The 70,516-nt window shown below is 46.1% G+C and overlaps 4 protein-coding genes across 5 annotated transcripts; 2 read left to right on the plus strand and 2 right to left on the minus strand.

Annotated features, from left to right (window-relative positions):
• The first annotated feature begins 28,522 nt into the window (after positions 1-28,522).
• On the plus strand, positions 28,523-32,224 carry LOC123181625 (linoleate 9S-lipoxygenase 6). The gene is made up of 9 exons (XM_044593937.1): positions 28,523-28,958; positions 29,022-29,305; positions 29,414-29,651; positions 29,740-30,084; positions 30,171-30,256; positions 30,360-30,449; positions 30,537-30,838; positions 30,924-31,187; positions 31,288-32,224. Exons 1-9 carry the CDS (start codon positions 28,796-28,798, stop codon positions 32,048-32,050), a joined length of 2,535 nt encoding a protein of 844 aa, XP_044449872.1. The 5' UTR covers positions 28,523-28,795; the 3' UTR covers positions 32,051-32,224.
• A 782-nt stretch (positions 32,225-33,006) lies between these two features.
• LOC123181626 (pyruvate kinase isozyme G, chloroplastic) lies at positions 33,007-38,071 on the minus strand. Its single transcript, XM_044593938.1, has 12 exons — positions 37,766-38,071; positions 36,830-37,093; positions 36,590-36,755; positions 35,985-36,119; positions 35,791-35,901; positions 35,619-35,707; positions 34,644-34,706; positions 34,315-34,490; positions 34,058-34,160; positions 33,743-33,918; positions 33,468-33,576; positions 33,007-33,327 (listed from the first exon to the last, which is right to left on the minus strand). Exons 1-12 carry the CDS (start codon positions 37,955-37,957, stop codon positions 33,214-33,216), a joined length of 1,698 nt encoding a protein of 565 aa, XP_044449873.1. The 5' UTR covers positions 37,958-38,071; the 3' UTR covers positions 33,007-33,213.
• A 1,710-nt stretch (positions 38,072-39,781) lies between these two features.
• Positions 39,782-43,433, minus strand: LOC123181627 (NADH dehydrogenase [ubiquinone] 1 alpha subcomplex assembly factor 3). Its single transcript, XM_044593940.1, has 6 exons — positions 43,165-43,433; positions 43,007-43,078; positions 40,966-41,082; positions 40,789-40,823; positions 40,387-40,487; positions 39,782-40,106 (listed from the first exon to the last, which is right to left on the minus strand). The coding sequence occupies exons 1-6, from the start codon at positions 43,407-43,409 to the stop codon at positions 40,020-40,022; spliced, it is 657 nt and encodes a 218-aa protein (XP_044449875.1). The 5' UTR covers positions 43,410-43,433; the 3' UTR covers positions 39,782-40,019.
• On the plus strand, positions 43,413-46,026 carry LOC123181628 (tobamovirus multiplication protein 2B). Of its 2 annotated transcripts, none has more exons than XM_044593941.1 (5): positions 43,413-43,603; positions 44,244-44,309; positions 44,389-44,453; positions 44,634-44,793; positions 45,658-46,026. In XM_044593941.1, the coding sequence occupies exons 1-4, from the start codon at positions 43,484-43,486 to the stop codon at positions 44,764-44,766; spliced, it is 384 nt and encodes a 127-aa protein (XP_044449876.1). In that variant the 5' UTR covers positions 43,413-43,483; the 3' UTR covers positions 44,767-44,793; positions 45,658-46,026. The 2 variants fall into 2 exon arrangements, with proteins under 2 accessions (XP_044449876.1, XP_044449877.1); XM_044593942.1 differs by having other exon boundaries at positions 45,661-46,026.
• Positions 46,027-70,516: the final 24,490 nt, after the last annotated feature.

A 70,516-nucleotide genomic window follows, 5' to 3' on the forward strand; every position in this document is an offset into this window, starting at 1 on the left:
TTCGAAGTGCGGCACTATTCCCGGATGGAGTACTTCTTTTTCTACTCCCTCCTTTCCGGTTTTATAGGGCTTATCTCAAAATTTTAGTTTTTCCATTTTATAAGGCTCAATTTGGTTGTTCCCCAACACATGTTCAGATTCCAAGGTGCATTAAATCATTGCATGCAAGTATTAAGAGAAGATTGACCAATGCATGTACTTTATGCATGCATGCATTGCAATTAATGCATTGATAAACATAATTTTTTGAGAAAAACAAGAGCATTAATTAGGTGCTTTGGCAAACTGCAAAAAATATTCCACCACTCACCATCTTGGTTGGTGAGATTTTTGAATTAAGCCCTATAAACCGGAAAGGAGGGAGTACTGTTCTGTACGTGCAATAACTGGCACCGTCGTATACATATCTTACGGTTAATGGGGCGTTCAACAGGAATAGCCGTGTGGCGAGCTCTCACACACGCGTCTGTTTTTTCTCGAAAAGGAGGATGATGACCCCCGGCCTCTGCATCTGGGAGTCACACACACATCTGTAGCTACGAATTGTACTGTTCTCAACCATCCGATTGGCTCTATCATGGATGTATCTATATACTAAAACATGTCTAGATACATCTATATTTTGACAAATGGAAGGCATGTATTGTGGAACGCAGGGAGTGCTTGTCATCAAAATGGATAAAAAGGGACATATCTAGAACTAAAATACGTCTAGATACATCTCCTTTTATCCATTTTGATGACAAGTAGTACTTCTTACCCAAAGGAACTTTATATCCAACAGACACAAAATATCCATTCGACTGTTGGAAATTACTGATCTGATGTCGAAGTAATTGCTGCATCGCGACCAAAACCCACCATTTCTTAAGCTAAAGTAGACCAAGGTAATCCCTATATTAGCATATTACTAAGATAAACAGAAGGCACTGTAGAAACATTTAGGACGTGAGCTTGTCAATCTGAATGTGGAGGGACACAAGCTTAGCCCCGGCCAGCAGCTTGGGCGGAACTGTCAAGAAGGTCAGCTCCTGCACGTCGACGTCGCCGAGATCCTTGCTGCTTGTCACCTCCATTTCCACCTTGACGGTGTCGGTCATGCCTTTGGGCTCCCCCGGCGGGCCGTTCGCCCACAGCTTGGCCACGTAGTGCGGCAGTGGGGACGCCCCCGCTCTGATGCAGACGACCGACACGGCGATAGGCGCGCCGATGTCGAGCATGCCGCCGACCAAAAAAACGCGAGGTTGTCCTCCTCCGCGAACAGCAAGAGTCGTGGCTCCGACAGTGGCACTTGCAGCTGGAGCACCTTGCCGTACTGGATCCTGTGCACGGGCATGGGATGCGCGGTGCTGATGTGGTGGTAGAGCGCTGGCGGTGGGCCTTCGTAGCCGCAGACGGGCACGGGGCATTTGCAGGGCGCGAGCGGACACACGCTCTGGTGATCGGCGAGCTTGTGGTAAGTGACGTAGAGCCCACAGCCTTTGTGCGGGCACTCCACCCTCACCGACGAAAGGACGGAGTCCACCGCCGTGTTCCGCACGTCGAAGCCACCGCCGCGCTCGCACTTCTGGCACTACCGCTGGTTCCTGGGGCGCTCGACGCGGCAGTCCGCGCAGGCCAGGTGCCCTCCCTTGCACTGCAGAAATCAATCGAACAACACATCAATCAAGAAACCTGCACCTTGCTCAATCAGCCGAACGGACGAGGTGTATTCGAACCTCATACACTGGAGGCGTCAAGGGGCGGAGGCACAAGGGGCAGTGGAGCACGGTGAGGTCCATCGAGACCTTAGAGAGCTCCATCGTCGGGTCCTGTTCAGTCTGCATGATCTCGCCCTCCTCGTGCACAACCATCTCTCGACTTGGGCCGGGGTATTAAAAAGCTTTACCGTCACATATTTTATACTACTTCAAGGTGCATTAAATCAACACATGCAAGTATCAAAAGGAGAGTCACGGCATGCATGCATGCGTTGTAATTAATGCATCGGTAAACGCAAATTATTGAAATATATCGAGTGCGGTGCTTTGATGTGTCGCGTCAACTCGTACATCAACGAGAAGTTTGATTATCCTCTCCATCGCGGACTTAACTGCACCTGCCTTTGGCTGTATGACAGGTTGGCCACACACCTGTCGGGCCCACCTGTCATACACGCAAAGGCAGGAGCGTCCCTCCCTCGCCCATGAGCATGGTGGCTGGCAAGACTAGGAGAAACTTTCGCTACACGCTCTCCCTCCCGCACGCGGTGGACATGCAGCAGTTCAATCGGTGTCAGATGGCCAGAAGCGTACTATAGTACTCCTCCAGTGCAGTAGTACTCCATCATTGTTCGACTTCCCGAAGTGGCGAAGAGCCAAGCGCAGCCCGGACGCTCGTGTGGCAGTTTCATGTGTAGAGTAGTCTAGGATAGCGTGTACCATGCCTGTAAGCTTAAAATCGTTGGGGTCGGCTCCATGCTATGTGGCCGTCTCGAAGTTTAAAAAAAAATTAAAATAGTCTTCTGGCCCTACCTGACACCTTGGTGATTGTAGTTTGCACGCTCATCTGGTCAAGATAGGAATATATATTTTAATTTGTTTTTTTGAAAAGGGGGGACTCCCCGGCCTCTGCATCAGAACGATGCATACGGCCACATATATTTTAATTTGTGGTAGGTAAATGTTCGAGGTTGCGGCAAATATATTGTACACTGCGGGTCTTTCAGCCAAGTTTAGAGGCAAGCATGTGGGGCCAGTGCTATGATGTGTCGCGTCAACTCGTACAACGAGGAGAAGCTTGATTTTACTAGACGCCTTCTCCCTCACCCATGCGCGCGGTTGCTCGCAAACGAGGACAGGCTTTTGCTTAGTAGTACTTCTACAACAAGCTATCCGTCCCACTCGCGGTGGACGGACATGCAGCAGTGGATTCGACACTGTACAAGCAGTAGTAGTAACATCATTGTTCGTCTTCTCGAAGAGCTGAAGAGCCAAGCGCAAACCGAACGTTGCAGTTGCGAACATTGGCGCACGCATATAGCCAGGCTCTTGCATGAGACAAAATTGCTATGTGAGCCCACTATTGTACTAGTACGTACAACTACTTGCTAGTATAGCCCTGTAAACCAGAAAGGAGTATTTGCCCTTCTAGAGATTTCAACAAGTGACTAGACTACACCGATACAGAGTACATATGGAGCAAAATGAGTGAATCTACACCATAAATAAATACATACTAGTTCTATCGTTTTCCTCTCCGAGGTGCACAATATTGAGTATACTGACTAGTCTCTTTTTGACACGCATTTACGTTTTTTTTACACAGTACAGACGCAAGCGCTCATATACACGCGCATACACTCACCCCTATGAACGCACACACGCACGGCACTATCATCTTGAAATTTATGAAGTCACCATAGGCACCTCGTCGTCGACGGGTCCATAGGTGCTTGAATGCCAAGGAGGGAGAGGGTAGCGGTTCCCGAGACGTTGAACGGTCAATGATGCATCCTCAATTACATGCAGAGGGAATTAATTGGAGAAGCAGAATAGAGCCAGCACAATGTGAATGCAACACAGTTTGGACTCTCATATAATAAAGGCGCCCCACCACTCCAATCCATCTACTCCCAAGTCTCTGCGCAACACTGCTCACTCCAATCCAAGACCAAGTGACCAGAAGCCACAAGCACCTATGGAGGCGATGGACGCGAGCGGCAGTCGGCTGTGCCAAATCATCCAAGGTGCCGGCCTGCGGCCCCGCACCGCGCAGCGTTTCCAGACGGTGCTGGCGACCGCAGGCATCGTAGCCCTCACCGACGCCGGCTTCGCCTCTCGCATGGATGACATGATGGTCAACTCCATCCGAAGTTCACCGCCGTCAAGAAGCGCGCGGACGACCTTGCCGTACTGCTCCAGCCCGCGCGCCCAGGCTCCTCATTGCCTGCCACCCTCATCGGCCTCCATGGTGACGAACTCTTTCAGGCCCTGGTGGCCCTGCATGTGCCGGAGGTCGCGACGAAGAATGTGCACCTCGAGGCCGCGCTCGCCGCGCAGCGCCTTTCCATGCAAGAAACCGTCGACCTGCACATCCACGTCTACGAGGAAATCGTCTACATAGGCCACTACAAGGCCAGCGAGGACAGAAAGACGTTGGCCTTCTTCCAGCGGCTAGAATCTTTGGGCGCCATTGTTCAGAAGCATGTCGACCTGGCCACGAAAGCCGCTGCTACTTAGGCGCCGTTCGGTGGGCCGGCGCCCTGAGTCGAGGAGGTGGACGTCGTCGATGGATGCATCTCTTCTTGCCTCCTGTAACCAGCACTGCATCGCCTCATGGCCTTAATGTTTTATTAGTATAGTACTCCCTCTGTTCCCAAATATAAGTCTTTCTAAAGATTCCAGCAACTGACTACTACATACGGAGCAAAATGAGTGAATCTACACTCTAAACTATGTCTACATACATCTGTATGATGTATTCCATTTGAAATAGTATCTAAAAAGGCTTATATTTATGAACGGAGGTTGTATATGGCATTTTTATTCCAGTCGTAACGTTTTCACTGTGAGGTGGGGCCGCAGTTGAGCAAACCCACCCCGCCCACCGGGCGTCGGCCGAGTTTAGAATTAGAAGAGAGAAACGAGGGAGGAGAGCTAGCTGTAGCACGGACGCTGTTGTCAGATTGGACTCGTGTTTATAGAATAGGAGTACTGAGCACTCGTGCCTTTTTTTTAGGGAAAAATGAGTCGTATGTCAGTTGGGTGCGTGCGACCTATAGCTGTCATCACTTTAGGTCTCCTTTTCGAACCGCGGCTACGCTTCACAGTACATATTATTTCACGCATTTATCCTCCTATATGTACTCCTAGGCTATTTCCACGTGCTCCCATTCACCGACATGTGGGACATAGAGCATCTGGGTCGTAGTGCATGCACGACTCGGAGCATATGCCGGGGTACTTTACATTTCAGACCTCACAAATTACATGCAAACCCCCCGCAAAAGAATAAATAAATGAATGAATTACTACATGAAACCGGATTATTTTTGTGGAAACCGGAGCACGCTCATTAAATTTTGGACATAACACGTTTATAAAAAATGACCGGACCGAAACCAGTCTAAGGGCCTCTTTGATTTTTCCCGCAAAAAATGGGCCTCTTTGATTCGCAGGATACTGAAAACACAGGAATGGGGAAAGTATGATGGCGATGAACCGAGACGAGGAGAACTCTAACTCAGTTAGAGGTTAGAGTTAGATTCTAACCCTGAACTAACTCTAAACCAAAGAGGTGTATGGATGGCAGGGTTAGATTGACAATAAATGCTCTATCTCAATCATTTGACTACTTTGGACCCTATTTCCTGCCGGATTTGGAGGGTGCTTGGATACGTTTTAGTTCCATGACAAAAAGTAGTGGGACTAAAACTTGCCAGCCTCACCCATGCTTGGATCCAAATACTAAAGAGACTAAAATCAAGTTAATGAGCATTTATTATCCTCCAAACCCTCCAATCCAGAACTCGCATGTGTTAAAGGAGAGGAGTTAAATGAGGAGAGAGAGGACTAATCCACATTTTAGTAGGGGTACCCCTGACTAATTTTTTTTAGTGTCAAGACTAGTTTTAGCCCCTCTTTAGTCAGGGGTGCTTGGAACTTTAGCCTCTTAAAGAGACTATTTTTAGTCAGACTAAAATAAGTCCCTTGGATCCAGGCACCCTCTTGGTGTAGCCGGCACTTCTATGGCCTCCTCCCGCTCACAATTGACATAAACAAACCATCTATACAAATCAAGCATGCAAAACATGATAATTTTTACTTTGTCCATACAAATGAGATATCCCACTTAAACATGCAAGTCGTCAATCAAGCTTCACAAAATAAAAAAACACTTCATGAAACAAAGAATGAGCTAACTCATCACGGAAGTCATTCGCGATAGGGAGGGAGCCCGGAGCCCCTCACGCACCGAGGGAGGAGCTCGCCATCGTCGCTCTGGAGGAAGGCTCTGTAGAGCCCAAGCCCCGGGAACCCCTCCGACGCCGGCCCTTGTGAGTTGAGGCCGACACCGGCATGGGTAGCAGGGCCGCTTGCCGCCGACTGGGAACTTAATCTTTGGGCCTCTAGAAATAATGCAAGCCTGTAACTAAAATACCTAGAAAGGTGAACTGAATCTTTGGGCCTCTAGAAATAATGCAAGCCTGAAACTGAAATACCTAGAAAGGTGAACTGAATCTTTGGGCCTCTAGAAATAATGCAAGCCTGAAAGTGAAATACCTAGAAAGGTGAACTGAATCTTTGGGCCTCTAAAAATAATGCAAGCCTGAAACTGAAATACCTAGAAAGGTGAACTGAATCTTTGGGCCTCTAGAAATAATGCAAGCCTGAAATTGAAATACCTAGAAAGGTGAACTGAATCTTTGGGCCTCTAGAAATAATGCAAGCCTGAAATTGAAATACCTAGAAAGGTGAACTGAATCTTTGGGTCTCTAGAAATAATGCAAGCCTGAAATTGAAATACCTAGAAACGTGACCTGAATCTTTGGGCCTCTAGAAAGATTTATTACCTCCTCAAGCAGCATCAAACAATTTCATGCGTGCACCACAAATCTATACCAAGTTTGATCAGGATCTACTTTTCCAAATTAGAATTAGCGCTAGAGCAAGCAAGATCAATGATATGGCCGTGAGACAGAGAAGAAACGAACAAACTCACCCCTCTCGCGACCTCCCTGGTAGATGCGCCGCCACCGCGCACGACAGAGGGAGAAAAATTACTGGTGAAGGGGGAGCGGGGCGACCTTCGAAGGCCGGAGGGAGAGGGCGGCTGGAGTAGGGCGGCGGAGGCCGGAAGGGGAGGGCGGTCGGAGGAGAGAGAGGGCAAGCGGCCCTATGGGGAACAGAGAGGAGTCGTGCGAGAGGGGGGAGCGATCTGGTGTGGGCAGGGGAAATTTTTTTAGTTCTCTTTTAGTGGGCCCGAGGATAACTAACCCAATTAGAACCTCTCCACCGGGCTAGTTTTTTTAGCTGGGTTAGAGCAAACTAGCTCAAACTAACCCCTCTTGTTTCGATAATTTGAGGCTATTTCAACCAAAACTAGCTCTAACTCAGGGATCCAAACAAAGAGGAGTGTTACTGTACATGCTACCGTGTGGACCGTAGCACATTGTTTTTATGGCCATATCACCACATTGTTTTCTACTGCTGGTTCACTGGGCTACCGTGGTTCGCATTGCTGGTTCACTGGGCTGCTGTGGTTCGCACTCCTCCGACCTGAGTAGTACTCTAGTATAGTACTAGTATATACCGCATCATTCTTTGCTCCTTCTTACTACTCCGACATGTGGGAGAGCCAGCATCCGGGTCGACGTGTCATGCACCAGATTAGAGCGCGGAACAGAAGGGGGGCATCACCCCGGTCGGAGCGCCAGTAATTCATGACTATAGTGAGTGGTCATATCACAAGTCTTTCCAGTAGTAACGTGCCGTCAAATCGCACAGCCCCACTCGCTCACCCTCCTCGCCTCTCTGTCAAACCGCCTACTCGAAAACTGCCGCGCGTACTGCCCGGGAAAAGCCCCGCCCTCAACTTTTAACTACGCGAAAATAGTTCGAGCTTGTTCGTTCTATATAAATACAGTACTTACTGTATGTTTATTCACCCGTGGGATTGTTCAATGAATGGAGGGGCGGGGAGCACAAGTGAACAATACTGTAGTACTACTAGTAGTAAGTAGGAGTCGTACAGTAGTCACCTTAAATAGAGAGTTTCTTTTCTTTAATCCACGTACACAAATTGAATCGCTTGTTGTGGAGAGAAAAAAGATAATCACTCCACTATATATGGATGCAGGGGCCTGAGCGCTTGCTTTACGAGGGTTGCTCTCTTCATTCTCTCATCCTCTCCAGATATAAACAAGACAGCGATAGCGACATTTTCTCTCTGCTCACCGCTGGTCACAGATCCGGCCGGATCCCTTCGGCCGGTGTGTGTAGAGGACTAAAAGGTGCATCGTTCACGTAGTCATCGTCGCCGAGGGAGAAAACCCACAGCTGCCGGAGGGGCCCGATCCTCTGCCCGTTCCGTTCTCTCCGACACAGCGCCGGCTCGGGAGGTCCTCTGACCCTTCTTCCTCCCTTCCGTATTGTCCGCAGATCCGACCTGCCGCCGCCGACATCCCGGCGACCCTCAGGTATAAGTTCTTCGAAAGCGGCCTTGCTCTACTACCCCAGATCCCCACGTGTCTGCATGTGCATCTTTTTCTACTCCCATCAGCTCTTCCAAAGCCACCTAAATTTTTAGTATTATTAGAGGTAAAGCTACTTCATGCATTCGAATCTAGGGCTTTGTTCAAACAACGAAGAAAGGGGGGAAAGTTGTAACATGAATCTAGGACTTGATTCAAAGAGGAAATAATATGGTGAAAGTAGTAGAGACCGGATACCCAACCGGTCTCTTGGTTGAAAAGGGAAATAATGGGAAAACGCAGTACAAACTGGATAAGGAACAGATCTATTATTGGTTGAAAAAAGGATAGAAAGTGGCGGCTGGTGGACAAGTCAACAGAGTATGTCCAGGATTAGATTTGATGCCATCACATAGTAAAAGGTCTCCAGGATTAGATTTGCTGCCCTCACATAGTAAAAGGTCTCAGGATTAGATTTGCTGCCCTCACATAGTAAAAGGTCTCAGGATTAGATTTGCTGCCCTCACGTAGTAAAAGGTCTCCAGGATTAGATTTGCTGCCCTCACATAGTAAAAGGTCTCCAGGATTAGATTTGCTGCCCTCACATAGTACAAGGTCTCCAGGATTAGGTTTGCTGCCCTCACATAGCATGAACAAACTCGGCATCACCACTTTATGCCTCCTTGTAGGTGCATTGTGCTAATGCGTCCACTGTCGCATGTCCTTATACCAACCTTTTGCTGTTGTTAATGTAAGGGCGCATGTAAAATGAAGCGATCACACTATTACCTTAGGGACATGTCTAACCAGTGTTATTGTTAATCTAATGCCTCCAGTGATAAGATGCAATTAAACTGTGTTACAAATGGCACTCTTGCTGTTTTCCCCAGTATGATAAGTAAGTTTCTCCTTTACGCTGTTGAGTGTCCTGGTGTCCCCACGGTCCCATGCCCTTAAACCAACTCTTTAGCTGCTGTTCATTTACTGTGTCTGGTAAACAAGCAATGCCACCATTAAAGTAATCCCATATTTGAGGAATCTCATTGTTGATCGTAATGCTTCTGGTAACATGAAGCATTGCTGACGTTTTAAAATTTCTACTGTCCTTGCGTGATTGCCATGAACATAATTAAGATGCTTCTTTTCATTTTGTATATGTTTCGTATATTCTTATTGACCAACAACGGTTTACTTTCTATCTTTTTGTGCAGATAGGGATATCCATTTCACCTTCTTGCTATTGTGACCTTTTGGTGAACTGCACAAAACACTTTTTTGGAATGAGTGTCTTGTGCAGTTCAACTAAAATGTTACATGGGCAACATCTCTCAATTTTGGTGGAACTGCACAAAATGTTGATTGGAGTTTCCAAAATCTCCTTCAAATTCTGCTGGTAATCTCGTGCAACATTTTATTAGCCTTTGCAAGATGAGCCGTAGCTGAATGATGCAACCTTTGCTTCATTTCAGGCGAACTGCAGAAAAAGTGGCATGAATTGAATCATTGGGTGGAGCTGCAGGTTGACTTCCACTAGTGCCACTATTATAGTAATCATGCTCTTTATTATCTGCGCTGTGCAAACAGGAATACTGAACTACAGATGTTGTGACGGTCAAGAGCATTCGCCAAGTTCTTCGATTGTATGACATGGCTAGCCAAGATGGATTTAATCCCGATATTCACTTTATCAAAAGGCTCTAATGGGTTGGTTCTGAATCTTGCAAGCTGGGAATCAGTGAGATGTGTAGGCATCTTTGTTGTACTTATTATTTGAATCTTATTTGTTGGTTCTGAATCTTGCAAGCTGGGAATCAATGAGATGTGTACGCATCTTTGTTGTACTTATTATTTGGATCTTATTTGTTGGTTCTGAATCTTGCAAGCTGGGAATCAATGAGATGTGTAGGCATCTTTGTTGTACTTATTATTTGGATCTTATTTGTTGGTTCTGAATCTTGCAAGCTGGGAAACACGACATGATGATGTAGAGGACAACAACCATAACAAACAGTTCAAACTTGGTAGTATTATCTTTGTGAAAGTGTGACAAATGTGCTGATCGTGAGCGTCCTGAGAATAATAATTCTAATTGTTGTGCATGTTGATCCTGTGGCACTGATAGAACGAGCGAATGCATTGCTTGTTTTAAGTATAAATTTCTATTAAAGCTAATTAAATTTAAGTAAAGTGACCACTGACTCCTGTTATTACAGTACCAATACAGACCCGCTCGTGAACCGACGTGTGGCCGAGGGTGCATCTTCTGTCGGGCGTGCAGCGGACGAGGGAGGGGTAGTAACTGTTGTCGCATGTACACACTCAGCTTACTGTTGAATCCAGTTCCCCAAGAGCTGAAAAACAAACTGTTGCCGCCGCCTACACACTCGTTCACTCGAAGAGACTCCAATGGCGATCCGAGGGGTGAGCCTGCTGGATATGGACTTCGGCAAGGAGTTCCCTTTTGAGTTCGCCGTTCAGTCCTATGGCTGCACCAAGTTGAATGTGCTGTACACCAACGATACAGACTCGGTGAAGCTCTGCCTCGCCTCAGTCCTATGGCTGCACCAGGTTCTGGAGCATTCGCCCGTTTCATCGGCAGCACCGACTGCACCTTCGCTACGGTGGAGAGAAGGAAGAACGCGACGATTCGGCCATCTGGTGCAACAAGCTTGTCGACATCCAGAAGCAATACAAGATCATCAGCAACGGGCAGGAGAAGGACTCCGTGGTTGACCTCGCTGAGACCATCATCGACCCCTGATACGCCAACATGAAAGAAGACGACCTGAACACGTGGGAGGTACCTCTGAATCTAGCCTACATAACCTACGCGGCCAAGGACGCATACGCATGCTACGACATGTACAGGCAGATCTTGGACATGAGGGCGTGTCTACTTTCCGTAACCGACGAGTACACGGACAGCCGCAGCGTCATGATCAAGCGTGCCAGGAAGGTCTAGATGTTGTACTTTATCTGTTTATAAGCACCTTTATCATCTGAGTGTTTCATGCATTAGCCTATGTGTCAGAATTATCTGTTTTGTCCGAAATATTTCTTTTAAGAACCCATTAACCTGATTGCTTTTTTTAGTGGCTATTTGCTTATGTATGTAAACTAGTTCACTTGTCTGTAAAAAACTAGTTCACTCGGCTGCCGTGCTTTGAATCTCCTTCCTCCCAACATATTCCCCTCCTCAGGTGGACCCAGCAGGTCTCTGAAATTTCTCCCACTTTGTTTTTCGATGTAAACTGAGTTTTCTCCCAGTATTTTCTCCCACATGGGCAAAGATGCCCCATCTTCCCCATCTCCGGGTCGTTCCAGTCTGGGTGTGCTCGACACGGTGTGGTCAACGTGGTCAACAACCGAGAGTCATCGGAAGATGACTGTACGTGAGAGGCTGACAGTGGGGACGCACCACGCCCATGGACGCATGCATGCAACAGAACGCGGCGAGGTCAACGTGGTCAAGGAACGACTTCCATCGGAAGTATACTATACGTGGAGAGTCTCAGCTGGGTCCACGGCCGCAGCAAGTAAGTGCCTCCTTATTACGCGGAAAATAATGATTCCTCCAACTGACCGCAGGGACCCACTGGATATTTTGTGAAAAAAACATTTGCCCCCTGACTGCTGGGACCCACCTGATGGGCCGCCGTATTTCGCGAAAAAAACGTTCCCCCCGCTGTCAGCTCGGACCCACCGGAAGTGCCTCCTTATTACGCACAAAAAATGAATACTCCCCCGGCTAGCTGGGACCCATCTTGGTGGGAGGCTGACTTGTGGGCCTACTAAGTTGATGGGGACGAAGGGCTTTGTCAACTTAGTCAATATGAACGATTCTAGCTCCAGTGACCGTACGATGTCCATCCAACGGCCGTACTGCTTCTTCAACCTCTGGTCTTCTTGCTCCAGCTGCCCAAAGCAGCGCCGGTCGTGCCGCATGCTCCTGCCTCCCGTGGGCGGCCGTGCTGCCGCGGAGGCCTCACCGCCCCCTACTATTCCCACCGCGGGCCAGGCCGGCGACGGCAGCCTCACACCGCAGCCGAACCAGTGAACCCTCGTACTCCTCTCCGCGCGGGCTTCCACTGCCGCGTCTTCCCCGGCTCCGCGTCGTCCCCTTCCTAGGCCTCGCCGTCGTCCACCGCCGTGGTGCTCTCCGCGCGGCGTGGTCAACGTGGTCAAGGAACGACTTCCATCGGAAGAGTACTGTACGTGGAGAGGCTGACAGCTGGGTCCACGGCCACATCCTAGTTTTTTTGTGATTTGCCAAGTAAGTCGCTTTGTCAGGCCTGTTGGGCTGCAAATCTTTCAAGACGAGGAGAGCTTTCATTCGGCTGGCCGAGAAAATGGCCCATCAGTAATGAGAAATGGGATGTACATTTTTAAAACACATCAAACCGGCAATTAGTTTCAAATATCTTCTTTTTCATTTCGAGATTTTAAATTACATTAATTTTTATGCGTGGAGAATTTGTTGGATTTTATATTGATATACATTTATTTTTAAAATCAGTTTGAATGTGAGTCGAAATTTCGGGATTAAAAACAGTTCGGACCACACCGAAATATGCAAAATTTTGTATAATTTTTTAACCGTGGCCACAATATGGGCTGTAATGCTAACAAAAAGAATATGGGCTACAAAAAAACCTTAATAATTAGCAAATGGGCTGTAAATTATTAGAAATAATGGCAGATGGGATGTATGCTGTTTTCCACAGATTTGAGGCTTTCCTAAAAAAGGGTTGACGCACAAGCAGTGACTGTTGGATGGCCATCCAACGGCCATCGTGCTTCTTCAATCTCTGCTCTTCCTGCTCCAGCCGCTCAAACAAGCGCCGGCGGGACTGCCTGCTCCCTCCTCCCCGTGGCCGGCTCTGCTGCCGCGCAAGCCTCACCGCCCACCGTACTCCCATCGCTGGCCTAGCCATACCTCTACTCACCCACACCTGCTGTTATTCTCCGGCGACGGCAGACGAACCAGTAAACCCTGGTACAGTCGTACTCCCCTCCGCATGGGAAACAACTGCCGAGTCTTCCCTGCCTCCGTGTCGTTCCCTTCCTAGGCCTTGCCGTCGTCCACCGCCCTGGTGCTCTCGGCGCGGCCTGGTCAACGTGGTCAACGACCGACATGCATCTGAAGTGGACTGTACGTGGAGAGGCCGACAGCTGGGTCCACGGCCGCACGCAAGGAAATGCCTCCTTATTATGCGCAAAATAATGATTCCTCCACCTGGCATCAGGGACCCACCGAAAGGGCCTCTGTATTTCGCGAAAAAAACGCTACCGCCGCTGACAGCTCGGACCCACCAGCTATATCTTCGCACGCAAGGAAGTGCCTCCTTATTACGCACAAAAAAATGAATACTCCCCCTGCTAGCTGGGACCCACCATGGTGGGAGGCTGACTTGTGGGCCTACTAAGTTGACTGGGACGGGGGCCTTTGTCAACATTAGTCAATATGAACGATTCTAGCTCCAGTGACCGTACGATGTCCATCCAACGGTCGTAGTGCTTCTTCAACCTCTGGTCTTCTTGCTCCAGCCGCCCAAAGCAGCGCCGGTCGTGCCGCATGCTCCTGCCTCCCATGGCCGGCTGTGCTGCCGCGGAGGCCTCACCGCCCCCTACTATTCCCACTGCTGGCCAGGCCCTGCGGCGACGTCAGCCTCACACCGCAGCCAAACCAGTGAACCCTCGTACTCCTCTCCGCGCGGGCTTCCACTGCCGCGTCTTCCCCGGCTCCGCGTCGTCCCCTTCCTAGGCCTCGCCGTCGTCCACCGCCGTGGTGCTCTCCGCGCGGCGTGGTCAACGTGGTCAAGGAACGACTTCCATCGGAAGAGTACTGTAAGTGGAGAGGCTGACAGCTGGGTCCACGGCCACAGCCCAGTTTTTTTGTGATTTGCCAAGTAAGTCGCTTTCTCAGGCCTGTTAGGCTGCAAATCTTTCAAGACGAGGAGAGCTTTCATTCGGCTAGCCGAGAAAATGGCCCATCAATAATGAGAAATGGGCTATACATTTTTAAAACACATCAAACCGGCAATTAGTTTCAAATATCTTTTTTTTCATTTCGAGATTTTAAATTACATTAATTTTTATGCGTGGAGAATTTGTTGGATTTTATATTGATATACATTTATTTTTAAAATCAGTTTGAATGTGAGTCGAAATTTGAGGATTAAAAACAGTTCGGACCGCACCGAAATATGCAAAATTTCGTATAATTTTTTAACCGTGGCCACAATATGGGCTGTAATGCTAACAAAGAATATGGGCTCCAAAAAAAACCTTAATAATTAGCAAATGGGATGTATATTATTAGAAATAATGGCAGATGGGTTGTATGCTGTTTTCCACAGATTTGAGGCTTTCCTAAAAAAAGGTTGACGCACAAGCAGTGAGTGTTGGATGGCCATCCAACGGCCGTCGTGCTTCTTCAATCTCTGCTCTTCCTGCTCCAGCCGCTCAAACAAGCGCTGGCGGGACTGCCTGCTCCCTCCTCCCCGCGACCGGCTCTGCTGCCGCGCAGGCCTCACCACCTCACCGTACTCCCATCGCTGGCCTAGCCATCCCTCTACTCACCCACACCTGTTGTTATTCTCCGGCGACGGCAGACGAACCAGTAAACCCTCGTACAGTCGTACTCCCCTCCGCGTGGGAAACAACTGCCGAGTCTTCCCTGCCTCCGTGTCGTTCCCTTCCTAGGCCTCGCCGTCGTCCACCGCCCTGGTGCTCTCGGCGCGGCCTGGTCAACGTGGTCAACGACCGACATGCATCTGAAGTGGACTGTACGTGGAGAGGCCGACAGCTAGGTCCACGGCCGCATGCAAGGAAATGCCTCCTTATTACGCGCAAAATAATGATTCCTCCACCTGACATCAGGGACCCACCGAAAGGGCCTCTGTATTTCGCAAAAAACGTTACCGCCGCTGACAGCTCGGACCCACCAGCTATATCTTCGCACGCAAGGAAGTGCCTCCTTACTACGCACAAAAAAATGAATACTCCCCCTGCTAGCTGGGACCCACCATGGTGGGAGGCTGACTTGTGGGCCTACTAAGTTGACTGGGACGGGGGCCTTTGTCAACTTTAGTCAATATGAACGATTCTAGCTCCAGTGACCGTACGATGTCCATCCAACGGCCGTAGTGCTTCTTCAACCTCTGGTCTTCTTGCTCCAGCCGCCCAAAGCAGCGCCGGTCATGCCGCATGCTCCTGCCTCCCGTGGCCGGCTGTGCTGCCGCGGAGGCCTCACTGCCCCTACTATTCCCACCTCTGGCTAGGCCCTGCGGCGACGGCAGCCTCACACCGCAGTCGAACCAGTGAACCCTCGTACTCCTCTCCGCGCGGGCTTCCACTGCCGCGTCTTCCCCGGCTCCCCGTCGTCCCCTTCCTAGGCCTCGCCGTCGTCCACCGCCCTGGTGCTCTCGGTGCGGCGTGGTTAACGTGGTCAAGGAACGACTTCCATCGGACGTGGACTGTACGTGGAGAGGCTGACAGCTGGATCCACGGCCGCACCAAGGAAGTGCCTCCTTATTACACGGAAAATAATGATTCCTCCACCTGACAGCTGGGACCCACCGGACGGGCCACTGTATTTCGTGAAAAAAACGTTTCCCCCTGACTGCTGGGACCCACCAGCTACATCTTCGCACGCAAGGAAGTGCATCCGGGCAAAAAAAACGATTCGCCCCCCCTGACTGTTGGGACCCACCAGCTACATCTTCGCAGGCAAGGAAGTGCCTGACAGTCGGGACCCACCTGGTCGAAGCATACGTAGCATTGTCATCCTGGTCGCGAACGTGTACGTACATACTGGTCGATGTAGAGGCGTGCACGTGTCGTAGTAGAGGCGCACACGTAGCATGTACATGTACGTACAACGGCCAGTGTGCAAGAAAGAAAATACGGCCACGTACGTACATACAGGCAGGGTCTCGAACGCCTACTCGCGCATACGTACGGCCAGGGCTCGTGTACATGGCTGGGTCAGAACGGAGAAACAGCGTCGTCGTCGTGTTCATGGGGAGGCAACGGAATGCGTCGTGTTCATCGGGAGGCAACGGAACGGGTGCGAGCCAACCGGCTGGGTCGGAACGGAATGCGTGGTCGTGTTCATCGGGAGGGCTTGGACGGAACAGGCGATGGAAACGAGGCCTGGCGTACCGCACAACGGAGGAAACGGACCTCCTACATTCGGAACGGGGTCCTGTTGATCGGGAGGGGTGTGGCATACCGCAAAACGGAGGAAACGGACCTCCTACGGTCGAAACGGGGGTCCTGTTGATCAGGAGGGGTGTGGCGTACCGCAAAACAGAGGAAACGGACTTGTGTTGGAGCGCTACGGTCGAAACGGGGGTCTTGTTCATCGGGAGGGGTGTGGCGTACCGCAAAACGGGACTCCACGGGACACTGTTCATCTCCACCGTCGACCCCCTCCCGCCTCCACGGGCTACTGTTCATCTACCGTCGACCTCCTCCAGCCTCCACCTGTGACTTATCATCCACGGGCTCCTGTTCATCCAGCCTCCACCACGTGCTACTCCACCGGCTACTGTTCAACCAGCCCTCTCCACGGGCTCCTGTTCAACCACCCCTCCACGGGCTACTGTTCATCCAGCCCTCCACCGTCTACTGTTCATTCTGCCCTCCACGGGGTGGTCCTGTTCATCCTGCCCTCCACGGGGTCCTGTTCATCCAGCCCCAACCGGCTCGATCGATCGGGGTCCTGTTCATCCAGAGGCAACACCACGGGGTCCTGTTTATCCACCCCCGCCGGGAACTGTTCATCCAAACCCCCCCTCCAGCAACACTCACTGTTCATCCAGAGGCAGCATCGATCGGCTTCAGTTAGCAGCAGTAGCGAAGGAATCGCTCGATCGGGTTCAGTTAACATCCATCGACCGATCGCTCGGGTTCGCTAACGCGAAGCCTGAAGTGCAATCACTCGGGTTCAGTTAGAGCCCAACGCCTCGCTCGGGTTCAGTTAGAGCCAACGCCTCGCACACACGCGCGTACGTGTATGAGAGAAACGCGCATCGCTCGGCCCCCGACCTCCCACCGTAACCGGGAAGTCCCCGAAATTTTCCTCGCCCTCGCTTCTACCACGGTTTTTTCCGTCATGGACGGCCCAAAGAATGTCATGCAGCTGCGTCTCCGGCCCGCCCAGGACGAAAAGCCCATTTTCTGTCATGATTTTTTGTCATAGAAGTAGGAGCCCACCACATCTATAATGATACCGGTTTTTGTCACAATTATCGTCATAGAAGTGTCATATGTATGACAGAAAAAAATTCGTTCGGCCCAAAATGTCACGGATGTGTCTTTTTTTTGTAGTGAAAGTTCTTCGTGCCGAGACACCACGTGATGATCGGGTGTGATAGGCTCTACGTTCAAATACAACGGGTGCAAACAGTTGCACACGCGGAATACTCAGGTTAAACTTGACGAGCCTAGCATATGCAGATATGGCCTCGGAACACTGAGACTGAAAGGTCGAGCGTGAATCATATAGTAGATATGATCAACATAGTGATGTTCACCATTGAAACTACTCCATCTTACGTGATGATCGGACATGGTTTAGTTGATTTGGATCTCGTGATCAGTTAGAGGATTAGAGGGATGTCTATCTAAGTGGGAGTTCTTAAGTAATATGATTAATTGAACTTAAATTTATCATGAACTTAGTACCTGATAGTATCTTGCTTGTCTATGTTGATTGTAGACAGATGGCCCGTGATGTTGTTCCGTTGAATTTTAATGCGTTCCTTGAGAAAGCAAAGTTGAAAGATGATGGTAGCAATTACACGGACTGGGTCCATAACTTGAGGATTATCCTCATTGCTGCATAGAAGAATTACGTCCTGGAAGCACCGCTAGGTGCCAGACCTGCTGCAGGAGCAACACCAGATGTTATGAACGTCTGGCAGAGCAAAGCTGATGACTACTCGATAGTTCAGTGTGCCATGCTTTACGGCTTAGAACCGGGACTTCAACGATGTTTTGAATGCCATGGAGCATATGAGATGTTTCAGGAGTTCAAGTTAATATTTCAAGCAAATGCCCGGATTGAGAGATATGAAGTCTCCAATAAGTTCTACAGCTGTAAGATGGAGGAGAATAGTTCTGTCAGTGAGCATATACTCAGAATGTCTGGATATAACAATCACTTGATTCAACTGGGAGTTAATCTTTCGGATGATAGCATCATTGACAGAATTCTTCAATCACTGCCACCAAGCTACAAAAGCTTCGTGATGAACTATAACATGCAAGGGATCGATAAGACAATTCCCGAGCTCTTCGCAATGCTAAAAGCTGCGGAGGTAGAAATCAAGAAGGATCATCAAGTGTTGATGGTCAACACGACCACCAGTTTCAAGAAAAAGGGCAAAGGGAAGAAGAAGGGGAACTTCAAGAAGAACAGCAAATAAGTTGCTGCTCAGGAGAAGAAACCCAAGTCTGGACCTAAGCCTGAGACTGAGTGCTTCTACTGCAAACAGACTGGTCACTGTAAGCGGAACTGCCCCAAGTATTTGGCGGATAAGAAGGATGGCAAGGTGAACAAAGGTATATGTGATATACATGTTATTGATGTGTACCTTACTAATGCTCGCAGTAGCACCTGGGTATTTGATACTGGTTCTGTTGCTAATATTTGCAACTCGAAACGGGACTGCGGATTAAGCGAAGATTGACTAAGGACGAGGTGACGATGCGTGTGGGAAATGGTTCCAAAGTCGATGTGATCGCGGTCGGCACGCTACCTCTACATCTACCTTCGGGATTAGTTTTAGACCTAAATAATTGTTATTTGGTGCCAGCGTTGAGCATGAACATTATATCTGGATCTTGTTTGAGACGGTTATTCATTTAAATCAGAGAATAATGGTTGTTCTATTTATATGAGTAATATCTTTTATGGTCATGCACCCTTGAAGAGTGGTCTATTTTTGTTGAATCTCGATAGTAGTGATACTCATATTCATAATATTGAAGCCAAAAGATGCAGAGTTGATAATGATAGCGCAACTTATTTGTGGCACTGCCGTTTAGGTCATATTGGTGTAAAGCACATGAAGAAACTCCATATTGATGGACTTTTGGAACCACTTGATTATGAATCACTTGGTACTTGCGAACCATGCCTCATGGGCAAGATGACTAAAACGCCGTTCTCCGGAACTATGGAGCGAGCAACAGATTTGTTGGAAATCATACATACAGATGTATGTGGTCCGATGAATGTTGAGGCTCGCGGCGGGTATCGTTATTTTCTCACCTTCACAGATGATTTAAGCAGATATGGGTATATCTACTTAATGAAACATAAGTCTGAAACATTTGAAAAGTTCAAAGAACTTCAGAGTGAAGTTGAAAATCATCGTAACAAGAAAATAAAGTTTCTACGATCTGATCGTGGAGGAGAATATTTGAGTTACGAGTTTGGTCTTCATTTGAAACAATGTGGAATAGTTTCGCAACTCACGCCACCCGGAACACCACAACGTAATGGTGTGTCCGAACGTCGTAATCGCACTTTACTAGATATGGTGCGATCTATGATGTCTCTTACTGATTTACCGCTATCTTTTTGGGGTTATGCTTTAGAGACGGTTGCATTCACGTTAAATAGGGCACCATCAAAATCCGTTGAGACGACAACTTATGAACTGTGGTTTGGCAAGAAACCAAAGTTGTCGTTTCTTAAAGTTTGGGGCTGCGATGCTTATGTGAAAAAGCTTCAACCTGATAAGCTCGAACCCAAATCAGAGAAATGTGTCTTCATAGGATACCCAAAGGAAACTGTTGGGTACACCTTCTATCACAGATCTGAAGGCAAGACTTTTGTTGCTAAATTTGGATCCTTTCTAGAGAAGGAATTTCTCTCGAAAGAAGTGAGTGGGAGGAAAGTAGAACTTGATGAGGTAACTGTACCTGCTCCCTTATTGGAAAGTAGTTCATCACAGAAACCGGTTCCTATGACCCCTACACCAATTAGTGAGGAAGTTAATGATGATGATCATGAAACTTCAGATCAAGTTGTTACTGAACCTCGTAGGTCAACCAGAGTAAGATCCGCACCAGAGTGGTACGGTAATCCTGTTCTGGAGGTTATGTTACTAGACCATGACGAACCTACGAACTATGAAGAAGCGATGGTGAGCCCAGATTCCGCAAAATGGCTTGAGGCCATGAAATCTGAGATGGGATCCATGTATGAGAACAAAGTGTGGACTTTGGTTGACTTGCCCGATGATCGGCAAGCCATTGAGAATAAATGGATCTTCAAGAAGACTGACACTGACGGTAATGTTACCGTCTATAAAGCTCGACTTGTTGCAAAAAGGTTTTCGACAAGTTCAAGGGATTGACCACGATGACACTTTCTCACCCGTAGCGATGCTTAAGTCTGTCTGAATCATGTTAGCAATTGCCGCATTTTATGATTATGAAATTTGGCAAATGGATGTCAAAACTGCATTTCTGAATGGATTTCTAGAAGAAGAGTTGTATATGATGCAACCAGAAGGTTTTGTCGATCCAAAGGGAGCTAACAAAGTGTGCAAGCTCCAGCGATCCATTTATGGACTGGTGCAAGCCTCTCAGAGTTGGAATAAACGCTTTGATAGTGTGATCAAAGCATATGGTTTTATACGGACTTTTGGAGAAGCCTGTATTTACAAGAAAGTGAGTGGGAGCTCTGTAGCATTTCTGATATTATATGTGGATGACATATTGCTGATTGGAAATGATATAGAATTTCTGGATAGCATAAAGGGATACTTGAATAAGAGTTTTTCAATGAAGGACCTCGGTGAAGCTGCGTATATATTGGGCATCAAGATCTATAGAGATAGATCAAGACGCTTAATTGGACTTTCACAAAGCACATACGTTGACAAAGTTTTGAAGAAGTTCAAAATGGATCAAGCAAAGAAAGGATTTTTGCCTGTGTTACAAGGTGTGAAGTTGAGTAAGACTCAATGCCTGACCACAGCAGAAGATAGAGAGAAGATGAAAGATGTTCCCTATGCTTCAGCCATAGGCTCTATCATGTATGCAATACTGTGTACCAGACCTGATGTGTGCCTTGCTATAAGTTTAGCAGGGAGGTACCAAAGTAATCCAGGAGTGAATCACTGGACAACGGTCAAGAACATCCTGAAATACCTGAAAAGGACTAAGGATATGTTTCTCGTTTATGGAGGTGACAAAAAAATAGTTGTAAATGGTTACGTCGATGCAAGCTTTGACACTGATCCGGACGATTCTAAATCGCAAACCGGATATGTATTTACATTGAACGGTGGAGCTGTAAGTTGGTGCAGTTCTAAACAAAGCATTGTGGCGGGATCTACGTGTGAAGCGGAGTACATAGCTGCTTCGGAAGCAGCAAATGAAGGAGTCTGGATGAAGGAATTCATATCCGATCTAGGTGTCATACCTAGTGCATCGGGTCCAATGAAAATCTTTTGTGACAATACTGGTGCAATTGCCTTGGCAAAGGAATCCAGATTTCACAAGAGAACCAAGCACATCAAGAGACGCTTCAACTCCATCCGGGATCAAGTCCAGGTGGGAGACATAGAAATTTGCAAGATACATACGGATCTGAATGTTGCAGACCCGTTGACTAAGCCTCTTCCACGAGCAAAACATGATCAGCACCAAGGCTCCATGGGTGTTAGAATCATTACTGTGTAATCTAGATTATTGACTCTAGTGCAAGTGGGAGACTGAAGGAAATATGCCCTAGAGGCAATAAAAAAGTTATTATTTATTTCCTTATATCATGATAAATGTTTATTATTCATGCTAGAATTGCATTAACCGGAAACATAATACTTGTGTGAATACATAGACAAACAGAGTGTCACTAGTATGCCTCTACTTGACTAGCTCGTTGATCAAAGATGGTTATGTTTCCTAGCCATTTACATGAGTTGTCATTTGATTAACGGAATCACATCATTAGGAGAATGATGTGATTGACTTGACCCATTCCGTTAGCTTAGCACTCGATCGTTTAGTATTCTGCTATTGCTTTCTTCATGACTTATACATGTTCCCATACTATGAGATTATGCAACTCCCGTTTACCAGAGGAACACTTTGTGTGCTACCAAACGTCACAACGTAACTGGGTGATTATAAAGGTGCTCTACAGGTGTCTCCCAAGGTACTTGTTGGGTTGGCGTATTTCGATATTAGGATTTGTCACTCCGATTGTCGAAGAGGTATCTCTGGGCCCACTCGGTAATGCACATCACTATAAGCCTTGCAAGCATTGCAACTAATGAGTTAGTTGCGGGATGATGTATTACGGAATGAGTAAAGAGACTTGCCGGTAACGAGACTGAACTAGGTATTAAGATACCGACGATCGAATCTCGGGCAAGTAACATACCGATGACAAAGGGAACAACGTATGTTCTTATGCGGTTTGACCGATAAAGATCTTCGTAGAATATGTAGGAGCCAATATGAGCATCCAGGTTCCGCTACTGGTTATTGACCGGAGACATGTCTCGGTCATGTCTACATAGTTCTCGAACCCGTAGGGTCCGCACGCTTAAAATTCGATGACAGTTATATTATGAGTTTATGTGTTTTGATGCACCGAAGATAGTTCGGAGTCCCGGATGTGATCACGGACATGACGAGGAGTCTTGAAATGGTCGAGACATAAAGATTGATATATTGGAAGCCTATATTTGGATATCGGAAGTGTTCCGGGTGAAATCAGGATTTTACGGGAGTACCGGGGGTTACCGGAACCCCCTCGGGGGTTTAATGGGCCAAGATGGGCCTTAGTGGAGAAGAGGAGGGGCGGCCAGGGCAGGCCGCGCGCACCCTCCCGGGGCGGCGCCCCCCTTTCCTTCCTCTCTCCCTCCTCCTTCCCCCTTCTCCTACTCAAACTAGGAAAGGAGGGACTCCTCCCTGGCGCGCCTCCTCCTGGCCGGCCGCCTCTCCCCCCTTGCTCCTTTATATACGAGGGCAGGGGGGCACCTCTAGACACAACAATTGATCCCTTGGATCTCTTAGCCGTGTGCGGTGCCCCCCTCCACCATAGTCCACCTCGATAATATTGTAGCGGTGCTTAGGCGAAGCCCTGCGTCGGTAGAACATCATTATCGTGCTGACGGAACTCTCCCTCAAAGCTCGGCTGGATCGGAGTTCGAGGGACGTCATCGAGCTGAATGTGTGCTGAACTCGGAGGTGCCGTGCGTTCGGTACTTGATCGGTCAGATCGTGAAGACGTACGACTACATCAACCGCGTTGTGCTAACGCTTCCGCTTTCGGTCTACGAGGGTACGTGGACAACACTCTCCCCTCTCGTTGCTATGCATCACCATGATCCTGTGTGTGCGTAGGAGTTTTTTTTGAAATTACTACGTTCCCCAACAAGTTGATCACGGGATGATGTGTTACGGAATGAGTAAAGAGACTTGCCGGTAACGAGATTGAACAAGGTATAGGGATACCGATGATCGAATCTCGGGCAAGTATCATACCGGTAGACAAAGGGAATTGTATACGGGGTTGATTGAATCCTCGACATCGTGGTTCATCCGATAAGATCATCGTGGAACATGTGGGAGCCAACATGGGTATCCAGATCCCGCTGTTGGTTATTGACCGGAGAGATGTCTCGGTCATGTCTACATGCCTCCCGAACCCGTAGGGTCTACACACTTAAGGTTCGATGACGCTAGGGTTATAGAGAAAGTTTGTATGTGGTTACCGAATGTTGTTCGGAGTCCCGGATGAGACCCCGGACGTCACGAGGAGTTCCGGAATGGTCCGGAGGTAAAGAATAATATATAGGAAGTGAGGTTTTGGCCACCGGAAGTATTTCGGGCGTCACTGGTAATGTATCGGGACCACCGGAAGGGTTCCGGGGGTCCACCGGGAGGGGCCACCAGCCCCAGAGGCTTGCATGGGCCAAGAGTGGGAAGGGACCAGCCCCTGAGTGGGCTGGTGCGCCTCCCACCAAGGCCCAAGGCGCAGTTAGGAGGAGGGGGAAACCCTAGGCACAGATGGGCCTAAAGGCCCACCCTAGGGCACGCCCCCCTCTCTCCCCCTCTTGGCCGCCCCTCCAATCCCATCTAGGGCTGCCGCACCCCCTAGGGTGGGAAACCTAGAGGGGGCGCAGCCACCTCCCCTCCTCCTATATATAGTGGGGGTTTTGGGGCTGCCAAAGACACGAGTCTCTCTCTCTCTCGGCGCAGCCCTACCTCTCCACATCCTTGTCCTTCGTAGTTCTTGGCGAAGCCCTGCTGTAAACCACGCTGCTCCACCACCACCACGCCGTCGTGCTGCTGCTGGAGTTGTCTTCCCCAACCTCTCCCTCCTCCTTGCTGGATCAAGGCGCGGGAGACATCACCGGGCTGCACGTGTGTTGAACGCGGAGGCGCCGTTGTTCGGCGCTTAGATCCGGAATCGACCGCGATCTGAATCGCTGCGTGTATGACTCCTCCAACCGCGTTCTAGTAACGCTTCTGCATCGCGATCTTCAAGGGTATGAAGATACACTTCCCTTTCTCTCGTTGCTAGTCTCTCCATAGATTGATCTTGGTGATGCGTAGAAAATTTTAATTTCTGCAACGATCCCCAACATTCAATACCTGTCTCGCTACCCCTGCTTTGTCACTGGGTGAAATCACGCAAGATTGAACCCAAAGCTAAGCACCTCTCCCATTGCAAGAAAAACCAATATAGTTGGCCAAACCAAACCAATAATTCGAAGAGAAATACAAAGATATCAAATCATGCATAAAAGAATTCAGAGAAGATTCAAATAATATTCATAGATAAGTTGATCATAAATCCACAATTCATCAGATCTCGACAGACACACCGCAAAAAGAAGATTAAATTGGATAGATCTCCAAGAACATCAAGGAGAACGTTGTATTGAGGATCAAAGAGAGAGAATAAGCCATCTAGCTACTAGCTATGGACCCGTAGGTCTGAGGTAAACTACTCACGCTTCATCGGAAGGGCAATAGAGTTGATGTAGATGCCCTCCGTGATCGAATCCCCCTCTGGCAGGATGCCGAAAAAGGCCCCAAGACGGGATCTCACGGGAACAGAAGGTTGTGGCGGTGGAAAAGTGTTTTCGTGGATGCTTCTGGTGGTTTGGGAATATATGTGAATACATAGGAGGAAGATCTAGGTCAGGGGGTCACCGAGGGGCCCACAAGGTAGGGGGCGCGCCCTCCACCCTTGTCGCCGCCTCGTGGCTCTTTTGACTTCAACTCAAAGTCTCCTGGGTGTCTTCTGGTCCAAGAAAAATCATCGTGAAGTATTATTTCGTTTGGACTCCTTTTGGTATTCCTTTTCTGCGAATCTCAAAAACAAGGAAAAAACATAAAGTGACACTGGGCTCTAGGTTAATAGGTTAGTTCCAAAAATAATATAAAATAGCATATTAAAGCATATAAAACATCCAAAACAGATAATATAATAGCATGGAACAATCAAAAATTATAGATACGTTGGAGATGTATCAATGCTCTTGGGGTGCCTTTTCGGCACAAGGGCGAAGCGGGTTACGATGATGGCCAAGCGGCATATGTAGCAGTTGTCGCCCATGCTGCCCATCAGAAGACGGTGGCCATGGTGATTGTCGGGTGGTAGGTGCGACATATGCCAACGGGTGGCTTATCATTGTGGGAGCCAGTAAGACGTCGCCGGTGCCTGGAAACGGGATGAGGCAAAGACATGCACGCCAGCGAATCTTACCCAGGTTCGGGGCTCTCCGTGGAGATAACACCCCTAGTCCTGCTCTGCGGGGTCTCCGCATGATCACTAGATCAAGACAAGTAGCTACAAGTGCTCCTTGAGCTGTCGGGTTAGAGGGAGAAGAAGGGCAAGGCTAGCTCTCCTTTTCTCTCTATGTGGTGTGTGTAATTCTATGAGACCAACCCTTTGCATGGGTGTCCCGGGGGTTTATATAGGCCTACCCCCTAGGGGTACAATGGTAATCCGGCTGGGCGCGGGTCCTAGCCATCAATGTCTATGCTCGCCGGCTTCTCCACCGGTCATTGGGGCCCGCCGACTGGTGGGTCCCGCCGGCTGCCGGCTTCTTGGCCGGCACGCCGGCCCCATCGCATGGGGGCTTTGTCGGCGGCTGGTTACTGTTGCCTCGCCTCTGATGACGAGGGCTTTGTCGAGGTAAGCGTGGCTACAGTGTCGCCGCCTTGCGAGCTCTCACTGTAGCCTTACCTCGTCTTGTCTCCTTAATGGGGCGCATGCTTCGAGGGAGGGAGGTAGCCGGCTATTGGGAGCCGGCCACATCCCTGGCCGACTAGAGGAGGCCGGGCCGTCTTCAGATGTCTCTTTGGCAAAGGGGCCGCCGCCCGCGGGCCGTTCTGGCACCTGTCGTGGGTGACGTCGGGGCCAACATGGCTACAGTGCCGCGCCGGACGGGGGATGGCTGGCCCGTACGGCGCCCTGTGGCCATGCCTGTTCCGGGATTCGGGGGTAGTGGGCTGTACTGTGGCCACACCCCATCGTACCGCCGCTATGAGGGTTCAGTCTTGGTGGGTGTAATCTTGGCCGGCTTCCGGGAGCCGGCTTTCTTCGTGGCCGGCTTCTGGGAGTCGGTCTTCTTGGGGCCGGCTTCCCGGAGTCGGCCATCTCGTATCTTTCTTGGAGAAGGTTTTTGGGGCTGGGTCGCCTTCTGGGAGTCGGCCCTGGGGGTAGCCGGCCGGGGAAAGGTGGCCCTAGGCTTTGTATGCTTGAAGGCTCGAATGGCCTGATAATTTTCCGAAGAGCCAGGGAAGTCGGTTAGGCTACCCGTGGCCATTTAGTCCGACAGTGATCCTCTTCTCCGGCGGAAGGCTAATGGCGTAGTGGATTTGGCTAGTATGATGCTGGCTGGTATTGTCCCCAACCTCAGTGGTTGCAACAGTGGCCATATGGCGCTGCCTGAGGAGTTTCGAACTTCCGATCCGACAACAACGACGATTTCTTGCGTCAGATGGTTAGTGGTTTGCATTGAGGACAATGGAGGTAGTTTTGCGTGTCGCGCAACATGCTTCATGGCCTCAGATCTACCATGTTCCGTCTTGACATGTTCCCCTGCCAGTATATGCAAGAACAATGGAAGCAAGAGAGGCATCAGGTAAAGTAAATCTCAAGTGATGAACCGCCTGCTAATCTACCATGGTTAACTCGCGTAACCCACCAGTAAGTTGGCGGTTCATCACCAACATTTCATGGATCCACCAACAAGATACCAATTCCTCACTAGGCAGCGCGTGGTGTTGTGGTATGATGCAGACCAGCCATCAGCTACCACTTGTGGGGATGGTACGGGGCCTTTGGATCGTCCCGAACTCGAGATTTTGGCGGTGTCGGTCTCCTTCCTTCCTGTTAGAGACTTCACCATGTTGTGTCGAGCGGCTCTCGTCGTGGCTCGTTAGCCTGCCACCAAGACCATGCACGTATTTAGCTGCTCGGATCGAGGCAAGTGTACGAGCAACATAGGATGTCTTCGATTGGGTGGTACTTCTTGGGTAATTGGTCTCGAGCTTCGGGGATGAACCTAGTTCTGGTCATTTGGTTATACCTGGCAATGGCGACATTCCGTTACCCTGATGAAGCCATTGCTTGGAGTTTCCTTGGATCTGATCTTTAGGATGAAAACCCACGATCTGAACTTCGGCAGTTGGATCGGGTGACAATGACGCTTGCACGTCCTTCTCTTTATGAAGGCGTCGTTTTTGAAGAACCTTCCTCGTAGTCTTTAAGCTGTCAAGAGATAGTTTGGTGCCGATGGCCACTGTTTTATGTTGTCAATCATTATTTTTATTGCTTTCAGTTTTTTTTCCTTTTATTCTCGCCCAGGCATAGCTTAGGTCTTTATGACTTTGCTATTTGTTGATGTGATTCTTCACGTGCTACTAGTGTTGGATGTGTGCATCTTAAATATATAGAAGCCGGATGTGTACTCCGGCCGGATGTGTACTCGCTATAATTATATCCTCCTCGATGCTACATGTATAAATCAATAAAATACACTATTCGTCGAAAATCAGTCTAACCACCTCCAGCTATTCCAGGCCAGACACCCCAGGCCTTTCCAGGACAGCAACCAAACGGCTTCCAAGAAATTCCCAGCTCCGCTCAAGGCCGGGCAGAATAAGGCAGCGGCACACGAACCAAACAGTCCTCGCTCGTTGAGTTTTTTACCCCGAGAGGCATAGCGCTTGCGAATATCGACATGGCATTCGGCCGGGATCACGACCGGGGAGAGTTTTCTGGGCTCACAAAAGCTGTGGAAGTGACAGAACGCCCAGAAGTTACCACCACACCCCACAAGGCAGAGATCCTTTGCGGCTCAGAGGAAGCAGCATCAGGTGCAAGAGGCCAGGCCGAAGGCTGGCACACATTCCCCTCTCCCTTTCTGCTTTTCCCCTCCTCTCCTCTCCAGTGAAAAGGAAACCAGAGAACGATGCCCTCCTAGAACACACTCCAAGGATCCCCACCGAGATGTATATAGCCTCGTGGTACCAATCCATTGGTTGCGACAGGAATTCCGGCGGCGGATAATCAGTTAGCATCATCCTGTCCTGCTCTGCTGGTCTAGCTAGCTAGCCCGGTCCATGCAAATGCCGTTCTGCCCCAAGCTGTGGGATCGGAGCCCGGTCCCGCCGGCGAACGCCATCGCCGTCAATGGCACCGTCGTCGTCGCCAACACCTTCGGCCTCTCCGCGCCCGGCAAGTCCACCACCCTGCGCCTCTTCAGCGGCACCCAAATCGACCACGGTGAGTGCCCTGTCTGTCTAGTTGTTCGTGTGTTCGACTGTGACTGATGCCGAGTGCGTGCAGAGACGGGGAAGGGGAAGCTGAGCCCGGAGGCCCCGCTGAGGGGCGGCAAGAAGAGCAAGCACGGGAAGACGAGCACGACGACGTACCACGTCACGTTCGTGGTGGACGCCGACTTCGGCACGCCGGGGGCCGTGTCCGTCCGGAACGGGAACCGCGCCGACCGGTTCTTCCTCCGCCACGTGCGGCTGGAGCTCGCCGAGGACCGCAGCATCCACTTCGAGTGCAACTCCTGGGTGTACCCCTACAAGAAGACCGCCGCCGACCGCCTCTTCTTCGTCAACACGGTCAGAGCAGAGGCCATTCGTTTGTGTTTGTTTGATACCCTGCCCTGTCCTTGGTGAACTCGTGCATGAAGGTTTTCTTCATTCTTTCGTGGTGACCACCATTGCCAGAGCTACCTGCCTTCCAAGACGCCGGAGGCGCTGGTGCTGCTGCGGGACGAGGAGCTGCGGAGCCTGCGAGGGGACGGCAAGGGAGAGCGCAAGGACTGGGAGCGCATCTACGACTACGACCGCTACAACGACCTCGGCAACCCCGACAACCCGGAGCACGTCCGCCCGGTCGTCGGCGGCACCCGGACGCACCCCTACCCGCGCCGCTGCCGGACAGGCCGTGCCATCAGCAACACCGGTACTGCTAGACTTGCTGCCATTTCCAGCCGATTTCATTCATCCTGAATAACAAATCTTGCATCTCATGGCTGGTTGTTCTAATAAAGACGGCGTGACGGAGACGCGCAAGCACGTGATCAACCTGGACTTCTACATCCCGCCGGACGAGCGGTTCAGCCCGGGGAAGCTGGAGGAGGTGCTCAAGCTGGGGGTGCAGGCGGTGACGCACTTCGTGATCCCAGAGGCGAGGACGCTGGTCCACGGCAACGACTTCAAGTCCATGGAGCAGCTGAGGAAGGACCTGTACAGCAGGCCCGTGCAGCCGGCGGTGGACGGCGAGGTCATGGAGAGGCTCAAGTCCTCCGTGCCGTCCCACAAGACCTACAAGCAGGTGGCCAAGGCCGTCAAGGAGGAGCACCCCGCCAAGTTCCCCATCCCGCAAGTCATCCAGCGTGAGTTTTCCCTCTCTGTTCTGCCGCCCAATTCATCATGCGTCAAGTTTCATCTTGGGATGGTGATCGATCGATCCATGGTGCAGAGGATCCTGAGGCGTGGAGGAGCGACGAGGAGTTCGCGAGGGAAATGCTTGCAGGGCTCAACCCTGTTGCCATCAAGAGATTACAAGTAACTACTACTAGTAATTCATCTCATCGTCCTGAATTTTCTTGACTGAAAACTTGCAGCGCGTGCATTGAGATTGAGTGACTTCCAAATGTTCTACTCTTAGACGTTTCCGCCGGTGAGCAGTGGCGGGAAGAGGAGCTCGATAACCGCCGAGCACATCAAGAGCCAGCTTGGAGATGTAACCATTGAAATGGTTAGGAAAACTTCTCCCTGTTCTCCTTCGTGTATGATGTCTCTGCTTGGTATGCATGATGCACATACAATATCCCTGTAAATGCAGGCAATGCATCAGAAGAGGCTGTACATCCTGGACCACCATGACTACCTGATGCCGTACCTGAGGCGCATAAACACGCTGGGCGTGTGCATCTACGCGTCGCGCACGCTGCTGTTCCTCAAGGCCGACGGGACCCTCAAGCCGGTCGTGATCGAGCTGAGCCTGCCCAGCGACGGCGAGGGCGACACCGAGCTGAGCCGGGTCTTCCTCCCCGCGACCCACGGCACCGAGGGCCATCTGTGGCAGCTCGCCAAGGCCCACGTCTCCGTCAACGACTCGGGGTACCATCAGCTCATCAGCCACTGGTGAGGACGAAAAGTTCCATTCTACTAGTCATCATCTGCACACAAGTCGACAAACTGAGTCACTGACACGGGCGGCCAAATGAAGGCTGTTCACGCACGCGGCGGTGGAGCCGTTCATCATCGCGACCAGGAGGCAGCTGAGCGCCATGCACCCCATCCACAAGCTCCTGGAGCCGCACTTCAAGGACACCATGCAGATCAACACCCTGGCCAGGAGCATACTGCTCAACGCCGGCGGCATCCTGGAGCGGACCATGTACCCGGGGAAGTACGCCGTGGAGATGTCCTCCGCCATCTACGGCGACTGGAGGTTCACCGAGCAGTCCCTGCCAAATGATCTCCTCAAGCGGTACCCAGACCATTTCTCTTTGATTTTTCACTTGATTTTTTTAGGACAACAAATGACAATCTAACGAGCTGTAATGTAATTGTTATTCTTGTATCTGAAGGGGGATGGCCTCCAGCTCCAATGAGCCCGGCGGCCTGACCCTGCACATCGAGGACTACCCGTACGCCGTCGACGGCCTCGAGGTATGGCACGCCATCGACGGGTGGGTGCGCAGCTACTGCGCCCACTTCTACCACAGCGACAAGGAGGTGGACGGCGACGCGGAGCTGCAGGCGTGGTGGCACGACGTCCGGACCGTCGGCCACGGCGACCGGCAGGGCGACCAGGCGTGCTGGCTGGCGCTGGACACCGTCGACCACCTCGCCCAGACGCTGTCGACGCTCATCTGGATCGCCTCCGCGCTGCACGCGGCCGTCAACTTCGGGCAGTACGCCTACGCGGGGTTCCCGCCGAACCGGCCCACCCGGTGCCGCCGGTTCGTGCCGCTCCCGGGGTCGCCGGAGATGACGCAGCTGGAGGCCGACCCGGAGAAGTTCTTCCTGGAGATGGTGCCCGACAGGTTCACCGCCACGCTGGGGCTGGCGCTCATCGAGGTGCTGTCCAACCATACCTCCGACGAGGTCTACCTCGGGCAGCGCGCCACGTCCACGTGGACGGACGACGGCCAGCTGCTGCGCCTGCTGGACCGGTTCCGGGAGGACCTCCGGCGGGTGGAGAGGCGGGTGGAGGAGAGGAACAAGGACCCGCGGCTCAAGAACCGGAGGGGGCCGGCCAAGGTGCCGTACACGCTCTTGTTCCCGGATGTCGCCGGCCAGGAGAAGGGGCTCACGGGGAAAGGGATACCCAATAGCGTCTCCATATGATCGATCCACGTGTATATGACTATGTAAATTTATCTTCATTTGGGTTTTGGGTGTTCTTTTATGATTGGGGGTGATGCGGATTTCTTTGTTGGTTTGAGTTTTAGTATTTGTTTGTGTAAAATGGTGATCGGCTTGAGATTCAAAAAAATGAAAATGGTGCTTGCTGTTCGGAAACCGATCTCACAAAAGGGTCATCTCCCTTGTCAAAGACAAAACTGTTGGACTCCTATTACCCTAGCACGTCATGTTTTTTTTTCAATAAAGACACTTTTAACTTAAAATGTGACATCAAACGGATAAAAACAAATAGAACTGAATAACACTTCATGTCCGCATGTCGCGACCCGTGACTGGTGGTGCTAGCATGCGCGCCTCGTCGCCCTGCCTCGTACTATGTCCTTCATGTCCTCCATGCGCTCACCCTCTAGGACTTGACTGTTGCAAGGCAAACAAATGTGAACTGAAATTCTAGAGGACCGAACGTTCTCCCAACAATATTCTATCACAATGCGGTATGCTAAGTTTATACTACCTCGTATTTGTGTCAAGTTTTTATCATAGATTGTAAAAGTTATACCGATGCAAAAAATAAATAGAAGTTATATGTATTACTATATTAGATGCATAATCAAATTTTGACTCAAAATACAAATAGAGCTAATAAACCTGATTGGGGAGGTAATTACAGGTCATTTCCGAACACGCACACCCAGCACTTGGGATGGGAATGGGTTCTTCCCATGGAGATTCAAGACCCCCAGGTTCTGGCTAATTTAGAAGGACTGAACTTTTCTCTGAGATTCACAATACCCCTCTGAAAGACATAAGGTTCCCAGCCAGCCCCTCGGACATGGAGCCAACCAACTTGATGTCCAAACCTACCACTTTGTTGCCTTCTTTCCAACTGCTAACGCCAAAAATCACAAGACATGCTGCCCAATGTCAAACCAGGCCAATAAGAATGAATATTGCATTAAAAATTTCAGTGTTTACAAGTAAATTCAGCATGAGCTACAGCTCCGACATAGCAATGTTCTCCATAAAAGAATTACTCGGATGTAGTCATAACAAGACACAGTAGAATAGTAACACGCTTGGATGCGCCATCAAAACTTTTCTCTCGTGATAAGGGGGGAGACCGGCGTGCTTCAGCATGTTCTGCATCAGCACTGGACTTTCCTCACTTGTATATGGTGGGTAGATTCTTCTCTCCAGATCGACTGCGACCCGCTCTGAACCAGGGTGACATAGTCCCCTTCATTCATGTATTTCGCATCCTGTCGAAATGTCCAAGAAACCAATGATTGATCAGAACGAAACTTGGGGACTTTGGGGAGCGAAACTTCATGACAAACCAGCATGTTTATATTGTCGGAATGGTGATAAAAGATTGACTTTGTGAAGCACATGGACTTACCAGCAAGCTGGTAATTGCTCTTGAGAAAGTCTCTTCTGCGTCATCTGAGAACTCCATGAGAATAGGAACCACGCCCTGATAGAGTGCCAGCCGTTGCTTCACTCGTACTCTGCAATAACAGCGGAATGATATCATCAATACTCCAGAGCATCTATTTCCCATTCTGATCATTTATTTGAGTGGATGCTAGGTATCACAGATCAACGCAAAACCCACTCCCATAGTAGATTTCACAAGAGGAAAGCACCGTGGTTAAAAACCACAAAAGAACATACTCATTAGTGAATGCATATATGGTGGACGAGGGACGGTAGTGGCTCAGAAGGACAGCCATGGAGCCCACACGTGTAAACACAATGATCGGTGTACGAAGGGTGTTCGCCATCATTGTAGCATGAGATCCGAACATTTTACTTAATTGGCTTTTGCAGAAGTCATCGTTGAGCAGCGCCTACAAGAATAATCATGAGAAAACATGGGTTAAAACAAAAGGTATAAGATGGTTGGAGTCTAAGTAGTAAACATCAAATAGAGCAGAAGGCACCGCATAGTGGGTTGAAAGTGCAGCAGCTGGAAAAAAGCGATCATACCTTTGGACGTGCAACAAGACTGGGAGCTTTAGTTGGGTCGTATAGGCTGGATTCTGTTCTAAGTGCCACAGTGTGCATCACCTTCACTGCCTTCAATGGGTACCTAAGCACATGAAAAAGCACAGATGTAAGTCCAATGCAATGTTATAGACCAATGTAGATCTGTACCCTCTAGAAATGCCTCTGTGATTGCTTAATTGATATACACAATAACACAAATAAAAGGGATTTAAAAGCTATGACAGGTTAAAACTTACTTCCCGTGGGCAGTTTCACCAGATAGCATAATGGCATCAGCAGCTTCCCGAACAGCAATGGCTATATCAGAGACTTCAGCCCTTGTTGGAGTTGGATGATCTATCATGCTTTCCAACATATTTGTTGCAACAATTACTGGTTTCTGCATGCTTCGGCATGTTCTGATAATCTCCTCCTGTAAAGGTAAAATAGTTGCAGTTTAAATGCAACTGATGCTTGGTTGCATTTTAGGTATATTAAGAAAAAGTACAAAAGGATGAATCTTTTTTTTTACTCCAAAATTTATATAGACATGCTCTGATAAATGCAGTGGTTTTTTTAGTCTCACCTGTAGTAAAGGAACTTCCTCAATTGGAAGTTCAGCACCAAGATCTCCACGAGCCACCATTGCCTATGAACATTTCAAGAAGTTCAGTATTTAGCAGTAATAAATTACAGTGTTCAGGATATCGGTAACTGGTACCATATCAGTCGGGGCTGATAAGGGATTAATCGGCGAATCGGCCATTTAACTGAATATATCGGTAACCCATTTATCGGTAGGTTAACTAGGGCCATATCTATATATCCGAGGCTACATAGCAACATACATTGTACTGAATGTCTAAATGTGCAATCCTAGGCTACATAGCAACAAGGAAGAGTACCTTGATGTTCTGATGATACATAGATCAACATAGAAGAGCACAAACAACAACAACAACAACACAGCACCAGCAATTGTACATCACTATCTAACATCAAATGAGAGCAGCACAGTAACAGTACTATCTAGAAACATAAGAGAACAGCACAGCAGCAGCAGTACATCAGCATTTACAGAACAACACGAGTTGTGCTTCTGTTCTTGGCATAGGAGAGTAGTTTTGGGCCAAAATATCTCAGTTAATCGGCACAGCCGATAATTCAGCCTGACAACCGATAAATCGGCTTGTCAGACCGATTAACTGGGCCTCCCAGTTAATGGGCCGAATAGGCTTTTCTCGTATCGGAGGGGGGTCGAACAGCAGTTAACTGCAGTTAAATCGGCCGATATTTGTAACAATGATAAATTAGTCCACTAAGGTTGCAAAATATATATTTTTTTGTTATCACAAACATAAGACCTGCATGCAGCATGTGCAGGATAAATCTAGACTTAAATAGACCAATGGAATTCATACGCCATATAAGAATGATGTGTTTGAAGTTTCAATAAACATGATCCACTACTCACTCATGACAGCTATCTAAGGAAATGTACATGTGGGAAGGAGTTGCTATTTGTTTTGACATGAATGAACTAATACATTCAAGGCCTTACCCCATCTGAAGCAGCAATAATGGACTGGAGGTTTGGGATTGAATCAGCACTCTCAATTTTTGGAATAACATGTATATCCGCATTAGCACCTGGGTATGAAAGAGCAAAGAAAATATTGAGTAAGCTCCCAATATAGATATCCAGGACTTCCATAGATGATAGAGAACATTACTTTTCAGGTAAGCCTTGAGTTCATGAATAACTTTGGCATCCTTCACAAACGAAACAGCATAGAAATCAACACCGTTTTCAACGCCAAACTTGATATCTTCCCAATCCTTCTCTGTTGGGGCAGAAGCATGTCATGTCAGGATTTTGTGCACACCTATGAGACAATTGAACATGTTAAGGAAGAAACCAATTAACCTGTTATAGATGGCAGAGTTGCGCTCTTTCCGCGCACATTAAGGTGGCGCCTTGATTTCAACTCCCCACCATCGACTACTACACACTTGACTGTGTCAGCTGTTTTCGACTTCACAGCAAGCGACATCATTCCTCCTGTTAACACAAACAATGCAATGAAGGATTAGTAACTCCAACGTTCTGTATTGTTTACCTGCAAACAAGACAATTTGATTTTAAAGGACAGCCAAATAATCTGATAGAATGAAGAGTAAAACTCCCTCTCTGACAGTGTCTAAGAGAAAATATGAGTAGTCTAAGACACGGCCAAATAACAATATGAGTAGTCTAAGACACGGCCACACTCTACAAAGCAACACATTGACCATAATTTTCTAAAAGAATATGTTGCTCCCTATGCCGATAATTATTTCTATATTGATGCTCAATACCTAAAAAATGTTTGAGTGGCACAAAATTTAAAACTGCTAATATTATGGAATAGCAGGATTAGAGTTTTAACCAGGAAAGGTTGTAGAGAAAATATGAGGGCATGCACTTACTTTAAAGAGAATTTAATCATCAACATTAAATTATTAGCTAAATGGTGACAGGCCAGTCCTCACCATCCACCAACAGTATGTCACCAGCTTCAACATCGCTTATGAAGTCATCATAATTCACGCTGACAGTGTCTTCGGTGCTCACCCCTCTTTTAATCGTGAAATTGAACTCTTGACCTTCCGCAAGCATGATTGGCTCAGGAAGATCCCCACTTCGCACTTCCGGACCCTGCATCACTTAACCTTAATCATCTTGCCGCATTTGACTGCTGCATTTAATTTAATGAATTAAATCGTGCACACCTTTGTGTCCAGCATAATAGCAACAGTATTGCCATCAGTGTTCTGTGCGTTGTACTCCTTGACCAAATCAATCACTTTTTGGTGTGACTGGTGGTCTCCATGGGACATATTCATACGCGCAACATTCATTCCAGTCTCTGCAAGCTTCCATATCATCTCACGAGTGTTGGTCGAGGGGCCTATGGTGCAGACTATCTTTGTCTTCCTCCTGGGAGTCGCATCCACTGCTTGTGAGGTGGCGTCAGTACTGACATCAGTATTGCTCTGCATGCAAACAAGATAAATCTGTCACTGAATGAACCACATGTTTCGAACAGTTAATTCTCTCATCCCGTTTAGCATATCGCAAAGCAAAAGTGGCAGGGAAACAAATGGGTTGTTAGCTAAACATTCCAGAAATGGCTCAAGAGGTGCCATAGAGGTTGAATTGCCTAGGAATCAGAAACCAAACCTTTCGGCTCCAATAATCATCAGCCAGCCATTTTTCAAGTTCGGACTGCTTTTTTTGGTTTTTATTTATTTGTTGTAGTAAGATCAGAGCAATATTAAAGGGAGCTTGCAGTTCCCCGAATGTAATGTGGTAGAGATGAGTAGATCAAAAGCTCTATACGGGCGAGGCTACCGCAAGCTGGAGCAGATCACGTGGGAGTCTCAAGCAGTGCGCTCGGGATCAGACCATCGGTCACTAACGAAGTGCGCCGCAAGGACGACGCTATAAGTAAGCACAAACAAACAAATCCCAGCAAGACAGGAAACGGCGAACCCAACCGCGGTGCTCGGGATCAAAATCGCCGAACACTGCAAGAGCGCGGAGCGACCAGGCCAGCCGCTGCTGGAGCGGCCCGCATCGAACACCGAGAGCATGAGTCCAGTCTGTACTCAGCGCGCATGGAGCAGCACCAGGGAAGCAGGGAGAGAGAGCCGGCGGACGCTCACCAGGGCGGAGAGGGAGCCGTTGGTCCCGGCGACGGAGAGATCCGCCGCCACCTTCTCGGAGGCGGAGGTCCGCAGCACCCGCGCGGCGACCGCCCGCCTGGGCTGCGGGGGCGCCGCCACCGTCGCGGCCGGCCTGGCCGCGCGCGCCGTCGCGGCGAACCCGCGCACCATCTCCGCCGCCGCCGCCGCCATTGTTCGGAGGACGCCCCGCGGTTCGCGCTAGAGACGGGAATAGGGAGGAGCTGGTGGTCGTGGAGGGAGAGGCCGCGGGCGACGCGAGGGTTAATGTTGGGAGGAGCTGCGAGGAGGGGAGCACCGCCTGTTCCCTCCGTGGGCCGGGCCTTTATACGCCGACTGGTGGTGGTGGGGGGCCGGAGGCCCCGGAGCCAGGCGGCGCGGTCCATACGATGCGCCTCCGCTCCTCGTCGCCTCGGTTCCAACGCCCAAGAAAAGGTTCCAGCGCCCAAGAGACCCGGAGACCAGCGAGCCTGCCTCTGCCTGCCTGGCACGAGCCAGTTACGTGTGGGACCCGCTGGGGGCAGCGAAATGGTGGACTGGTTGTTGCCAAGCGTCTATTTTGTACACGTACACGCAACATTGCACACAAGTCAAGTCAAGTGCACCTCAGACGTGGTTATTTTTCCCTTGCTGATTTTATTGCACAGGGTTACAGTCAGCGGTGCGGCCACCAGCCTGACCAAGCAAAGCTAGCTCATGGGGCGAGGATAAATTCCTGTGTCTCACAAGCTGATCGTTGAATCTCAACCATTAATGCATGAAGTTGTGGCTCATGAGTCCAACACTCAACTATGCGATCATCCGATCGCAGTTGAGTTGCAAGCACAATAATACCGTCAACGCACGAGCATCACACACGAGTGTGCCGAATAAATCCGGTAACCTTTTCATGAAGATATACGTCAATTTTCCTCTCCACAAATAAAATGAGGGACAGTGATATCCCCAGTCCATCAGGGTTCAAGTCCTGGTGCTCGCATTATTTCTGGATTTCCGGCGATGCGCTTTCAGTGAGAGGAGACGTTCCCGTGACAACGAGGCGTCTACGGTGACTTCGTAAATTTCAAGATGAAATGCTGGCTCAGTCCCTCGAAAGTGCTTATAAGGATAGAGTGTGCATGTGTGCATTCGTAGGGATGAGTATATGCGCGTATGTATGAGCGCTTGGGTCTGTATTGATGTTCAAAGAAAAATGACATGTCGATTTCATGTCAAAAGAAAGAAGAAAAAGAAAGATGTGTGTGTCCTGCTCGTATCTGAACCCAACCCGTACCAGCGTTCTCCGATGCGTACCGATTGGGTCCACTGGCCGGTGCAATCAGAACGGCCGCGTGCGCGGAGAGGAATATGTCACGCGAGGCGGATCCTGTTGGGGGGATGGGCGGTTGGGGACTTCGCGGGCCGCGCGGAGACGGCAATGTGTCGGACAATGCAGACAAGAACAAACTGACTGGAGCGAGTTTTCACCAAAAGAAAACAAGGACAAGTTGGCCGGGGCTCGTCGCGCCTGCCCTGCGTGCGGAGCTAGGCTATGCGAGTAAACGTTCCAGTCGAGGCGATGTGGACGGAGAAAACGATGACAAAGATCCATCTCCCTTTCGTGCCTCCATCACCACCGTGTGTGGCGTAGCCAGCGAGCTATATCTCCCTACTTTGTTCAAACAAAAAAGGGAAGCAGGATATATCTCAGCCTCTCGAGTCCAGGCGTATGGTCCTCCGAGTTTCGGCGTGAGATCTCAACTGCCTGCCCCAAGTCGGCAGCGTCTCTCGCGCCAGGAGAACACGCACGGCGATTTTTCTCCTCCTAATTTACCGGCGCAAAATCATTCCGCGCCACCACAAATTTACTGTGTCGTGTGAACCTTCCATAGCTATGGGAGATACTACAGGACAAGTATAAACATCAGTGCGCACGCCGTTTGTTTGTCGGTTCATCGATTTGGCCTCATGGCAGATGAATCCCAGGGCCGACAAGACCGATAAATAAACCCTGGCTAATACGGAAAACACCGTTCGGCTCTGCTGATTATTCTGATGTACGCAAGGTAGACTGTTTTTGTTTTTGTTTTCGCGGTCACAAGAGAACACACTTCACAACCAGGGTGATGCTTCCTAAGGGATAACAGAAAAAGGAGTGGGGAACAACACTTGCCACCGATCGTTACAGGTTTCAACGCCGCGGTACAAGAGAGGTCTCATGTCAGCTCTATTGACTTCAAGGAGAACACAAACGTGATCAAGAGTCGACCCCAAACGGAAGAACTGCGGCCGCCACTGCCCTCCCCTCTTCGTTCAGAATATTATAGGTCGAAGCCGCATTCCTCTGCCAAACAAATATGGGTCATTATGCACATGCAGAGCTAACAGTTTGCATCACAGTATCGAAGTTTTGTGTCTGGAATTGAGATTTTCAACATACTCCCTCCGTTCCAAAATAGTGACCCAACTTTGTACTAAAGTTAGTACAAAGTTGGATCATTTATTTTAGAACGGAGGGAGTAGATATTATGTTGTACTCCCTCCATCCCAAAATAAGTGTCTCGGACTTTGTACATTTTGGGACGGAGGGAGTACATGAGGGGCAAAATGCCTTTGATCTTTACCGAATCGATGGCCTCCAGTTTCATCCCTGTTGACCGAATGAACTTGCGCAGCTCAGGACTGACTGGCTGGACGTATTTCCCGCAACCAAGAATTAGAATCTCTGGAGAAACACGGTATATTGCATGTTAATAACCCTAACGGTAATTTGGTTCAGAAATACGAACAACAGAACTGTCCACCCCTGGGTCCCTGAGGACATATTGTTAATTTTTAACAATGAACTTGGATAAACTACTAGAGCAACATGTTGAGCCACGACATGGAAGTAAAAAAATAGACCGCAATATCATGCACGCATAAACAATATTCATTTTGACTAAACATGGAATGCCCACCCATGGGAACCATGCTCATTAGCATAAGAAAATGCCATGTAGAACATAGGGCACTGGCTAAGATACCTGGGATTGGGTGCACAACTTTGAAGATTGATAAACTGCATTATTGAAGGAATATAAGTTGTCAGTAAATAACAATCAAACAGGAATAGATTCAACAGCACTACTGCAAACAAATGGTATCCCATGATCTAATAGTCATTGCTCAAGAAATATATACATTACTGTGCAAACATTTACCTTTCAGCAGTTATATCCGCAAATGTTTTGGGTGTCCAGGTCATTATCTTGTTTTCTACTATCAGCAAGCTCCCTTCATACTTTACATTGTTAATCTTGAATCCAGTGTCATCGTAACTGCAGAAGCAGAACGGATTTCAGTAATCTGATCAAATATACAAGTTCTACAGAACTAAATGAGATAACAATGAAATTTTCTTCAGAATAATACACACAATTCATTCTAATAAAATGGGGGTGGGGGCAAGCCCTTTTCTTAAAAGAAAGAATAACACACATAACTGAAAGCATAAAAGAGAAATCTAAGCCTCAAGTCATGGCAAAATTCAAGTGTGTCCCCATGACTCTTGCCAAATTGCATATAAGCTAGACTGACAGGATGATTCTCAGAAAAGGAAACAAAAGTTAGCGAACTACTGGAGAATGTAAAAGAACCACTATATTTTTTCTCATCAGCTCCCAGCTACCAATGGCATTTCTGTTTGTTTTCCTTATCATTCAACCCACCCTGACCATCCCCAGGATAAGAATTAAGAAACCACTTTTCCACCGCGAATTCCCTTTTCGCTTTCTCAGTAATAGGCTAGTGGTATTCCAACCACTGGCGGAGGGTCATGGTCGTGGAGGCCAAACTGGGCCACATACTACACGCTCTGGCTGCCTGATGCTTGTCCGTGAGCCATCCGCCACCAGCGTCATTGCCTCCAGGCCCCAGTCTAGTGTAGGTGGCGTGATGATGGACTAATTTGGTTGATTGCGAACTCCTCCTCAAATCCTCTTTTTACTCGGCTTCTCGTCGCCCCGACCAAATATGGTAGCCGCACGCCCACACCGCCGACGACGGGACACCGCGCGCCCGATGCCATGGAACCCTAGGCATCAATCCCCTTCTCCTCCGCTGCTCGTCATCCATCGATTAGAGTCGCGCCCGCATGCCCATGTCACTGAGGCAGCGATGCTAGCACACCCACGCGTCCTGGTGCGTTCGTTATGTTACTTGGTTACGGACTTAGTGTTTGGTTAGGTTAGGTATATAGCCAATGTTCCATTTTATTTCATTGAAAATTGATATGCTATGGTAATTTAGGTTTCTACTCACATACTCCGTCTACTAATTGATAAAAAAATTTGATGCATTATAAATTTCTGGTTTAGGTAGCACTGAAAACAACACATTATGCAGTCCTATGGAAGAAATGGTCATCTAATCATCCCTTATTGCGTGTTTTTTCACGCATATTTTTTGTTTTGACCTGGGGTTGGCCTCCTCTTGCAATTAGCTCACGCTCCGCCACAGCTTATAACACCAAAATAATTTGAGAGGCAAAGATGACTGTTTGCAGAAAAAAAAAGGAATCGCTCAAACATGTTACATTCCCCTTCATTCAGCCAAGAGAAGTGACCAATTCCGTAATGCTGAAGTTAGTGACCAGTTCTCAGAAATTATTCATAGCAGTACATGAGTACAGCATCAACTTCAGATTCCTAGCAGTAAAGGATAAAAAAGGAAAAATGGCAGCTCTATCCCTTCACTTGCAAGCAATAAAATGAGTTAACTATCCTATATCAAGATGATCACTTCGAATCAAAACCTCTCCAGTCTCACTGCATCTGCCAGAAAATGTCACTGAATTTCGTGATATGAATTATCAACATATGTATGTAGAATAAGAGTAGCAACACTCTCCTGTAGGTAGTATCTGGTTTTAAGAAAATAACATCAGTTTGTAACTGAACTTCCGGGCACTGATCAACCACAGGACCCTTCAGAAATTTTGCAATTAAACCTCCAGATACTGACCGATTTGAGTGATATTTTGTAACCTGTTATTTTGGGAAGAGAGTACATTGATTAATCTACCACTACCAGGATGATTCTTCGACCATACATCAAACATTGAGCTTAAAACGCAACCATGGTCAATCTCATTCCACAAATTTACACATTCACGGATATATTTTGAAGAAGGCAATCTTGCTATCGCACAGCAAAAGCTGAAAACAATTGAAATGGAACTGGGAGGATGTAAGGAGAGGTTACGTTTGGAAGCGGAGCTGGTCTTCGGGGACGTTGTCGATGAGGTTGATCTGGTCGTAGAGCGAGAAGGTCCTCCTGATCAAGCCAAATCCACGTCCCGGTCAAATCAAATCCAGCACGCATCCCCTACGAAGGAGAGAACGGGGGAAGCCGATGCGTACCTGAGAGACGGGAGGTGCCTGAGCCTGGGAGCGTTGGAGTTGGAGATGGAATCGCTCCGCAGCGACCTCACCAGCGTCGCCAGCGCCTTTTGCCCCCGCGCCGCCGCCATGTCCTCCTCCTCTTCCTCGCCGCCGGTCGGTGGGGGCGCGTCGTGTTCTAGGGGGTCGGGAGTTTTGCACCCACCACCTCTGAAAATGTTTCGAGTTACGAATGGCTCCTTACATGGACAGCCCACGTGGCCCATGTTGCAGTTGGCTGGGCTGGGCCTCGAATTATTCCGAGGCTGCGGTGTGCGACGACGACGACGACGACCAGGAGATGGCTGCGGCGGCGGGCGGCGGCGGAGGAGCGAAGGCGACGGTGGCGGAGCAGATAGGGCAGGCGGTACAGTCCACCTCCAACCTTCTCCAGCTCATGGAGCAGTCCTCCCCTGCCCAGGTCCACCTCCCCCTCTCTTCCTCTCGTCCTTGTCTGTTTCAACTGGCTGCGAGCTCAATTTGTCAAATCTGGGGAATTTTGACAGGAAGTAGGTGCTGATTCATGCAGAATGTTTATTCAGGTGCCCCCAAGGGTGTGAATCTTGTGATAGATGTGGTAGTTCCTCCTTGCAATTAGGTTTTGAATAGATTTTCACGCCATTATTATTGCTTGCTAGTTAATCTGTTGCATCTTATAAATTTATAATCTACTGTATAATATATTGGGTCAATACCGCATTGAACATTTTATCGACATTTATGATTTATATCAAGTATTGAGAGCTTTGATTGGCATTGAGAAAGTTGCAAAAGTACTGCTATGGAGTGTTCAGATGCAGCATGGTATTACAGTTCTAGATTATTTGTGTGCTTTCATTCTTGTCCAGACCTTGTGGAGCTTAACCAGTCAGAATGCTAGTGGAAGTCACCCTGATTGCGACAATTTTCTGTCCCCAAAAATATCGAAGTTACAAGCCTACAATTACAAAATATGCTAGTTCACTGAATTCAGGAGTTTCAATATAATTTTGACTATGGGGTCTGTGTCCAGAATAAATATTTTGTGCCATTGTGCTAACACAGGGTCCTTTTTGTCACAGGTCCACTTGGCTAAACTCCCTAAGAATCTCTTGGCAAAAGCATCTCTTACAAAGAACACAGAGCAAGTAAAATGTCATTTTGCATGGATGTGAAATTATATCCCTGTAATGTAGCTATTGACATTTGTATCCTATCATATTCTAGGTGCTACAACAACTACCTAATGTAATTTCTTCCTTGGATGCTTTTATGGACAGTAGTTTGCAAAGGTGACTTTCCCAACTTCATGTCATTTACACAGTCATCTTGCTAATAATATTCTAAAGCAGCTGTAGCTTTTCCAAAGAGCTTCTTTAACCATAATTTATTCTCTACATATTTCTACCACATGGTTGAAGGTACTTTTCCTCTTTGTCACCTGTGGTAACATCATTTTTTAAACTATGCAGCGCATCTCAAATTAAGACTGTCACACAACTGTTGTCAAACATGGAGAGCACCCAGCTCAAATCTATTTTGCCTGCCTCTCGATTACAGAAAGATCAAAAGAATACTGAGCCTGGAGAACTCAGGGTTGACTGATGTGTTCACTGTGGCTTATGCAAAAAGGTAGTTTAGTTTTTCTTCTTTGGGCCACCTCTTATTCCTGTTTGTTTGGTGCATAAATGCATTGATTTTTGTTAACAAATTATCTCCAATTGAACTAATCTTTGCTAGCGTTTATTTAAAAATTCAGCGTGATTGAAAGCAAACTAAAAACTAGCTTTGGGTTGTTCATGAAAGTTGCTTGGTCAATCATCACTTCGTCACTACATTTGATATGTTTCAGTGATGACTAAAACTCAGAATTTCTACCCCCTCCGATCCATATTAATTGTCGCTGATTTAGTCAATTTGATTAAATCAGCGACAATTAATATGGACCAGAGGAAGTAGTTCATTCAGTTGGCCTACCATGATCACTTTAAATTGCATATTGTTATATTGGATGTGGACCATCTATTTCTTTACTGTGCTAGGCAGTAGGCACAACGTCATGCCTGGAATTGTGTCTGAGAATCGTTTGGGGTTAATGCTAACTGCAAAATGTGGAACTAGTAAAGATCTTAGGATTACTTGTTTGCTCCCCATGTTTGCCCTACCAAAAATGTGGTTAGCCAATATTTTGGTTGAGGTTTTGCATGCCCGTGAGTTGCCCAAAATTGGCTAGAAAAATGAACTAGAGTTGCGAAAGAGCATTGGCATGCCAAAAAGTTGGCAGTCATCCAAACAAGGACCAATGTTTTGGCCATGACCGAAAATTCGGTAGGGTAGACATTGGTGGCAATTCGAACATACCCTTAAATCTGCACAAAAAATGAACTCATTTTTCTTTTGCAAACTTTTTCTTGTTGGACCTTTGTATCTCTGTTTCTTTCAAACGGAGGGATTGCTTCATCTAAACAAACTGATTCATTTTTTTGCATTCCATAGCAGATCTTGGCATCTCACCAAAGCCTAGGCTCAGCTGACTTCTGCTGGAGAACAAGGTAGTAACTGAAGAATTGTAGTTGGCAAGACTCAGGTGGCGGGTGGCGCTGGAATGTGCAAAGGGCCCTGCTGTAGAACTGTGAAACCATTATCTATGTGCACTGTGATTTGGAGGCTCGAGGCAACGGACCTGCTGTCACTGTCATAATGCTTACTGCAAATTCTGTTGATTCGCTCCAGTGCTAATTAAGAAACATTAGTGTTGCCCCCTTTTCATTTAAATGTAAAAGAAGATACGATGACATCTGATATTGCCAATGCAGGTACGTGTGTAACGCCAATGTCCAATGCCCAATGCAATTTAGTTCTTCAGTTAGGCCTCCTTCAGTTCATAGGATAGGAATATCATAGGAATAGGAAAACCATAGGAAATGAGATGGCATGTATCTCAGTTTATATAGGCAAATAGATGTCACTTGATTCATAGGATGGAAAATTTTCCATTGGTTTAGCCTCTCTTTTTTTTTTGAGAATATTGTATTTTTTTCCTTTGAAATGTGAAGCATTGGTTCCTATCCTAATTAGGAATAGGAATCCATTCACAGAAATCAAAGGGATCCAAAGAAAATTTTCCTACACAATTCCTATCATTTAGAATTCCTCAAAATTTCTCTAAACCAAAGGAGGCCTCAACAGTGGACAGTTTAGGTAATTCGACAAAATTTGATGGGGAAAAACCAGTTTGTGCAAATAAAGTTAAGTTAGGTTGATGACTAAATTCAGCCATTTTTATTTTTTAATCATGAACATGCTCTTGCGTGCTTACCATTTTTTAGTCCTTGAATGACATCAACGATGCATGTCGACAGGTGCGTGACTTGCCTATGAGATCTTACATTGTATGATGCGCTCTAAAAGGTCCCTGGTCGACAAGAGGATGCGACTGAACTCACATTCAACTAGACCGGTAGATGGCTAGTAGATGGCCATATCTCACTGGCCATGTAGCATTGGATGCTAGTCGAATAGTATGGGCTTGACGGGATCTGAGGTCGACATTGGGAGACCGTAATCGGGCACATATAGTATGTCACGTTGAACATACCCAACCATGAGACGGAGCGACAGGTCATCAGTTAATCTTTAATACAATGTTTTGTATCCTAGACCTGAGATTGCCGCATGGACTTGGGATGGTGACGGCCTGCTTAGGACCGATCAAAGGCTACTTTGTGACATGGGAGTTATAAAGGTTGCTTTTCGACTTGTCTTGATCCATGCTGTGAGACATGGTCAAACAAGAAGGGATTCGCCCCTTTGATATGAAGAGATATACTCTGCCTCCCTCCCCTTGTGTGATCCGATTTGAATAAGCATGGTCATGCGACAAGGATTATGAGATGATCCGTTTTTCTGAAGCTGGCAACGTGGAACAAGAAAGAGGTCGAGCTAGAGCAAGGATGGCCAATTCGCCTTGAGCCTCAAAACATATATCTTGAGACAAAAGGAACAAAAGTATGACACGTTGTACACGTTCGCCAAACTACCTTCATCATACACTTGGAGGTTGGCACGATTTGCTAGAAGCCGCTAACAACTAAATAAGCCGGATGTGGTCCGGCCTGCGACCAAGTGGACGTGAACATAAGAAGTCATCACACGCTTAAGGGAAGAGACCGACGAGGTCAGATGTGATCCAACCTGAACTTGGATCTGGGCCAAATGGAATTTGGCTTTATAGAGTCCTAGTGGGTCTCAAGTGTTGAACCCACGACAAACTACCGACTTTGGGTTTAGGTGACACGTGATCTTAGAAAGTTCCATCGACTAGGGTTTGCATGTGTTGCATATAGCCACCTTCACTTAGCTCGGTTGTGCGATCGGGCCTAGAAGTCTGCTTCAGCGACCTTTTAGAGGTGGTACATTTGTGCTGCTTTAGCGAACTTTTCTGAGGGATCAAACTCCTGAGTTAACTGAGGGAGATCGGTGACGAGGAGGAGAGGACTCCAAAGTCATGCTACTTTGACTATTCTTACGCTGCGAGGACTGCACGTCTAGTGGCAATCCCGTGATCTATCTCCTAAGCATGCTCATCGGTTAATCTATGTGGTAGGAAACTTTTAATACACTCCGTGTAGCCTGATATCTACTACATAAATTGTTCTTGTAGATTCGTGTTGGGCCTCCAAGCGCAGAGTTTTATAGGACAGTAACAAATTTCCCTCAAGTGGATGACCTAAGATTTATCAATCTGTGGGAGGCGTAGGATGAAGATGGTCTCTCTCAAACAACCCTGCAATCAAATAATAAAAAATCTCTTGTGTCCCCAACACACCAAATACAATAGTAAATTGTATACGTGCACTAGTTCGGCGAATAGATGGTGTACAAGTGTAATAATGATAGTAGATATTGATTTTTGTAATGGTAACAATAAAAAACAGCAACGTAGCAAGCAACAAAAGTGAGCACAAACGATATTGCAATGCTTGAAAACAAGGCCTAGGGTTCAAACTTTCACTAGTGCAATCTCTCAACAATGCTAATATAATTGGATCACATAACCAACCCTCAACGTGCAACGAAGAATCACTCAAAAGTTCTTATCTGACGAAGAACATAAGAAGAAATTGTTTGCAAGGTACGAAACCACTTCAAAGTTATTCTTTCTGATCGATCTATCCAAGAGTTCGTACTAAAATAACACCAAGTTATCCTTTCCGATCGATCTATCCAAGAGTTCGTACTAAAATAACACCATATGATACGCATCAACCAACTCTAATGTCACCTATACTCCAATGTCACCACAAGTATCCATGAGTTAATTATACAATACGCATCAAACAATCTTAGATTCATAATACTCAATCCAACACAAAGAATCTCAAAGAGTGCCCCAAGATTTCTACCAGAGAAAGTAGGACGAAAACGTGCATCAACCCCTATGTATAGATTACCCCAATGTCACCTCGGGAATCCGCGAGTTGAGTGCCAAAACATATATCAAGTGAATCGATATGATACCCCATTGTCACCACGGGTATTCATAGCAAGACATAGATCAAGTGCTCTCAAATCCATAAAAGTATTCAATCCGATAAAACGAAATCTCAAAGGGAAACTCAATTCATCACTGAAGGAAATATGCCCTAGAGGTAATAATAAAGTTGTTATTTTATGGCACCTTAGTACTATTTGGGTGTTAATCACATGGCGATGTGAACTAGATTACTGACTCTAGTAAACCCTTTGGGTGTTGGTCACATGGTGATGTGAACTATGGGTGTTAATCACATGGTGATGTGAACTATTCATGTTAATCACATGGCGATGTGAACTAGATTATTGACTCTAGTACAAGTGGGAGACTGAAGGAAACATGCCCTAGAGGCAATAATAAAGTTGTTATTTTATATTTCCTTATATCATGATAAATGTTTATTATTCATGCTAGAATTGTATTAACCGGAAACTTGATGCATGTGTGGATACATAGACAAAACACAGTGTCCCTAGTAAGCCTCTACTAGACTAGCTCGTTAATCAAAGATGGTTAAGTTTCCTAACCATAGACATGTGTTGTCATTTGATGAACGGGATCACATCATTAGGAGAATGATGTGATGGACAAGACCCATCTGTTAGCTTAGCATATTGATCGTTCAGTTTTATCGTTATTGCTTTCTTCATGTCAAATACATATTCCTTCGACTATGAGATTATGCAACTCCCGGATACCGGAGGAATGCCTTGTGTGCTATCAAACGTCACAACGTAACTGGGTGATTATAAAGATGCTCTACAGGTATCTCTGAAGGTGTTTGTTGGGTTGGCATAGATCGAGATTAGGATTTGTCACTCCGGGTATCGGAGAGGTATCTCTGGCCCTCTCGGTAATGCACATCATAATAAGCCTTGCAAGCAATGTGACTAATGAGTTAGTTACAGGATGATGTATTACGGAACAAGTAAAGAGACTTGTCGGTAACGAGATTGAACTAGGTATGAAGATACCGACGATCGAATCTTGGGCAAGTAACATACCGATGACGAAGGGAATAACGAATGTTGTCAGTACGGTACGACCGATGAAGATCTTCGTAGAATATGTAGGAACCAATATGGCATCCAGGTTCCGCTGTTGGTTATTGACCGGAGAGGTGTCTCGGTCATGTCTACATAGTTCTCAAACCCGTAGGGTCCGCACGCTTAACGTTCGATGACGATTTTGTATTATATGAGTTATGTGATTTGGTGACTGAATGTTATTCGGAGTCCCGGATGAGATCACGGACATGACGAGGATTCTCGAAATGGTAGAGAGGTAAAGATTGATATATAGGACGATGGTATTCGGACACCGGAAGTGTTTCGGGATGCACCGGGTACTTATCGGGTCACCGGAAGGGATTCCGGGCACCCCCGGCAAAAGATATGGGCCTTATGGGCCAAGAGGGGAAACACACCATCCACAAAGGGGCTGGTGCCCCCCCATATGGGCTGGCCAAATTGGAGAAGGAAAAGGGAAGGAGGAAAGGAAAAAGGGAATAGGATTCCCCCTTCCCCCTCTTCCCTTCATACTTCGAATAGGAATAGGAAAGGGGGGAGGCCGAATTGGGAGGCGCCCAAGTAGGATTCCTCCTACTTGGGGCACCCCCTTGGCTTCCTCTCCTCCCCTCCAGCCTATATATATGAGGGGGGCACCACTAGAACACACATCAACCATTGTTAGCCGTGTGCGGCGCCCCCTCCATAGTTTACGCCTCCGGTCATATTCACGTAGTGCTTAGGCGAAGCCCTGCGCAGATCACTTCACCATCACCGTCACCACGCCGTCGTGCTGACGGAACTCTCCCTCGACACTTTGCTGGATCAAGAGTTTGAGGGATGTCATCAAGATGAACGTGTGCAAAACTCAGAGGTGTCGTACGTTCGGTGTTTGATCTGTCGGTACGAGAAGAAGTTCGACTACATCAACCGCATTGTCAAATGCTTCCGCTTTCGGTCTACGAGGGTACGTGGACACACTCTCCCCCTCTCGTTGCTATGCATCTCCTAGATAGATCTTGCGTGAGCGTAGGAATTTTTTTGAAATTGCATGCTATGTTTCCCAACAGTGGCATCCGAGCCAGGTCTATGCGTAGATGATATGCACGAGTAGAACACAAAGAGTTGTGGGCGGTGATCGTCATACTGCTTACCACCAATGTCTTATTTTTATTCGGCGGTATTGTTGGATGAAGCGGCCCAGACCAACCTTACATGACCACGTTCATGAGACCGGTTCCACCGGCAGATATGCATCTAGTTTTGCATAAAGGTGGCTGGCGGGTGTCTGTATCTCCAACTTTAGTTGAATTGAGTTTGACTACGGCCGGTCCTTGTTGAAGGTTAAAACGGCAAACTTGACGAAACACCGTTGTAGTTTTGATGCGTAGGTAAGAACGGTTCTTGCTAGAAGCTCGTAGCAGCCACGTAAAACTTGCAACAACAAAGTAGAGGGCGTCTAACTTGTTTTTGCAGGGCATGTTGTGATGTGATATGGTCAAGACATGATGTGATACGTTGTTGTATGAGATGATCATGTTTTGTAAAATTTATCGGCAATGGCAGGAGCATATGGTTGTCGCTTTATTGTATGAAATGCAAACGCCATGTAATTGCTTTACTTCATCACTATGCGTTAGTGATAGTTGTAGAAGCAATAGTTAGCGAGACGACCACGATGCTACGATGGAGATCAAGGTGTCAAGCCGGTGACGATGGAGATCATGACGGTGCTTTGGAGATGGAGATCAAAAGCACAAGCTGATGATGGCCATATCATGTCACATATTTTGATTGCATGTGATGTTTATCTTTTATATGCATCTTATTTTGCTTTGTACGACGGTAGCATTATAAGATGATCCCTTAACTAAATTTCAAGGTATAAGTGTTCTCCCTGAGTATGCACCGTTGAGAAAGTTCTTCGTGCTGAGACACCACGTGATGATCGGGTGTGATAGGCTCTACGTTCACATATAACGGGTGCAAGACAGTTTTGCACATGCGGAATACTCGGGTTAAACTTGACGAGCCTAGCATGTACAGACATGGCCTCAGAACACTGGAGACCGAAAGGTCGAACGTGAATCATATAGTAGATATGATCAACATAGAGATGTTCACCATTGTTGACTACTCCATCTCACGTGATGATCGAACATGGTTTAGTTGATTTGGATCACGTATCATTTAGATGACTTTAGGGATGTCTATCTAAGTGGGAGTTCTTAAGTAATTTGATTAATTGAACTTAATTTATCATGAACTTAGTCATGATAGTATTTGCAAATTATGTTGTAGATCAATAGCTCGTGTTGTAGCTCCCCTATGTTTTTGATACGTTCCTAGAGAAAAATAAGTTGAAAGATGGTAGTAGAAATGATGCGGACTGGGTCCGTGATCTGAGGATTATCCTCATTGTTGCACAGAAAAATTATGTCCTTGATGCACCGCTAGGTGACAGACCGATTGCAGGAGCAGATGGAGACATTATGAACGTTTGACAAGCTCGATATGATGACTACTTGATAGTTTAGTGCGACATGCTTTACGGCTCAGAACCGGGTCTTCAAAAACATTTTGAACGCCATGGAGCAAATGAGATGTTCCAAGAGCTGAAATTGGTATTTTAGACTCATGCCCGTGTCGAGAGGTATGATACCTCTGACAAGTACTTTGCCTACAAGATGGAGGAGAATAGCTCAGCTAGTGAGCATGTGCTCAGAATGTCTGGGCACTACAATCGCTTGAATCAAGTGGGAGTTAATCTTCCACATAAGATAGTGATTGACAAAGTTCTCTAGTCACCATCACCAAGTTACTAGAACTTTGTGATGAACTATAATGTGCAAGGGATAACGGAAAATATTCCCGAGCTCTTCGCGATGCTGAAATCGGCGAAGGTAGAAATCAAGAAAGAGCATCAAGTGTTGATGGTTAACAAGACCACTAGTTTCAAGAAAAAGGGAAAGAAAGGGAACTTAAAGAAGAATGACAAACAAGTTGCCACTCCCGTGAAGAAACCCAAAGCCAGACCTAAGCCTAAAACTGGGTGCTTCTACTGCAAAGGAAATGGTCACTGGAAGCAGAACTACCCCAAATACTTGGCGGATAAGAAGGATGGCAAAGTGAACAAAGGTATACTTGATATACATGTTATTGATGTGTACTTTACTAGTGTTCACAGTAACCCCAGGGTATTTGATACCGGTTCAGTTGCTAAGATTAGTAACTCGAAACAGGAGTTGCAAAATGAACAGAGACTAGTTAAGGGCAAGGTGACGATGTGTGTTGGAAGTGATTCCAAGGTTGATAAGATCACCATCACACACTCCCTCTACCTTCGGGATTAGTGTTGGACCTAAATAAATGTTATTTGGTGTTTGCGTTGAGCATGAATATGATTGGATCATGTTTATTGCGATACGGCATTCATTTAAGTTAGAGAATAATTGTTGTTCTGCTTACATGAATAAAACCTTCTATGGTCATACACCCAATGTAAATGGTTTATTGAATCTCGATCGTAGTGATACACATATTCATAATATTGATGCCAAAAGATGCAAAGTTGATAATGATAGTGCAACATATTTGTGGCACTGCCGTTTAGGTCATATTGGTATAAAGCGCATGAAGAAACTCCATGCAGATGGACTTTTGGAATCACTTGATTATGAATCATTTGATACTTGCGAACCATGCCTCATGGGCAAGATGACTAAAACTCCGTTCTCCAGAACAATGGAGCGAGCTAATCACTTATTGGAAATAATACATACCGATGTATGCGGTCCAATGAGTGTTGAAGCTCACGGCGGGTATCGTTATTTTCTGACCTTCACAGATGATTTGAGCAGATATGGGTATATCTACTTGATGAAACACAAGTCTGAAACATTTGAAAAGTTCAAAGAATTTTAGAGTGAAGTGGAGAATCATTGTAAGAAGAAAATAAAGTTTCTACGATCTGATCGCGGAGGTGAATATTTGAGTTACGAGTTTGGCCTTCATTTAAAACAATGTGGAATAGTTTCACAACTCACGCCACCTGGAACACCACAGCGTAATGGTGTTAACCGTACTTTATTAGATATGGTGCGATCTATGATGTCTCTTACCGATTTACCACTATCATTTTGGGGTTATGCATTAGAGACAGCTGCATTCACGATATGTAGGGCACCATCTAAATCCGTTGAGACGCCGCCGTATGAACTGTGGTTTGACAAGAAACCTAAGCTGTCGTTTCTTAAAGTTTGGGGTTGCGATGCTTATGTGAAAAAGCTTCAGCCTGATAAGCTCGAACCCAAATCGGAGAAGTGCGCCTTCATAGGATACCCAAAAGAAACTGTTGGGTACACCTTCTACCACAGATCCGAAGGCAAGATCTTTGTTGCTAAGAATGGATCCTTTCTAGAGAAGGAGTTTCTCTCGAAAGAAGTGAGTGGCTGGAAATTAGAACTTGATGAGGTAATCGTACCTTGTCTCGAATTGGAAAGTAGCTCAACACAGAAAACAGTTCCCGTGATGCCTACACCAACTAGAGAGGAAGCTATTGATAATGATCATGAGACTTCAGATCAAGTTACTACTGGACCTTGTAGGTCAACCAGAGCACGTACCGCACCAGAGTGGTATGGTAATCCTGTTCTGGAAGTCATGTTACTAGACCATGACGAACCTTCAAACTATGAGGAAGCAATGATGAGCCCAGATTCCGACAGATGGCTTGAGGCCATGAAATCTGAGATAGGATCCATGTATGAGAACAAAGTGTGGACTTTGGTGGACTTGCCCGATGATCGGCAAGCCATTGAGAATAAATGGATCTTCAAGAGGAAGACGGATGCTGATGGTAGTGTTACTATCTACAAAGCTCGACTTGTCGCGAAAGGTTTTCGACAAGTTCAAGGTGTTGACTACGATGAGATTTTCTCACTCGTAGCGATGCTTAAGTCTGTCCGAATCATGTTAGCAATTGCCGCATTTTATGAAATCTGGCAAATGGATAACAAAACTGCATTCCTTCATGGATTTATTAAAGAAGAGTTGTATATGATGCAACCAGTAGGTTTTGTCAATCTGAAATGTGCTAACAAAATGTGCAAGCTCCAGCGATCCATCTATGGATTGGTGCAAGCATCTCGGAGTTGGAATATACGCTTTGATGAGTTGATCAAAGCATATAGTTTTATACCGACTTACGGTGAAGCCTGTATTTACAAGAAAGTGAGTGGGAGCACTACAGCCTTTCTGATAAGTATATGTGAATGACATATTGTTGATCGGAAATGATGTAGAATTTTCTAGAAAGCATAAAGGAGTGTTTGAAAGGAGTTTTTCAAAGAAAGACCTCGGTGAAGCTGCTTACATATTGGGCATCAAGATCTATAGAGATAGATCAAGACGCTTGATAAGACTTTCGATGAGTACATACCTTGATAAGATTTTGAAGAAGTTCAAAATGGATCAGTCAAAGACGGAGTTCTTGCTTGAGTTGTAAGGTATGAAGTTGAGTAAGACTCAAAACCCGACTACGGCAGAAGATAGAAAGAGAATGAAAGTCATTCCCTATGCCTCAGCCATAGGTTCTATAAAGTATGCCATGTTGTATACCAGACCTATTGTGTACCTTGCCATGAGTTTGGCAAGGGGATACAATAGTGATCCAGGAGTAGATCACTGAACAGCGGTCAAAATTATCCTTAAGTACCTAAAGAGGACTAAGGAAATGTTTCTCGGTTATGGAAGTGACAAAGAGTTCGTCTTAAAGGGTTACGTCGATGCAAGCTATGACACTGATCCATATGACTCTGAGTCTCAATCTGGATACATATTGAAAGTGGGAGCAATTAGCTAGAGTAGCTCCATGCAGAGCATTGTAGACATAGAAATTTACAAAATACATATGGATCTGAATGTGGCAGACCCGTTGACTAAACTTCTCTCACAAGCAAAACATGATCACACCTTAGTACTATTTGGGTGTTAATCACATGGCGATGTGAACTAGATTACTGACTCTAGTAAACCCTTTGGGTGTTGGTCACATGGTGATGTGAACTATGGGTGTTAATCACATGGTGATGTGAACTATTCGTGTTAATCACATGGCGATGTGAACTAGATTATTGACTCTAGTGCAAGTGGGAGACTGAAGGAAACATGCCCTGGAGGCAATAATAAAGTTGTTATTTTATATTTCCTTATATCATGATAAATGTTTATTATTCATGCTAGAATTGATTAACCGGAAACTTTATGCATGTGTGGATACATAGACAAAACAGTGTCCCTAGTAAGCCTCTACTAGACTAGCTCGTTAATCAAAGATGGTTAAGTTTCCTAACCATAGACATGTGTTGTCATTTGATGAACGGGATCACATCATTAGGAGAATGATGTGATGGACAAGACCCATCCGTTAGCTTAGCATATTGATCGTTCAGTTTTATTGCTATTGCTTTCTTCATGTCAAATACATATTCCTTCGACTATGAGATTATGCAACTCCCGGATACCGGAGGAATGCCTTGTGTGCTATCAAACGTCACAACGTAACTGGGTGATTATAAAGATGCTCTACAGGTATCTCTGAAGGTGTTTGTTAGGTTGGCATAGATCGAGATTAGGATTTGTCACTCGGAGTATCGGAGAGGTATCTCTGGGCCCTCTCGGTAATGCACATCATAATAAGCCTTGCAAGCAATGTGACTAATGATTTAGTTACGGTATGATGTATTATGGAACAAAGAGACTTGCCGGTAACGAGATTGAACTAGGTATGAAGACACTGACGATCGAATCTCGGGCAAGTGACATACCGATGACGAAGGGAATAACGAATGTTGTCAATACGGTACGACCGATGAAGATCTGCGTAGAATATGTAGGAACCAATATAAGCATCTAGGTTCCGATGTTGGTTATTGACCGGAGAGGTGTCTCGGTCATGTCTACATAGTTCTCGAACCCGTTGGGTCCGCACGCTTAACGTTCGATGACGATTTTGTATTATATGAGTTATGTGATTTGGTGAGCGAATGTTATTCGGAGTCCCAGATGAGATGACGGACATGACGAGGATTCTCGAAATGGTCGAGAGGTAAAGATTGATATATAGGACGATGGTATTTGGACACCGGAAGTGTTTCGGGATGCACCAGGTACTTATCGGGTCACCGGAAGGGGTTCCGGGCACCCCCTGGCAAGAGATATGGGCCTTATGGGCCAAGAGGGGAAACACACCAGCCACAAAGGGGCTTGTGCACCCCCGATATGGGCTGGCCAAATTGGAGAAGGAAAAGGGAAGGAGGAAAGGAAAAAGAGAATAGGATTCCCCCTTCCCCCTCTTCCCTTCCTACTCCGAATAGGGATAGGAAAGGGGGGAGGCCGAATTGGGAGGCGCCCAAGTAGGATTCCTCCTACTTGGGGCGCCCCCTTGGCTGCCTCTCCTCCCATCCAACCTATATATATGAGGGGGTACCGCTAGAACACACATCAACCATTGTTAGCCGTGTGTGGCGCCCCCTCCACAGTTTACGCCTCCGGTCATATTCATGTAGTGCTTAGGCGAGGCCCTGCGTGGATCACTTCACCATCACCATCACCATGCCGTTGTGCTAACGGAACTCTCCCTCGACACTTTGCTGGATCAAGAGTTCGAGGGACGTCATCGAGCTGAACATGTGCAGAACTCGGAGGTGCCGTACATTCGGTGCTTGATCGGTCGGAACGAGAAGAAGTTCGACTACATCAACCGCGTTGTCAAGCTTCCACTTTCAGTCTACGAGGGTACGTGGACACACTCTCCCCCTCTCATTGCTATGCATTTCCTAGATATATTTTGCGTGAGTGTAGGAAGTTTTTTGAAATTACATGCTACGTTTCCCAACAATCACAACAAGATAGAGAGGGAGAAACACCATATGATCCAACTATATCAACAAAGCTTGCGATACATCAAGATCGTGCCAAATCAAGAACATGAGAGAGAGAGATATCAAACACATAGCTACTAGTCCAAACCCTCAGCCCCGAGGGTGGACTGCTCCCTCCTCATCATGGTGGCCATAAGGATGATGAAGATGGCCTCCGGTGATGATTTCCCCCTCTGGCAGGGTGCCGAAACGGGCTCCCGATTGGTTTTTCGTGGCTACAGAGGCTTGCGGTGGCGGAACTTCCTATCTTGGATTATTTCTGTTTTTTTGTATTTATAGGATTTTATGGAGTCAGTTTCATGCAAAGATGGGCCTCAGGGGGCCCACTACCCACCAAGGCGTGCCAGAGGGGTTGGCGCGCCTTGGTGCCTTGTGGGCAGCAGGGGAGGCCCCTCTAGTGGTTCTTTGCTCCGGTATTTTTCTTTTCTTCCAAAAAAATCATCAAAAAGTTTCATTGCATTTGGAGAAATTTTATTTCTGCACAAAAAACAACACCACGGTAGTTTTGCTGAAAACAGCGTCAATTCGGGTTAGTTCCATGTAGATCATACGAAAACCATATAAAATTGTTGTAAACATGGCATGAATACTTCATAAATTATAGATACGTCGGAGATGTATCAGCATCCCCAAGCTTAATTCCTACTCATCCTCGAGTAGGTAAATGATAAAAGAAATAATTTATGAAGTGTGAATGCTAGCATAGTGCATAAGTTTGATCAATGATAATAATCACTTTTACTAGCATCATAACAACAACTCTTTCTCATAAAACTCATCATGATAAAGTAGCAATTGAAAACGGAATTTTTGATGTGGAATGCTGCCTATCATATTCATCATATACTCTTTTCTTTTGTGATTCAAAGCAATAGTCTATAATTGACATGAGGACATCAATACTCAAGCATATCAACAAGCAACCATGTCTTTCAAAATATCAACACTAAAGAAAGCTATCCCTAGCCCATTATGCTCAATCATTGATCCATTCATGAAACACACTCGAATATTAACTATGCCCAATGCACAAGTATGACAATAGCGTTCCCTAGGGTGTGCTTTGTAAGAGAAGATGGAGACTCAATAAAAGTAAAAGGTTGCATAAAGTAAATAGATAGGCCCTTCGCAGAGGGAAGCAGATATTTGTAGAGGTGCTAGAGCTCAAAGCTTAAATTGAGAGATAAAATTGTTTTGAGAGGCATGCTTTTACTGTCAATGAAAACGACCGAGAATTCCCAATACTTTCCATGCTAGATACATCATAGGCGGTTCCCAAACATAAAATAAATTTTATTCCTTTTTTCCACCAATCTTTCACAATCCATGGCTAGCCGTATCCACGGGTGCCTTCCATACCAACACTTTCCAAGGAATTTATTATTGACAACATAAATAAAATTTCTTTTCATTTCGGGACTGGGCATCCCTATTATCTGCCACACTCTCGTATGATGACAAGTGAATAAACACTCATCTTGAGAATAACATATCTAGCATGGAAAATATTGGCCACCCCCTACCACTTCATGAGCTGTACGGGCACACAAAAAGGAAATTCATTTTGAAAATTAGAGTTGGCACATACAAATTTACTTGGAACGACATGGAAATACCGCATATAGGTAGGTATGGAGGACTCATTTGGCACAACTTGGTTTAAGGAGTTTGGATGCACAAGCAGTATTCCCGCTTAGTACAAATGGAGGCTACCAAATAGATTGAGAAGCAACCAACCAAGAAACGAAAACGATCATAAACGAGTATTAAACATAACTAACACCGAATAATGCACCACAAGTAGGATGTAACTTCATTGCATAATTATTGACTTTCGTGCTTGCATAGGGAATCACAAACCTTAACACCAATATTCCTACTAAAGCACAATTACTCACCAACATGACTCACATATTACAATCTCCATATCTCAAAACTATTACAAGGAATGTGGCACCCGACTCAGAGAAACCGAAACACCCCGTATTCCAGCCCAGAGATCAAGTCTTCTGGAATACGACACTACTTGGCATAGAACAAATCAACACTTTATTACAAATACTCAGAGATACCAGGGTTCCGATATAATAGGGAAATTACATCGGCACGACGACACTACACCTGCTCAGGTTGCCTTATGCTAGCAGCAGAACAACTTGACACGGCGGAATAACTTCTAGCAGCGGAACAACGACGACAACGATGGACTCCACTCCGTAGGGACTCTGGCCAGAACGCTTACCATAGCTCGTAAACTCAGGATCCTCGGCAATCAAGCAAACACGATATGACCTGCAAACTGGCATGACATGCCAAGTGAGTACTTTGAATGTACTTGCAAGCTCACAACAACCAAAGCAATCAAGCCAAACAATAACATGGCATTCACATGTTAAACAATGATGAGCATGATACAACTAGAACAACATGGCATGAACATGGTGATCGAGATACAGCTAGAACAATACCAGATGAACATGGCATGAACATATGAACATGAGGGTTCTAGCATGCAGCATGCTTAAAATATCATGATTCAACTTACTCAGTTCGGGGTTACCTCGTAACCACCATATGCATCAACTTACCACCATGGACATCACACGATCATCTCAGGTTCAACCAAGCTTGGTATAACAATACCGTAGTGATCATCACATGAACACAAGGAGCTTGAGCTTTACCTGGAATCATCACATGACACCATAAATATCAACCAACTTCGGTATCCATGATACCACTCTGATCCTCTCACAATCACATAAAGATCAACCAACTTCTTTCCTCAGCGAACCGGGTTGTCATTAATAAGGTTATTATTACTGTTGACCCATAGTGTGACCTACTACAAATTGGGCCCATATCCGCGGGCGCGGCTATCGATAGATTATACACTTTGCAGAAGTTAGTACACTGTACCCACACCACATAACCCATGGCCTTGTGCTCCCATTTGGGTGGACCAACGGCGTTCCGACAAAGCCGATCTATTGCATGACACTCTCCCGGCCACTTCGACAAACTCCCCTTTGGGCTAAGTCATGGGTGGCCTCGATGTCACCTCATGACATCCAATGGCCACCGTCGTGGCAAAACAAAAATGGTCCCAAACGGGGACAATGGTACCATACAACAACAACAATAACAACAACAACAACGGGCACACAAGGCTTATGGCCGCCTACCTGATCAGGGTAACGCGCGCACATAACCTTCCCTAGTTTGAGGCACCGGCGGGAGGCATGGCAATAGACTGCATTAGGGCCTTCCCATATAGGAAGTGTGGCTGCACTGGTCAGCTCGCCTCGATGGCACTATGACTCATCCAACAAGTGTTCAAGTTCGATTAATGTCCGGTTTAACTTGCATGGTGATGAGTTGAGTCATAACCTTAAAATAGCATGATGAAATGACAATGCACATGAGCATGATATCAACATGATCATGGATGGTAAGCATAACCATTAACATATGAATCATAGCAAAAATATGTATTCTATTGATGCACATGAGCAAGGCATACCGATGATCATGAATAGCACAAGTATAATAACACTTTAGATGGACATAGCATGATCACTAGCACCAAAAAATAATGACTGGAAAAGAACATGATAACAATAGTAACAAGTAAGGATGTAACCAACTAGATGAAAATAATCATGGCATAAGAACGGGCATGGATCCATAAGCATATAAAGCATATACAAAAATATTAACATGCACAAGTTATTTAAATATTCAAGTTGAAAACCATGGCTACTGCAAGGCCATCATGCAAGTGGCTGTCATGGCTTGCCTGGGGTTGAAGAATACACCAGGCAGAAGTGCGAGGAACTCGCGGAACGATTCTTCGGAAAAGTTTCTCTCTCGAAGGGGGCTGATTAAGGGCAAGGGCAAAATGATCATTTTTAGTATTGGCAACATAGTGAAATTGGTACCAACAGAACGAGCTCGATGAGATGAAGAAATGAGCTTTGGAATCACCTAATTCGGAGTTACGGTCGCGAAGATACAGATGATAGAAGGCTAGGGACTAATCTGTGACAGAAATATTCACAAATAGGTCCCTAGCGGTTAAAACAGAAAACACTTTTCGCTGAAATAAGCCTTCTGCACAAGGAAAATGTATTCTCAGCCGAAGCAGAGGCAAAGTGTGCTTTCAAGTCTGGAAAGCGTATTCTTGGAAGTACGCTTCCACTTACGCTGACTGGACCGGCTCCTCGGTCGCTTACACGTGGGTCCCGCCAGATCTCTCTCTCTCTCCTCCCGCCTCCTTCTTCTTCCTCTCGATCGGGACAGAGGCCAGGCGAGGCAGAGCGCTTCGGCGATGATGGCCGGCGGCACGAGCCACCACTGGCGGCGCCCCGCCTACCGGCATGACCAGAGGACCAAGGCGTTCCCGTCCAGGTAGAACACGGCCGCCGAGGAGCTCGTGGTTGGACGGGGCACAAGTCACGGCGGACGGCGACCTCGGCCGGAGTTGATCACGTCGCTCCCGTCGTGGGGAAGGCCTTCCGGGGCACTGGAGAGGCTAGTGGAGGTCGGTAGGGGCCCTGGTGGAGAAGAGAAGGAGGGAGGGGCTCAACATTGAGGCAATTTAGGCGGTGGCCGACGGTGAGGCTCTGGCCATGGGCGGGGTGATGTCGCTTGAACTACATCGGTATCCCCCCCAAGAGGAAGAGATAATGCAGCACAACTATGGTAGGTATTTCCCTCAGTTATGAAACCAAGGTATCAATCCAGCAGGAGAACCAAGCAACACTATGTAAACGGTACCTGCACACAAAGAACAAATACTTGCAACCCGACGCGTAAGAGGGGTTGTCAATCCCTCCACGGTAAAAAGATAGATAGATTTGTGGTGATTGGATAAATAGCTCTTGATAAAACGCGAAATAAAATAAATAGTAAAAAAAGTGCAGCAAGGTATTTTTGGGTTTTTGGAATAATAGATCTGAAAACAAAAGCGAATAAAAATAATCTCAAAGCAAATATGATAAAGAATAGACTCGGGGGCCGTAGATTTCACTAGTGGCTTCTCTCAAGAAAATAGCACACGGTGGGTAAACAAATTACTGTTGGGCAATTGATAGAAGATCGAATAATTATGACGATATCCAAGGCAATGATCATTATATAGGCATCACGTCCAAGATTAGTAGACCGACTCCTGCCCGCATCAACTACTATTACTCCACACATCGACCGCTATCCAGCATGCATCTAGTGTATTAAGTTCATGGAGAAACGGAGTAATGCAATAAGAACGATGACATGATGCAGACGGGATCTATTCATGTAGGATTAGCCCCCATATTGTTATCCTTAATAGCAACAATAGATGTGTGTCTTGCTGCCCCTTCTGTTACTGGGAAAGAACACCGACAATCGAACCCATCACAAAGCACCTCTTCCCATGGCAAGAAAAATCGATCTAGTTGGCCTAACTAAACCAAAGATTCGAATAAGAAATACGAGGCCATAAGAAATCATGCATATAAGAGATCAAAGAAGACTCAAATAATATTCATGGATATAGATCTGACCATTAACTCAAAGTTCATCGGATCCCAACAAACACACCGCAAGAAGAGTTACATCAAATAGATCTCCAAGAGACCATTGTATTGAGAATCAAAAAGAGAGAAGAAGCCATCTAGCTACTGCCTACGGACCCGTAGGTCTATGATGAACTACTCACACATCATCGGAGAGGAACCAATGAGGATGATGAACCCCTCAGTGATGCTGTCTAGATTGGATCTCGTGGTTCTGGAACTTGCAGCGGCTGGAATTGTTTTTCGTCGACTCCCCTAGGGTTTCTGGAATGTTTTGTTATTAATAGGGCGAAGAGGCGGTGTGGGAGATCACCGAGGTGGGCAAACCCATCAGGGCGCGCCTGGGCCTCCTAGCGCACCCTGGTGTCTTGTGCTCGCCTCGGGCCCCCTCTTCGGTACTTCTTTGGCCCACTGGATGTCTTCTAGTACAAAAAATCTCCAAAAAATTTTGTTGCGTTTGTACTCCGTTTGGTACTGATATTCTGCGAAGTAAAAAACAGCAACTGGCACTGGGCACTATGTCAATAGGTTAGTCCCAAAAAATGTTATAAAGTTGCTATAAAATGATTGTAAAACATTCAAGAATGATAATATAACAACATGGAACAATAAAAAATTATAGGTACGTTGGAGATGTATCAACATCCCCAAGCTTAATTCTTGCTCGTCCTCGAGTAGGTAAATGATAAAAACAGAATTTTTGATGTGGAATGTTGCCTAACATGTTCATCACATATCCTTTTCTTTTCTAGCATGGACATTAGGAATTTTATATGGTTCAAAGCAATAGTCTAGTTTTTACATGAAGATTTAAATACTCAAACATATCAAGAAGCAACCATGTCTTTCAAAATATCAACACTAAAGAAGTTATCCCTAGCCCATTATGCTCAATCATTGATCCATTCATGAAACACACTCGCATATTAGCTACATCCAATGCTCAAGTACGATCATAGTGCCCCTTAGTTGGTGCTTTATAAGAGAAGATGGAGACTAAAAAAATTGCATAAAGTAATAGATAGGCCCTTCACAGAGGGAAGGAGTGATTTGTAGAGGTGCCCCAGCTCAAAGCTATAATTAAGAGATAAAACATTTTAAGAGGCATGCTTTTCCTATCAACGAAAACGACTGGTAGTTCCCAACACTTTCCATGCTAGATATATCATAGGCGGTTCCCAAATAGAAAATAAAGTTTATTCCTTCTTCCACCATTCTTTCACACTCCATGGCTAGCCGTATCCACGGGTACCGTCCATACCAACACTTTCCAAGGAATTTATTATTTCACAACATAAAGTAAATTCATTTTTCATTTCGGGACTGGGCATCCCTATTACCGCCGTACTCTAGTGCAATGACAAGTGAATAAACACTCATCTTGAGAATAACACATCTAGCATGGAAAATATTAGCCACCCCCTGCCGCTTCATGAGCGGTACGGGCACACAAAAGAGAAGTTTATTTTGAAAACTAGAGTTGGCACATACAAATTTTCTTAGAACGGCACGGAAATACCGCATATAGGTAGGTATGGTGGACTCATATGGCAAAACTAGGTTTATGGATTTTGGATGCAGAAGAAGTATTTCTACTTAGTACAAGTGAAGGCTAGCAAAAGATTGAGAAGCATCCAACCAAGAAATGAAAAATCACATAAGCAAGCATTAAGCATAACTAACACCGAATAATGCACCACAAGTAGGATGTAATTTCATTGCATAACTATTGACTTTCGTGCTTGCATAGGGAATCACAAACCTTAACACGAATATTCTTACTAAAGCATAATTACTTATCAACATGACTCACATATCACTATCATCATATCTCAAAACTATTACAAGGAATCAAGTTTATGTTGTCCAATGATCTTCATGAAAGTTTTTATTATATCCTTCTTGAATATCTACCAATTTGGGACTAGTTTCATCTGTTGCAATTGCTTTGACAAGCTCAAATAAATTTAAGTGAAGAACATGAGCATAAAGATTTTCATCTCTCAAAATAATATAAGTGAAGCATGAGAGAATTTCGTCAAGGTTACTTACTCTCAAATAAATCTAAGTGAAGCGTGAGAGCATTTCTTCAAACATATTAAAGCACACCGTGCTCAAAAAGATATAAGTGAAGCACTAGAGCAATTCCATAGAAATAATATAAGTGAAGCATGAGAGAATTTCGTCAAGGTTACTTACTCTCAAATAAATCTAAGTGAAGCGTGAGAGCATTTCTTCAAACATATTAAAGCACACCGTGCTCAAAAAGATATAAGTGAAGCACTAGAGCAATTCCATAGCTCAAAAAATTTAAGTGAAGCATAAAGAGAAATTCTAACAAATCATAGCATAATTTTGGCTCTCTCAAATAGGTGTGTCCAACAAGGATACTTGTGACAAACTAAAAAGCAAAACAAGCATAGACTCATATAATACAAGATGCTCCAACCAAAACTCATGATATGTGATGAATAAAAATATAGTTCCAAGTAAAATACCGATGGTCGTTAGAAGAAAGAGGGGATGCCACTCGGGGCATCCGATGCCCAAGCTTAGTTGCTTGTTTCTCCTTGAATATTATCTTGGGGTGCCATGGGGCATCCCCAAGCTAGGCTCTTTCTACTCCTTATTCCTTCATCCATCGTGATCTAACCCAAAACTTGAAAACTTCAATCACACAAAACTTAACAAAACCTTCGTGAGATCCGTTAGTATAAGAAAACCAATCTTTACTTTAAGTACTGTTGCAAACCCATTCCAATTTTGTTATTGCATTATAACTACTGCATTCTAACTTCACCATGGCTTAGACCTCACGATACAAACCAAAGATTCATCGAAATAAGCAAACAATGCAACAAAAACAGAATCTGACAAAAACAGAACAGTCTGTAAAGACACGAATTGTTTTCATACTTCTGTGAATCAAAAAATTCTGAAAAATTAGGACAATGTAGACAATTTGTATATCAATCTTTTGTAAAAAATTCAGGAGCTTTCGTCGCTTCTGTGAATTTTAATAATTCTGCTACTGGACGCAGAAGTTTCTGTTTTCCAACAAGATCAAATCAACTATCACCCAACATGATCCCAAAGGTTTGGCTTGGCATAAAAACTAATTAAAACATAAAAACACAATAATAACAGTAGCATAATTGTTCAAACACTCAAAAAAAGAAAGGAAAAGGTAAAAATTTATTCATTGGGTTGCCTCCCAACAAGCGCTGTCGTTTTACGCCCCTAGCTAGGCATAATGCATAGATTCAAGTATTGTCATATTTAGTTTTTGATCCATAGGTTGCCCTCATGATTGATTCATATGGTGGCCTAATTATTGTTCTAGGAAAGTGTTCCATACCCTTTCTTAGTGGTAACTGAAATTTAATAGTGCCTTCTTTCATATCAATCACGGCACCTATAGTACGTAAAAACGGTCTACCAAGAATAACTGGACAAGATGGATTGCAATCAATATCAAGAACAATAAAATCTGTGGGCACATAGTTCCTATTTGCAATAATAAGAACATCATTAATTCTTCCCAAAGGCTTTTTAATAGTAGAATCCGCCAAGTGAAAATTTAAAGAACACTCTTCGATATCGGTAAGACCAAGCATCGCATAGAGATTTCGAAATTGTGGAAACGCTAGCACCCAAATCACATAAAGCAAAACACTCATAATTCTTAATCTTGACTTTAATGGTAGGTTCCATTCATCATGTAATGTTCTAGGAATTGAAACTTCTAATTCCAACTTTTCTTCAAAAGCTTTCATGATGGCATCAACAATATGTTTAGTAAAAGCTTTATTTTGTTCATAGGCATGAGGTGAATTTATCATGGATTGACATTCAATCAAAGAGCATCTATCATAATTAAAGTCTTTGTAATCCAAAAGGGTGGGTTCATCACTAGTTAAAGTTTTGACCTCTCCAAACCAACTTTTATCAATTTTTTCATCAAGATTTTCACCCTCCGAATTATCGGGACGCCTTCTAGCTAAAGTTGACTATTCTCCAGTCCCTTTATCATCAATTTTAATTTCACTAAACAAGGAATCGATAGGAGAAACACCAATTACTTTAAGATGTTCATCATTTTTATGTTCTAAAGAGATGGGCTTAGCGGCCATTTGATTTACTAGGGTAGGTTGTGCATCGGATATTTTTCCTAGCAAATTTGCAGCATGAGCATACTTGGATTGAAGATTACAAACTTCCCTACTAATATCGTCGAGTTGTTTCATTATAGCATCTAGCACAACAGAGTGTACCTTAAGTTCTTCAGTAAAGTATTTATTGTGCTCAAATTGTGTAGCCATATATTCCTTAGTACTTTTCTCAATTTCAAGCAAGATATTGGGGTAAGGAACATCATAATACTTTCGTTGAGGCTTCATGGCTACGCAAACAAGATTGCACACAAAAATATAGATCTGATGAGAAAACGGAGAGAGAAAAAGAGGGCGAATAAAATGACAAATTTTTGTGAAGTGGGGGAGATGAAAACGAGATCCAAATGGCAAATAATGTAAATTGCAAGGAGATGAGATTCGTGATTAGGAACCTGATAGATGTTGATGATGTCTCCCCGGCAATGGCACCAAAAATTCCTTTTGATGTCGCTTGAACTACGTCGGTATTTCCCCAAACAGGAAGGGATGATGCAACACTGCTACGGTAGGTATTTCCCTCAGTTATGAAACCAAGGTATCAATCCAGTAGGAGAACCAAGCAACACTATGTAAACGGTACCTGCACACAAAGAACAAATACTTGCAACCCGACGCGTAAGAGGGGTTGTCAATCCCTCCACGGTAAAAAGATAAATAGATTTGTGGTAGATTGGATAAATAGCTCTCGATAAAACGCGAAATAAAATAAATTATAAAAAAAGTGCAGCAAGGTATTTTTGGGTTTTTGGAATAATAGATCAGAAAACAAAATTGAATAAAAATAGATCTCAAAGCAAATATGATAAACAATAGACCCGGGGGCCGTAGATTTCACTAGTGGCTTCTCTCAAGAAAATAACACACGATGGGTAAACAAATTACTGTTGGGCAATTGATAGAAGATCGAATAATTATGACGATATCCAAGAAAATGATCATTATATAGGCATTATGTCCAAGACCGACTCCTGCCTGCATCTACTACTATTACTCCACACATCAACCGCTAACCTGCATGCATCTAGTGTATTAAGTTCATAGAGAAACGGAGTAATGCAATAAGAACGATGACATGATGTAAATGAGATATATTCATGTAGGAATAGCCCCCATCTTCTTATGCTTAATAGCAACGATACATGCGTGTCTTGCTGCCTCTTCTGTCACTGGGAAAGAACACCGCACGATCGAACCCATCACAAAGCACCTCTTCCCATGGCAAGAAAAATTGATCTAGTTGGCCTAACTAAACCAAAGATTTGAAGAAGAAGAAATCATGCATATAAGAGATCAAAGTAGACTCAAATATTATTCAAGGTTATAGATTTGATCATTAACTCTAAGTTCATCGGATCCCAACAAATACACCGCAAGAAGAGTTACATCAAATAGATCTCCAAGGGACCATTGTATTGAGAATAAAAAAGAGAGAAGAAGCCATCGAGCTACTGCCTACGGACCCGTAGGTCTATGATGAACTACTCACGCATCATCGGAGAGGCACCAATGAGGATGATGAACCCCCTATCTGATGGTGTCTAGATTGGATCTCGTGGTTCTGGAACTAGCGGCGGCTGGAATTGTTTTTCATCGACTCCCCTAGGGTTTCTGTAATATTTGGGTATTTATAGGGCGAAGAGGCGGTGCGAGAGGTCGCCGAGGTGGGCACAACCCATCAGGGCGCACCTGGGACTCCTGGCGCGCCCTGGTGTCTTTTGCTCACCTCAGGCCCCCTCTTCGGTACTTCTTTGGTCCACTGGAGGTCTTCTGGTCCAAAAAAAATCTCCAAAAAGTTTCGTTGCGTTTGGAATCCATTTGGTACTGATATTCTGCAAAGTAAAAAATAAGCAAAAAACAGCAACTGGCACTGGGCACTATGTCAATAGGTTAGTCCCAAAAAATGATATAAAGTTGCTATAAAATGATTGTAAAACATACAAGAATGATAATGCTACCTCTTGAGCACTGCATTGGTTTTTCCCTTGAAGAGGAAAGGGTGATGCAGTAAAGTAGCGTAAGTATTTTCCTCAGTTTTTGAGAACCAAGGTATCGATCCAGTAGGAGGCTACGCTCAAGTCCCTCGCACCTACACAAAACAAATAAGAACCTCGCAACCAACGCGATAAAGGGGTTGTCAATCCCTTCACGGTCACTTACGAGAGTGAGATCTGATAGATATGATAAGATAATATTTTTGGCATTTTTATGATAAAGAGAAATAAAGATGCAAAGTAAAATAAAAGGCAATAGAAAGAGCTAAGTGTTGGAAGATTAATATGATGGAGAATAGATCCGGGGGCCATAGGTTTCACTAGTGGCTTCTCTCAAGAGCATAAGTATTACGGTGGGTGAACAAATTACCGTCGAGCAATTGATAGAATTGAGCATAGTTATGAGAATATCTAGGTATGATCATGTATATAGGCATCACGTCCGTGACAAGTAGACCGACTCCTGCCTGCATCTACTACTATTACTCCACACATCGACCGCTATCTAGCATGCATCTAGAGTATTAAGTTCATAAGAACAGAGTAACGCTTTAAGCAAGATGACATGATGTAGAGGGATAAACTCATGCAATATGATATAAACCCCATCTTGTTATCCTCGATGGCAACAATACAATACGTGCCTTGCTGCCCCTGCTGTCACTGGGAAAGGACACCGCAAGATTGAACCCAAAGCTAAGCGCTTCTGCCATTGCAAGAAAGATCAATCTAGTAGGCCAAACCAAACTGATAATTCGAAGAGACTTGCAAAGATAACCAATCATACATAAAAGAATTCAGAGAAGATTCAAATATTGTTTGTAGATAAACTTGATCATAAACCCACAATTCATCGGTCCCGACAAACACACCGCAAAAGAAGATTACATCGAATAGATCTCCAAGAAGATCGAGGAGAACTTTGTATTGAGATCCAAAGAGAGAGAAGAAGCCATCTAGCTAATAACTATGGACCCGAAGGTCTGAGGTAAACTACTCACACATCATCGGAGAGGCTATGGTGTTGATGTAGAAGCCCTCCGTGATCAATGCCCCCTCCGGCAGGACGCCGGAAAAGGCCCCAAGATGGGATCTCACGGGTACAGAAGGTTGCGGCGGTGGAATTAGGTTTTTGTGGATGC

This window comes from Triticum aestivum, chromosome 1D (genome assembly GCF_018294505.1).
Source record: "Triticum aestivum cultivar Chinese Spring chromosome 1D, IWGSC CS RefSeq v2.1, whole genome shotgun sequence".
NCBI classification, from domain to species: Eukaryota; Viridiplantae; Streptophyta; class Magnoliopsida; order Poales; family Poaceae; genus Triticum; species Triticum aestivum.

Bases quoted from the DNA above. Each gene is read 5' to 3' on its own strand.
- LOC123181626 (XM_044593938.1), bottom strand. From the start codon at position 37,957: ATGGCGGCGGCGGCGGCGGAGATGGTGCGCGGGTTCGCCGCGACGGCG. The intron at 37,094-37,765 runs GTGAGCGTCCGC...GTTTGCATGCAG, and splicing joins ACGGCTCCCTCTCCGCCCTG to AGCAATACTGATGTCAGTAC. The intron at 33,328-33,467 runs GTAAGTCCATGT...ACATTTCGACAG, and splicing joins GAGCAATTACCAGCTTGCTG to GATGCGAAATACATGAATGA.
- LOC123181628 (XM_044593941.1), top strand. From the start codon at position 43,484: ATGGCTGCGGCGGCGGGCGGCGGCGGAGGAGCGAAGGCGACGGTGGCG. The intron at 43,604-44,243 runs GTCCACCTCCCC...TTTTTGTCACAG, and splicing joins AGCAGTCCTCCCCTGCCCAG to GTCCACTTGGCTAAACTCCC. The intron at 44,454-44,633 runs GTGACTTTCCCA...TAAACTATGCAG, and splicing joins ATGGACAGTAGTTTGCAAAG to CGCATCTCAAATTAAGACTG.
- LOC123181627 (XM_044593940.1), bottom strand. From the start codon at position 43,409: ATGGGCCACGTGGGCTGTCCATGTAAGGAGCCATTCGTAACTCGAAAC. The intron at 43,079-43,164 runs GTACGCATCGGC...TGGCTTGATCAG, and splicing joins AGGCACCTCCCGTCTCTCAG to GAGGACCTTCTCGCTCTACG. The intron at 40,824-40,965 runs GTAAATGTTTGC...TCAATAATGCAG, and splicing joins GCGGATATAACTGCTGAAAG to TTTATCAATCTTCAAAGTTG.
- LOC123181625 (XM_044593937.1), top strand. From the start codon at position 28,796: ATGCAAATGCCGTTCTGCCCCAAGCTGTGGGATCGGAGCCCGGTCCCG. The intron at 28,959-29,021 runs GTGAGTGCCCTG...GAGTGCGTGCAG, and splicing joins CGGCACCCAAATCGACCACG to AGACGGGGAAGGGGAAGCTG. The intron at 29,652-29,739 runs GTACTGCTAGAC...GTTCTAATAAAG, and splicing joins CCGTGCCATCAGCAACACCG to ACGGCGTGACGGAGACGCGC.